The sequence below is a fragment of the Eriocheir sinensis genome, unplaced genomic scaffold (assembly GCF_024679095.1).
Source record: "Eriocheir sinensis breed Jianghai 21 unplaced genomic scaffold, ASM2467909v1 Scaffold833, whole genome shotgun sequence".
Lineage (NCBI taxonomy): Eukaryota > Metazoa > Arthropoda > Malacostraca > Decapoda > Varunidae > Eriocheir > Eriocheir sinensis.
The window spans coordinates 1-62500 of NW_026112201.1; the positions used below are offsets into that span (position 1 = coordinate 1).

General features: G+C 45.4%; 1 long non-coding RNA gene and 1 pseudogene across 1 annotated transcript; both read right to left on the reverse strand.

Annotated features, from left to right (window-relative positions):
• Nucleotides 1-8957: 8957 nt before the first annotated feature.
• On the reverse strand, nucleotides 8958-9940 carry LOC126994612 (uncharacterized). The gene is made up of 2 exons (XR_007749345.1): nucleotides 9383-9940; nucleotides 8958-9190 (listed from the first exon to the last, which is right to left on the reverse strand). It is a non-coding gene; the product is annotated as an uncharacterized LOC126994612 (long non-coding RNA).
• Nucleotides 9941-9954: 14 nt separating this feature from the next.
• Nucleotides 9955-52830, reverse strand: LOC126994611 (C-factor-like; annotated as a pseudogene).
• Between the last annotated feature and the right edge of the window lie 9670 nt (nucleotides 52831-62500).

Genomic DNA, 62500 nt, shown 5'->3' on the forward strand with positions numbered 1-62500 from the left:
TTAAACGCCCCCCGACAAGCCCGTTACATTTAAAGCTAGGGGGTCGATGAAAATTTTGAAGTCTCACTGGGGGGTCGACGAGTTAAAAAGTTTGAGAACCCCTGGACTAAACTGTTGTAGAGCGGGAGTATTACATCTTTATTCTTGAATACAAAGTTTCTTTCAATGAAGCCCAACATTCTGTTCGCTTTATTTGCTGCATCGATGCATTGCTGTGAGAATTTGAGGTTTGACGCGATTTTGACCCCCAAGTCTTTGACGCATTGAACGCTTTTGAGTTTAACGCCGCGCATTTCGTATTCGAACTTCTTATTCCTCGTTCCAACTTGAAGGACCTGGCACTTGTCTACGTTAAAGGGCATCTCCCATCTATCCGACCAAGCTGAAATTTTGTGCAAATCCTCTTGGAGGCTTTGCCTGTCTTGGTCAGTGAGAACCGAGTTGCCAATCTTTGTGTCGTCTGCAAATTTACTAATGCGGTTATTAAGTCCAACATCCACGTCGTTGATGTAAATAATGAAGAGCACTGGGCCAAGGACCGAGCCCTGAGGGACGCCACTAGTGACAGGCGCCCACTCTGAGTTAAATCCGTCAATCACTACTCTTTGTTGTCTGTTGCTCAACCAATTCGCGATCCATTGGTTTACTTGACCGTCAATACCTATTTGCTTTAATTTGTAAAGTAATTTATGATGCGGGACTTTATCAAACGCTTTCTGGAAATCAAGATAGACTACGTCCAGTGATTTGGTTACGTCATAAACAGTGAAGAGGTCGTTATAAAAGGTTAATAGGTTTGATAGGCAGGATCTTTTGTTTCGGAAGCCATGTTGTGAGTCCCCAATCAATGAGTGGCTTTCAAGGTAATTCACAATTTTGTCTCTAATTATGCCCTCAAGTAGCTTACCTACAACCGAAGTTAGACTAATGGGCCTATAATTACCTGGTACTTTTTTGTCTCCTTTCTTGAAAATCGGTGTCACGTTAGCCTTTTTCCAATCTGAAGGGAAGATGCCTTGTCGCAAGGACATATTGAATACGGTTGTGAGGGAGGAGAGTATTTCGCTCTTTGTTTCTTTCAGCAGAGTTGGATATACTTTGTCAGGTCCAGGACTTTTATTTGTTTTAAGTGAATGGAGAGCTTTAAGGACTTCATCGGTTGTTATTTCAAAATTAGGCAATGCATGCTCGAGATTTACAATAGTACTGGTGTTGGTGGTAGCGAGAGGAAGACTGTTAGTATTAAACACCGAGGAAAAGTAATTGTTTAAGAGGTTTGCAATGTGCTGGCTGTCAGTCACTAGTGCACCGTCGCTGTTTGTTAAAGGTCCAATACCACTTTTGATCACCTTTCTGTTGTTTATGTAACTGAAGAAAGATTTCGGATTATTTTTACAGTTGGCTGCAATATTTTCTTCCTATCTACGCTTTGCCTGACCTACTAGTCTTTTTACTCGTCGCCTGGCATCATTATAAAGTCTAATGTTTTCGGGCGTGCTTTGTTCTTTCTTTAACCTGTAAAACAATTTTCTCTCATTGACTGATTGTTTAATTTCGCTATTAAACCACGGTGGGCTTTTATTAGTGTTAATTCGCTTCTCGCACAAGGGGACGAATGTGTTCTGCTGAGTGAGTAAGTGATTTTTAAAACAGCCAGGCTTCATCTACGTTGCCGTCATCTGATAGTTGTATTTCTGTTAGTTTTGTTGTTATTTATAAGAAGTTAGCTCTTTTGAAATTGGGCACCTTTACTTTATTTTCAGTCACTGATGATTGAGCTTTAATGTCGACGCGCACTAATTTATGATCGCAAGAACCGAGGTGTTCTCCTACCGTGACACTACTGATTATGTTATCTTGGGTCGTTATAACAAGGTCGAGTATATTATTTTGTCGAGTTGGCCTGGAAACCATTTGGCTTAGATAATTTTCTTCTAGAAATTCGATCATTCTATGTGACTCGCCTTCTGTACCTGACAGTGTGATATGGGGAGAGAGAGAGAGAGAGAGAGAGAGAGAGCAATTACACATATATATTCATCTTTCATCATTTCTATATCCTGTGTGACTCAATTTTCTTAACATCAGATTGTGAAATGGATGACTAAAATATTTCCACAACACACACACACACACACACACACACACACACACACACACACACACACACACACACACACACACACACACACACACACACACACACACACACACACACACACACACACACACACACACACACACACACACACACACACACACACACACACACACACACACACACACACACACACACACACACACACACACACACACACACACACACACGCAGATGTCAGCCTTCATCAGAAAGTATCACCTGGCTGCCGGAAATAGCTTGATTACATGTGTGGCCCGCAGATGCCCTTCCCTCCCACCTGTCTTCCCCACTTCCACTTTCCCTTTCTTTTTTTTCCTCTTTTTTTCCCCCCTCTGTTTTATATTTTTTTTTCCCCATTTTTCCCTCTTCATTTCAAACGTATATGTACTTCATACACACACACACACACACACACACACACACACACACACACACACACACACATGATGGACAGCCGAAGGAAAACGTCAGAGCGTTCAATCATGTATCAGTCACGTCCATGAGAGAGAGAGAGAGAGAGAGAGAGAGATGGTATGCTCTCAAATTCTGGCATACATCTCACTTTGTTCTCTTCTTGTGTTGTTGTTGTTGTTGTTGTTGTTGTTGGTGGTGGTGGTGGTGGCGGTGGTGGTGATGGTGGTTGTGAAGCGTCGTGTTTATCAGTCACTAGTTGTTGTTTTCTTCATTTTTCTTCATTTTTCTTCTTTTCTTCTCTTCTTTCTTCTATTTTTCTTTCGTTTCCTCACCAAGTTTATTCCCTAGTGTATGTGTGTTCTTCATTTTTCTTCTTTTTTTCTCTCCTTTTTTCTATTTTTCTTTGTTTCCTCACCAAGTTCATTCCCTAGTTCCTTTGTATTCTATTTTGCGCTCTCCTCCTATTATTTGCTTTATCTTCTCCGCCCCTCCATTCAGCACCTCGACTTCTGTTTTCCTTCCTCTCTCTCTTCTTGTCTATCTTCCTCTCCTCTTTCTGGCATAGCTTTTGTTTTCTTTACACTCTGATTCCCTCTTTCTACCCCTTGTTTTATTTTCCTCTCTTCCTTTCTTCGTTGACTTGCTTTATCAACTCCTCCCCTCCTTTCTGCACCTCAACTTCTGTTTTCTTTCCTCTTTCTCTTTTAGTCCTCCCTTCTTTCCTCTAACTCTTCTCGTTCTTCTTTTCCTTCATCTTTCTCTTATGGTACTTTTTCCTCTCGTCTTTTTGGGTCTTTCTTCACCTCCTCATCATCTTTTCGGTTTTGTTTTCTTTATGTCCTGGTTCACTTTGTCTGTCCTTTGTTTCGTCTTTATCTCTTCCCTTCGTTTCCTTGCTTTGTCTACTGCAACCTTTCTTCCTACATCTTGATTTTGTTTTCTTTCCTCTTTCTCTCCTCTCTCCCTTCTTATTATCCTTCATTTCTCTCTTCTTGCTCTCCTTTCTCTCATTTCTCTTATGGGTCTTGTTTTCCTTCATCTGTATTTTCTAGCCCTTCTTTCTCTCCTCTTCCCGTTCTATTTTCGGTTTTCTTTTTCTCCTTTTCTGATTCGTACTTCCTTTCTTTTTGCTTTAGCTTCCTCTCTTCGTTATCTTATTTCGTCTACTTCCTCCCTTTTTCCTACACTCTCTTCTGTCCTCCTTTATCTCCCCTTTCCCTTCACTGTTTCCTTTTCCTTTATCATTCTATTCCTATCCTTCTTCACCTCCTCTCTTTCTCTCTTCGCTGTTTGTTATCCTCATACCTTGATTCTCTTCCATCCCTTGTTTTATCTTTCTCTCCTCGCGTCCTGAGTCGGGTCAGTCCCTCAAACAAGATGATTTGGTTAGCTTCAGAGTCACAGATTGGAAAAAGTAAGGTACAGACTGTTCCCTCTCCTCCTCCCTCTCTCTTCCTACTCCTCCTCCTTCTCCTCCACCTCTGTCTCCTCTTCCTCCCCCTCATCTTCTGTGCTTCATTTCCCCTCGCGATTTTTTTTTTTTCTGTGATGCTCCCGGTTCTCTGTTTTCTTTCCCCTTGTCACAGTTTTCGAGTTCTTTTCTTAATTCTTTCGTGGTTTATTTTTTTATTTTTTTTCCTCCTTTTACTGATTTATCTCCATTTGTTTCTCCCCTCCCCAATTGTGTTCTTTTTTTCTTCTGTTTTTTCGTTCCCTTCATCCTATTTTTTATTTTTTATCTTTTCTCATTTCTCAGATGTCTCGTATTATTCGTCTCTTCAGTCTCTTTGTACCTTGACGCTGCTCCCCAGTCTTCTTTTTTTCATCTTTTCTTCCCAGGTTTCTTGTTTTCCTCAATTCTTCAGTCATTTCACCCTCTAACTCACTTTTCATTTTTCATGTTTTCTCACTTCTACAATGTTTTTTTTCTTTTTCATCAAGTCTACATCCATTTTTTATCCTTTAGCTCCGTATTTTTCGATCTTATCTTATCTCAGCTTCTTAGTTTTATTTTTTTCTCAATTCTCAATCATTCAAGTCATGTTTTCTCAGTTTAATCAATTCTTCACTTCTTTTTTACCCTCTAGCTTCCTATTCCTCCTCTTCATCTTTTCTCATCTTCCTAATTTTTCTCTTTTCTCAGTTCTTTATTATTTTGCTAATCGTTTCTCAGCTTTCTTTTTCATATCTTCCCTTCCCTCGACACCCTATTCCTCCCTATTTCTCTATTTCATCTTCCCTCTTCTTTCTAATTTTTGTCTTTTCTCATTTCTCATTTATTTTAGTCATCTTTTCTCAGCTTTCCTATTCAGTTTTCCCTACTCTACTTCCTCATCACTTCTCAACCCTCTAGTTTTCATCTTTCCTCATTTCTCAAGCTGTTCGCCCCCTCTTCCTTCTTTACTTCATCCCCACACAACCTCCTCCTAGTCCGCTCTTCCTCCCCGCAAAGCCTCAAGTCCTTTCATACCCCTTGCCAGCTTTCCGTCCTTTCCTTCGTCCCCATGCTGCCCTCCGGCCTCATCCCCGCACCTGCTTCCCGGCCAGCCAAAAGGAAGGTCTGGGGACGCGTGCGGCGAATAGCAAAACACGCTTGGCTGCCGCGAAGAAGCGTTCCCTTGATGGATGACCCTGGGAAAGTAGAGAACAGACGACGCAAAGCCCTTTATCAAGTCACTTCCTCGAGACTGTGTGGAAGGTAGAGGAAGGAAGGGGAGGAGGAGGAGGAAGAGGAAGAATGGGGAGAGGAAGAGGGAGAAGAGGAAGAGGGAGGAGGAAGGGGAGGAAGATGAGAGGGAACGAACTTCAAGATATGATGAGAGAGAGAGAGAGAGAGAGAGAGAGAGAGAGAGAGAGAGAGAGAGAGAGAGAGAGAGAGAGAGAGAGAGAGAGAGAGAGAGAGAGAGAGAGAGAGAGAGAGAGAGAGAGAGAGAGAGAGTGTTGCCTGCCTGGAAGAGAGGGGGAGAAAGAGATGGGGAGGAAAAGAATGAAAGGAAGGGAAGGGGAAGGAGGAGGAGGAGGAGGAGGAGGAGGAATAGAAGGGGATGAAGAAGAGGTGAGACGAAGAGAAGATGTTGAAAGGAGGGGATGAAGAGGAGGGGGAGAAAGAGATGGGGAGGAAAAGAAGGAGAGGAAGGGAAGGGGAAGGAAGAGAGGGGGTGAAGAGATTGAGGATGATGAGGGGGATTGGTGAAACTCTAAATAGGAAATAGATACAAGAAGACGTAATAAGAAGGCCAGCTTGACGATTTATGAAAGAATTTGACGAGACTGGAAAAAGTGAGTTGGAAGGAGAAGAAGATTGATAATAACTAGGGTAGAGAGATAGAACGCTAGCATAATTAAAACTAGGGAAGACAGATAGAAAGTTAGAATAAGAAAAACAAGTAGATATATTAGCAAAGATGGTGACAAGGTTAAGAAAGGTAAGCTTGAAGGAAGGAGGGATTGATAAGACTATACGTAGAAAACAATGATTGGAAGCCCAGATAAGAACAGGTAGATAAATTAGACACGACATTAACAAGGTGCGAAAAGATAATGTTAGAGACAGTGACTGATAAGAGTAAACGTAGGAAGGATAGATTGGAAGCGAAAATTTGAAGGACAGACAGGTGGGAAAAATTAGGCGTATATTGACTGAGGTAAGCAAAGGTGAGTAGGCAGGTGTGAGGGGGAAGGTGTGGTGGAGTGGCTCAATCCTGCACTCTGGCCTTAATCTAGCTCAGGTGTGGCAATTAAAGGCTTAAGTGTCCGATAAAGGTGCAGCCTCGCGACCTGATTTCAAAAGGTAAGAGACGCTGGAAATTACTTGAGGTTTTCCGCTTCACCGAGAGAGAAGGAGAGGGGGAGAGGGAGAGGGAGAAGAATAAAAGCAGAAAACAGAAAACAGAAGAAAGAAGAAAAAGAAGAAAAAAAAGAACAGGAAGAAAAGGAAGAAAATAAAGAAAAGTAAGAAAAAATAACAGAAGAAGAATAAGAGAGAGAGAGAGAGAGAGAGAGAGAGAGAGAGAGAGAGAGAGAGAGAGAGAGAGAGAGAGAGAGAGAGAGAGAGAGAGAGAGAGAGAAGTCCTAGTAGGTGCTATAAACCTCCTCAGAAAATCAACATAAACACACACACACACACACACACACGCTAAACAAAGGCAAGCAGGCTGCCATGTGGAAATAACGCCGAGTTGACTTTATAAATTAATTGCCGCCGCTGTGGAAAGTTATGCAGGGAATCGTTGTTTTTCCCCACCTCCTCCTCCTCCTCCTCCTCCTGTATGTTCTGTCCGAGGAAGCCAAAGCGTCAGAGATGAACAAGCCCATCAGTTTACAGCCTTAATTCAGACGCCCCTTTTTTCTTAACTTCCTTTTGTCGTATCTCACTAACTAAGTCCCATGAAGTTAACCCTGAGGATATTTTTGAATTGCAGTGTGTGTGTGTGTGTGTGTGTGTGTGTGTGTGTGTGTGTGTGTGTGTGTGTGTGTGTGTGTAATAATAATAATAATAATAGTAATAGGTTTATTAATGTAAGGCAGCCGTTAGGATTCCCCGGAGAGTCGTTGTAACCGCTTAACCAAACAACGAAGGGGAGAAAAAGTAATGATCATTTTTATACTCGTACTTTCTGCCATATTCTGAATAGTCTTACTCCGATTACGCATGTCTGTTACCTTTTCGTTCCCCATCTCCTGTCTCTTCCTTAATCAACTTGTTATCTGCACTTGCCCTATTTTCCTCATCTCCCTCCCTTGCCTCTCCCTCATCCCTGTTCTCTATCCCATCCCCTGTTACCTTTTCCTCCCTCTTTCCCTCTCTTTTTTTTTTAATCTTGTCATATTCGCTAGGCCTAGTCTCCTTATCTCCCCCACTGCTCAACCTTGCCACCTTTGCCCTGTCGTTTACCATCCCTTTTCCCTCATCCCTGTTCCCCGTCCCTTCCTCTTTTCCCTTTCCCTCTCTCTTTCCCTGTCTTCCTTAATCTCCCTTGTTTTCCATTCTAGGCCTATTTTCCTCATCTCCCACACTGTTCAACCTTGCCACCATTGCCTTGTTGTTTATCCTTCCTTGTCTTCCCCTCATCCCTGTTCTCCGTCCGTCCTCTTTCCTCTTTTCTTCCACTTTTCCTCCCTCTTCCTTAATCTTCCTGCCCGATTGTCCCTCTCCCTTCCTATCCTTTGCCTAGCCTCTGTTCTTAGTGTTCTGCCTTCCCATCCCCTGTTCCCCTTTCCTTTCTCTCCCTTTCTTTTCCCTAATCTCCTTGTTTTCTTTTCTAGGGGTTGTTTCCTTTCTTTCCCTTTCACCTTCCTCTCATTCCTCAATTTTTCCCTCATTCCATGCTCTTTTTCTCTCCTTGTGTTCTGCCTCTTCCCCTTCTCCTTTCTCTCCTCTTCCACTTATCCACATCTCCCTCACTGTTCAGACATATTCGTGTAGATTCAGACCCTTTACCAGCCAGCCCCTTCCTTGTTTCATCTCGCTGGTTCTTCTCTTAGTGCGTTTCAGTCCCCCGCCCATCGCTCTGCCGCCACCTCGTTTCTGTCTCATCACGCTAGGCTCCTCCTCGCCTTGGTTAACGTTGTCGCCTTCCTCTGTCCCCTTTCATTAGTGTTAGTGTTAGGCTCAAGCTTCTATTTCACCAGTCTTCCCTAGTCGTGATTATTGTTGTCCGGCGTGGTCTGATCTGTCTTTCTTTAGCTCCTGTTTTGTACCATCTGTTTTCTTTCATTCACTTTCTCTTTTCTTTCGTTCCTGATTAAAAGTTCTCTCCCTTCCCTTTCTTTTCGTCGCTTTTGTTCCTGTTATCTTCCTTCCCTTTCTACAACTTCCCCCATTTCTCCCTTTCCTCACTCCGAACTCCTCCCCAGCACTCTCATTCTCCCTCTTCTTTTCCCCTCTCTTCCCTCCAATGCCTTCCTTCTTCGCCCCACACAAACCTCTACCTGACACTTTTCCTTCTTTCCTCTTCTCTTCTAGTACTCCTCCCACGCTTTCTTCCTCTACTCTACCCTCACCCCCATCTCACACCCTTCCCCTCTATTCCCTATTACTAGTTGTCCCCTTCTTCCACCCTCCCTTCCTCATCTCCACTTAAACCTGAAAATCCAACACCTCTAACTGTCCCCAAAATGGAGTAAAAAGTCAAGCAAGCCACAAAACTCTTAATAAATACTAACATGTTGCTTCAAAAATCTGGTGTTATTTTCAAACCCAAGTCACCAACATAAATAATAAACAGAGGACCCAATACAGAGCCTTGTGGAACCCCTTTCATTACAAAGGCCCAGTCAGGTTACTAATGATGATTTAAACTCAGTTATTTCCTACATATCAAACAAGCCTCAGTTCATTCCATTACTTTCCCCGCTATTCTGTGAGCCTTTCCTTTTCTCAACAGGCAGCATGATGTGAAAATATTGCATCAGTCTTTATTTACGGAAATGTACAGATACTACACTACCTAATGGCTTTTTACACTGCACAACTTACTTCTGTCTTATGTACACAGAGTTTGGCACAACACAGCAAGGCTCACACCGGCCTGGACGGCTGCACTTCCCGAGCCACTTGTGTTGGTCTGTCCAGCAGTGTTGAGCCTGCATGCTGTTCTCAGGTCCTTGGCGGCCTCTAGCTAGCAGCACAACCATCTGAAATATTACTTTGGATCAATAATGGGTATGTTAGGACTTACAGTAATGGGTACTTACTGTATGGCCATTCTTTTTAAGCATTTTGGTGCCCAAGCTCACATATTTAACAAGGGTTTCATACGCTTGGGTCATTCCCTGGAGTAGTAGAAAAGGAAGGCACTAGACTAGAAGAGAGCCAAGCAGAATTACCTTGACGCCCAGCAATCACCGGGGTAGTTTTTCTTTCAATGCATTAGTTCAACCTTGTTCCTGTCTTCTCCACTGTAGAAAATAATGAACAAACAAAATACTGTACCAGAAAGGAGGAAAACAATATTACCCTCTTGACACCCAGCAATCACCGGGGTAGTTTTTCTTTCAATGCATTAGTTCAACCTTGTTCCTGTCTTCTCCACTGTAGAAAATAACGAACAAACAAAATACTGTACCAGAAAGGAGGAAAACAATATTACCCTCTTGACACCCAGCAATCACCAGCGTAGTTTTTCTTTTTGTGCATTACATAAGAACATAAGAACATAAGAACGCAGGAGTCTACAAGAGGCCGGTAGGCCTGTACGAGGCAGCTCCTTTGACCCTAAGCTCCCGTGTATCTAACCCCACCTAATATCGCTGTCCATGAATTTATCTAGTCTATTTTTGAATGTGACAATTGTATTGGCACTCACCACATGACTGCTAAGCCTATTTCTTGTCTCCTCTACTGTTGAAAAATAAAAAGTGAAAAGAGTGCACCAGACAAGAGAAAACGGAATCACCTCGACAAACAGCAATCACCAGGGTAGCTTGGTGCCGTCCTGCTGGTAAAACTGTCCGTGGTGTGCATCGTTCATGGGCCGAGAAGATGCAGATGTTGGCAATGCTCTGTGCCGGTGTGAGGGGAGCGTTGCGGCCACTCATATCAGTCTGCACCCAGCCGGGCCACACGCTGCCCACCAGGGTGTTGCTGTCCCTCAGGTCAATGCTCAGGAACTTGGTGATTGCGTTGGGAGCCGTCTGGGAGGAGAGGAATGGATAAAGTCATGGGAGGCGCCAAGTATAGTAGCCTATGACATTCTATGCAGTAAGGTCCTATAAAAAAAAGAACATATATATCAGTGAAAGAGTTAAACATTACTTCCACTCTTTCATCCCTTACTAACTATGCAAGAGCTGACCAGTGGGCTGAATGGATAGCGTGGGCACCGCGTTCAGGACGACACGAGTTCAATCCCCGCCCGGTGCCACCAAGCTGGGATTTTTCAGCCGCCGCCGAGTGCCTTAAAAACTACCCACATGCTGTCCAGAAGACCACCTATCAACCCGGACTCTAGAGTCTAGGATTAAAGATGAGCTCTGGGAGGGCAGCATGAGCCAATGCAGGATGGCGCCACTATAAAACTCGCCTGTGGCAGAACGGGCTGGGCCGACCATCAGGCCCCACCGGGAAGAAGCCTTGGACCGACCATCAGGATCCACTGGGAAGAAGCCTACCGGCGCAATAGGCCACGACATAAAAAAAAAAAAATAAAAATTGTTCATACCTTTCACTGGCAAACTCTGGAGCAGCATTGATTCCTCCTATTGTATTTCCTTCTCCCTATCACTTCAATTCTTTTGAGAGGCAAATAAAAGACACCGGAAACTAAATTTGATCTTTTTTTTAAATATTTCTTCTCTTTGAGGGAATGGCACATTACAGGCAGTTTCCCAACTCCTTTGTTTTCACCTTGGTCTGTTTTCCCAGATGTAGACGTGTCGTCCATTCACAGATGTAAGCAGGAGGCCTTGAGGACACATGTTGTTCATGTGTAATACTGCCCATGGTCTACACTAGTGCACCAAGCTTTGGGACACCTTGCTTCGCACATCACGGTCACTGATCTTGTTTTTGCTGATGATGCTGTATACACTTTTCTCAGAATTGCTGGAGGTTCTGATGATGGCTCTCAGTGTTTAGGACCTGTAGCTGCTGGGGCTGAAGGCCTCCTGGGCCAGAACCAAGGTCCAGGTGTTTGAAGGCTTTCTGGATGACACAGTTCAGTCTGTCCATGCATGTGGTGAGGATGTCCAAGTCCCCAGATGTTTCACATACCTTGGTAGCACAGTGCATGACAATGGTGGGTCTCACCAGGAAGTCACTCAACAGACGGGCCTGGCCCACACAGACACTGAACAGTGACGTGGAGAGGCGCGTCGATGCCTTTGGTGCCAAGTGCCTTCGCAGGATCACAGGGTATTGCTGGAATGACCTCGTATCAAACCAGCGACTATTCCAGGAAACTGAATCGAGGCCTGTTGCCAGCTTAGTCCGTGAACGCCAACTCCAGGTATATGGGCACGTGGCACGCCTCCTGGATGTTGATCCTGCTCACGGGGTTGTCTGTATGAGAAAACCCTGCGTGGAGGAGGCCAAGGGGCACCCACGTAACTCACGGCTGGGGCAAGTCAGCCGATCCTGCTGGGAGACATTCAAGTGCCCAAACACACCCATTTGAAAAGGTTCTCAAAAGAGTTGTGGGCATTTCCATGGGTAGTTTTATGACCTTGGTGATAGTTTGACGAGGCTTCTGCATCATGAATATGGAAGAAGACTCATGAGGATGCAATTGATCTCCTTTGTGGCCTTTGGAAAGAGTTGACGTGAGAAGCGGAAGTCTGAGAATACCGACCTACTTCTCAAAGGTTGTTAAAATTGTTCCTCAAAAGGACTCGTCACAACCTTGCTGGAGGGGGACTTTTACACGAGACCATCACTCAGGAGAACCCCATCAATCTACTGTTTGGCCTTTGGGAAGAGTTGACGTGAGAGGCGGATGCGTGCCAGAATACCAACCTACGTCTCAAAGGGGTTTAAGGTAATTCTCAGATGGACGCGTTACAACCTTGGTCTCTTCATTCTGTTTCCCGTCCCTTCCCTTCTCTTATTTTTTTCTACTGTTTTCTTTTTATCTTATTCCCTTTCCTTTCCTGCTCTTTTTCTTCCTTTTCCTTTCCCTCTATTTCCTTCTCTCCTCTTCCTTTATTTTTCTATTACGTTATTTTTTTTCTTTCCTTTCTTGCTCTTTCCGTTCCCTTCCTTTTTCCTTTCCTTTCCTTTTTTCTTTCCTTTCCGTTCCCTTCCCTTCCCTTTGTTTTTCTTTCCTTTCGTTTCCTTTCCTTCCCTTCCCTTCTGTTCCCTTCCCTTTCCTTTGCTTTTCTTTCCTTACGTTTCCTTTCCTTCCCTTCCCTTTCCTTACGTTTCATTTCCTTCCCTTCCCTTCTTTTCCATGGCACTAACCTTTATACAAATATACCTTAGTGGGCCTCATCACCCTCATCAAAGTCTCCCACAGTATTGCTCCACTTACCATCACCTTGCAATGCTATTTTCATGCTGTATACTCTTAACCCGGTAGCAGCGATGGGACAAATTTGTGGCTTTACCGTGTAGCAGCGACGTGCCAAATTTGTGGCTTTACCGTGTAGCAGTGATGGGACAAATTTGTGGCTTTACCGTGTAACAGCGATGGGTTAAATTTGTGGCTTTACCGTGTAGCAGCGATGGGTTAAATTTGTGGTTTTACCGTGTAGCAGCGACAGGCCAAATTTGTGCCATGATATAAACCCCCCAAAACAGATGATACATAATCTGATCACAAATCCTTTGATATATATTATGAAATGGTTTGAGTGAGGGGTGATTTTTTCTCATTTTTCTCGCTTGGAGGGACCGTTAAGAGACATGATCCCTGCTGCTACCGGGTTAAGAAAAGCATAGCAACTGAATGCTTTTAGAGACCCTTCATGTGGCCTCTCTGCCCAAGACTTTTTCCTCAAGCTCTTCCCTATGCTGTCCAACTTTCTGATGCAAGAGTTAACCAAAACCAAACTGTAATTCGTAAATCAGGATGAATACAACGTCTGGCTGAGATGTATTAAATTTGTATCCATAACTGCAACCTCATTTTTTTTTTCATTCCTTTCTTTAGCATTTCCTTATATAATTATGACATTTCAGGAGACCAGCTCTGAAGTACCTTGCTGGCCCTGTACGGGTAGAGTCCACCTCGGTCGTTGTTCTGGATGGAGCCGAGGATTGAGGACATGTTGCTGACGGCCGCTCGCCACACCCACAGGTCGCTCCCCTCCGCAGCCTTCAATTGAGGAAGCAAAGCCTGAGAGAATAGTGTAGGCATTAGAGTTAAGCATTGCTGTGATCTGCCAGACTTAGGGCTTCAGGATGTGAGACTGTAATAGAAAAGAGAGGAAGAGAAGGGAAGGAAATAGACAGAAAGTAAAAGGAAAGGAAGGAAGAAAAGGACCAGGCAAGGAAAGGGAATGAATTAAAAATGCAATGAGTCTGTGATTGAAAAGTAGTTTACCGTAATAGAAAAAGAAAGGAAAGAAAGGAAGAGAAGGAAAGGAAGTATTGGGAAAGTAAAAGGAAAAGTGGGAAGAAAAAGAGCAGGCAAGGAAAGGGAATGAAACAAAAAAGCAATGAGTCTGTTACACAGTTTACTGTATGAAGGAAGCTCTGCCAGGTATGACACCGCCCCTTCCCTTCACCCCCAATGAGTCTGTTACACAGTTTACTGTATGAAGGAAGCTCTGCCAGGTATGACACCGCCCCTTCCCTTCACCCCAATGAGTCTGTTACACAGTTTACTGTATGAAGGAAGCTCTGCCAGGTATGACACCGCCCCTTCCCTTCACCCCAATGAGTCTGTTACACAGTTTAGTGTATGAAGGAAGCTCTGCCAGGTATGACACTGCCCCTTCCCTTCACCCCAGTGAGTCTGTTACACAGTTTAGTGTATGAAGGAAGCTCTGCCAGGTATGGCACCGCCCCTTCCCTCCACCCCAATGAGTCTGTTACACAGTTTAGTGTATGAAGGAAGCTCTGCCAGGTATGACACCGCCCCTTCCCTTCACCCCCAATGAGTCTGTTACACAGTTTAGTGTATGAAGGAAGCTCTGCCAGGTATGACACTGCCCCTTCCCTTCACCCCAATGAGTCTGTTACACAGTTTACTGTATGAAGGAAGCTCTGCCAGGTATGACACTGCCCCTTCCCTTCACCCCAATGAGTCTGTTCCATAAGTTACTGTAAGTCTCATGACACATCAGCTTCCTGGTTACTGCTGAGAATGAAAGAAGAGAAGAGGTGTTAGACTTCAGCATTACTGTGATTTGCTTCAGGGTAGGAGACTTGGTGCTCTGGTAATTGGTTTGTTAAATAGAGAACTTATGTATACAGTCCTGCCATTTACTACACCATCCCTTCCCTTCACCTGTCAATTAGTACATTATATCAAGGCTTTAATATTAGTTTATTACATGGTGTACTGCATGAAGCCCGGCCTGATACTACACCCTTCACTCCTCAGCCAGTTCTTTATACAGAGTGATGCAGAGGTTATGAAGCTCTGCCAGATATCACACCATCCCTTCCCTTCCCTCCTCCAGTTATCTGTTAAATAGTGTTTCCTGTAAGTCTCATCACACATCTGTTTCCTGGTCATCTTTGAGAATCATAGTGATTGATCCCATGCTCTTTAGAGCCCCGGCACTACTCTGAAGGGCGCATATAGATTGATCAAAGGTGAGTGTCTAGGGGGTGGCTCTAGGCACCTCCAGCCAACTGTAGCATTTGTTGTTGGGGCGACTGACTGAGTGTGTAGTACAGGTGAGTCTGAGGCACCTGGAGCTTCATGTCTATTCACACTGTGTGCTGCTACTGATAGGTGGGAAACACTTATAGTGCCCCCTCTACGTCCTGGCCTGTAGTGCCAGTAGGCTTTCTTGGTTGGGCCTGGTGGTCGGCCCAAGCCTGTTATGGCGCAGGCAGGTGTTTATAGTGCCGCCGTCTATAGTTGGCTCATACTGCCCCCCGAGCTCATTCTTGATTCACTTGTACAGTTCTTGTAGAGTCCGGGTTGATGGGTGGTCTTCAGGACAGCATGTGGGTAGGCTCAGGCCACTCAGCGGTGACTGAAAAATTCCCAGGTGGTAGCGGCGGATTCTAGCCCACATCATCCACAACGCGGCAAACATGGGAGTGGCACGCTAACCACTCAGCCACTGCCTCCTCCCTTGTCTTGAATGACTTTAATGTTGCTTCAGGCCACATTGTGTCTTGGTCTCCATGGCCCTGGTACCAGGAGCACCAAGAGACAACCTAAAGTGGAGGAGGCCAATGGATCCTACCATGAGGTACTTTACATGGGAAGGCCCCTGTATAAAGACTTGCCCGGAGGGATGGCCAGGGATGGGGAAGCAGGGTGGGCGAGGTTAGAGTCCCTTGATAGAGAGAGTCCCAACAACCTAAGATTTGGATGCCATTATTGGCCCTGTTCTCGCCGTGCTTTTCAAATGCTGGCACACGCTCTCTTTTGTATTTCTGTTGCACAGCCATACGGGTCGTCCACTGAAACTGAGCACACTTGTGTCAGACCTGCACACCTTCCCCTAACAGCCAGCAGGGAGCCGGCAGCCAACGAGCTCTGGGAAAATAAATATGAGACAGTTTGTGTCTACATCAACAGGTATCGCCAACCCACCATTACGCCCTTATACTTTACCATAATTTGGTCACCAGCCGTTGGAATGTGCCGTTAGAAGGTGACAGGAGATTATTATTAGCCTTACGATCAGCCACTGTCTCAGCATAGGCACTCAGTAACCCACGTAGCCTGTGATATATGCGTGTCACGGCGGGCTGCTGACGACCTTGAGAGGCGGCAGCGCTCAGAGGGTACTGAGAGACTTCACACAAGTCTGGGTGCTTCTCTTTGAGTGTTGCTGCTGTGATGGATGGATTTAACAATACTTATCGCTGTAAAACATTATCGGCAGCAGTTGGGGAAGTCTTTCTATTACCTACATATCCCTTCATCGCCTGACCCTTGCCTGCAGAGAGGGACGCTGCCTCCTGAACGTCATGAGCCTTGATACACTTGTCATGGGCCACGTGGCTGACACACTACCCAAGCTCCATCAATGCAAAGGCACGTTGCTTCCTTTACGTTACCTGCTTGCAGTAAACTTTAGCATATGGAGAGAAAATTAGTGTAAACTAATTATCTGGGGGTGGAGGGGTCCTGATTCCATTACTCGCCGGGCTGCTCTCTTTATTGTGTTAACACACACACACACACACACACACTATTGCTGCAATAAATGTTCTGTGAGTCTGTTATAACAGCTGGAGCCCTGTGGGGGAGATCACAGCCAATACTTTTGGCCATAAGGGCCACGGCTTCCCTCATCATGTCTGGACCTGAGGTGAACGATTGTTTCAGTCCTTGTAGCTGTGCCTCTCTCACAATGGTTTCCATAGACAGTACAAAGGGAGGGCGGTTATGACAGCAAGACACACACAATGGCAGTGTGTGTGTCTTGCTGTCATAACCGATGGTTTCCTCCCAAGATGACTGACTGTTAGTACACCGATGTCTTCTCAGCGGCCTTGCAGTTAAATTATACACTTTGTATCCCCTCTGTGGCATGTTGCTACATCCGAAGGCTAGGCAGCAAGGCATTGTTACATTAAAAAGCAGCCAAATCCGCTTCCAAACTAGGTAAAATTATGTTTTTAATACCTCAACCAAAAATGGCGCACAGCAGCCTTATACACAGGGCCGCCTATGTCGGGCCTCTCTCTATAAAGTGACTCTAGGTGAGGTGACACCCCCAGCTGTATGCCCCTACTGACTGACTGATAAACAACTGAATAATACACTCAACCACAATTGGGTCTGTCTGATCACATGTCTGTCAGGTGTTTGAAGAATAGTAAGAAAAGAGGAAGAAGAGGGTGAAGGTAAAGAAAAGTAAAAGACAGATAAAGGAGGAGGAACAAGAAAAAAGGAAGAGAAGGAGGAAACTAGGCGCCACAATTGTCCTGCCTTCGTGTACCTTTGAGATCATGACGGGCACCACAGTGTTGACCGTGAAGGTGTCCACCACCTGCGGCCACCTGACCATGTTGATGCCTGTGGAGCGCGGGCCACGCCGGTGTTGTTGATCAGCAGGTCGAGGCCTCGCCCGCCCACCAGCTGGCCAACCACTGCTGCCGCCTCCGAGTGACTCTGCTCACTGGCCACATGTGAAGGACAACACCATGATTTTAAAATGACAAAGATCTGAGGCCAAAGAAACTGAAGAAAAAAAAAGTACATAAATTGCATGGTGATCTAATTAAAAGTATTTAAGTGGGTGATGGGGATTAAGAAAGCTGATGATAAAGCACCAATACTACAAAACAGGTGAGAGTTCAAGGAGATCTGGAAGCAATGGGCATTGGAGAGGCTGAGGGAAGACACAAATATAAAGCATGACACCGGAGATTCCAGGACACACAAACTTGAGAAGAAGGAAAGTTAAGCTACAGGCTGCACGGTGATCAAAGTGAGAGTATTTAAATAGGTTTTGGGAACTAGCAGAGTGAGGTGATGTTGGCAAGTCACTAACACTAAAAACAAGAGCTCAGAACCTCCAGTGATGGGAAAAAGTTGGCCCAATTCAAGTTCAGGAAAGAGACAAAAACTGGCTGGCAAACTATTAACCCATCCGCTGCGATTGGAACGGATATTGCGTTCACTGGTAGCCTGATAACATATAGTGCCATGTCTTTCTCTGTTTCTGTGGTGGATAGTGAAGTGCTTCCCATGTGGTATTGGTGTGATGGATATCCCTTCACTGGTAGCCTGATAACATATAGTGCCATGTCTTTCTCTGTTTCTGTGGTGGATAGTGAAGTGCTTCCCATGTGGTATTGGTGTGCTGGATATCCCTTCACTGGTAGCCTGGTAACATATAGTGCCATGTCTTTCTCTGTTTCTGTGGTGGATAGTGGAGTGCTTCCCACATGGTATTGGTGTGATGGATATCCCTTCACTGGCAGCCTGGTATTATATAGTCCCAGGTGGAGTTCGTAATTTGACACAAGTGTCGTAACTCGAAACAAGGATTTTTAATAATGTACGGGGGCTACGTTGCAACCTCCAAACGTTGTAGGTTGAGGATGTTGTAACCCAAGGATCCCCTGTACTACACACACACACACACATACACACACATAATTATATGGTCATGTGTTGCAAGGCCATCAGTAACACAGTGTTCTATGGCATCAGGACAGGGGGTGGCAAGAGGCGTTACATGGAGGGGGCGCAAACTGTAATTTTTGCATTTCATTATATAAAAAACAAAACAATACAAAAAAAGCTTCGTGAGTGGAGGTTAAATAGTGAGTGTGTCAACCAAGGGTGTGGACGCCCTAAGCACAGGCAGGGAAGCAGCGGAGGAGCTTCAGATAGCAATGGTTTGTACTTCATGGCAGGAACACATCAACCAGGAACATGATCAGGCAGGTTTAGGACACACTGCATCTAAGGGAGTCATGTTTACTCTTTTGGATTCTATCCCTCTCTGTTTCTTTATCTCCAGTTTCCTTTCCGGCCGTTCTATCTCTGCTGTGGTAGACGGTCACTGTCCTTGCCCTAAACCTATCAACAGTGGTGCTCCACAGGGCTCTGTCCCATCACCCACTCTCTTCCTGTTATTCATCAATGATCTTCTTTCCATAACAACTATCTTATCCACTCATACGCTGATGACTCCACTCTGCATTATTCAACTTCTATCAACAGAAGACCCTCTCAACATGAATTACAAGACTCCAGACTGGAGGCTGCAAAACGCTTAGCCTCAGACCTTGCTATCATTTCCGATTGGGGTAAAAGGAACCTTGTGTCCTTCAATGCCTCAAAAACCCAGTTTCTCCACCTGTCCACACAACACAAACTTCCAAACACCTATCCACTATTCCTCAACAACACTCAGCTGTCACCTTCAACGCTAAACATCTTCGGTCTATCCTTAACTCAAAATTTCAACTGGAAACTTCACATCTCCTCTCTCGCTAAATCAACTTCCTCGAGGTTGGGCGCTCTGTATTGTCTCCGCCAGTTCTCCCCCGCGCAGCTGCTATCCATATACAGGGGCCTTGTCCACCCTCGTATGGAGTATGCATCTCGTGTGGGGGGGCTCCACCCACACAGCTCTTCTGGACAGAGTGGAGTCTAAGGCTCTTTGTCTCATCAGCTCTCCTCCTCCTACTGACTTTTAAATTCGGCCGACATGTTGCCTCTTTCTATCTTATATCGATATTTTCACGCTAATTGCTCTTCTGAACTTGCTAACTGCATGCTTCCCCCCCTCACGCGGCCCCGCTGCACACGACTTTCTACTCATGCTCATCCCTATTCTGTCTAAACCCCTCATACAAGAGTTAACCAGAATCTCCATTCTTTCATCCCTTTCACTGGTAAACTCTGGAGAAGCCTTCCTTCGTCTGTATTTCCTCCTGCCTATGACATGACCTCTTTCAAGAAGTGTATCAAGACACCTCTCCACCCAAAATTGACCTCTCTTCTGGCTACTCTTTACTTTTTACTTTTGTGGGAGAGGCGAGTAGCGGGCTTTTTTTTGTTGCACTTGAGCTGGATCCTTTGATGAAGCAAAAATGTGTAGCAGGAAAGGAATCTCTCTCTCTCTCTCTCTCTCTCTCTCTCTCTCTCTCTCTTCCACATTTTATTTCGTTATTACTAAATTTTTCTCCTACGTACTGCTAATAATTTATTGTTATTTAAATAATTCACATATTAGCATATAACTACTTCATGCCAGGAAGCAGCAGAAGGTCAGAAGGGCAGATCAGGAGCAGGAAAGAACCCAGGAACACAGACGCCCATCTATACACTGGTGCTCCAGGCCAGGAAGCAGAAAAAGAAGGTTTTCTTCCATGAAGGGAGGCAGATCAGGAGCAGGAAAGAACCCAGGAGCACAGACACCCATCTATACACTGGTGCTCCAGGCCAGGAAGCAGCAGGAGAAGGTTTTCTTCCATGAAGGGAAGCAGATCAGGAGCAGGAAAGAACCCAGGAGCACAGACGCCCATCTATACACTGCTGCTCCAGGCCAGGAAGCAGAAAAAGAAGGTTTTCTTCCATGAAGGGAGGCAGATCAGGAGCAGGAAAGAACCCAGGAACACAGACGCCCATCTATACACTGGTGCTCCAGGCCAGGAAGCAGAAAAAGAAGGTTTTCTTCCATGAAGGGAGGCAGATCAGGAGCAGGAAAGAACCCAGGAACACAGACGCCCATCTATACACTGGTGCTCCAGGCCAGGAAGCAGAAAAAGAAGGTTTTCTTACATGAAGGGAGGCAGATCAGGAGCAGGAAAGAACCCAGGAACACAGACGCCCATCTATACACTGCTGCTCCAGGCCAGGAAGCAGAAAAAGAAGGTTTTCTTACATGAAGGGAGGCAGATCAGGAGCAGGAAAGAACCCAGGAACACAGACGCCCATCTATACACTGCTGCTCCAGGCCAGGAAGCAGCAGGAGAAGGTTTTCTTACATGAAGGGAGGCAGATCAGGAGCAGGAAAGAACCCAGGAACACAGACACCCATCTATACACTGCTGCTCCAGGCCAGGAAGCAGCAGGAGAAGGTTTTTTTACATGAAGGGAAGCAGATCAGGAGCAGGAAAGAACCCAGGAACACAGACACCCATCTATACACTGCTGCTCCAGGCCAGGAAGCAGCAGGAGAAGGTTTTCTTACATGAAGGGAGGCAGATCAGGAGCAGGAAAGAACCCAGGAACACAGACGCCCATCTATACACTGCTGCTCCAGGCCAGGAAGCAGACTGAGGTTGTCCTGTCCTCATTGCTGTGGCCTGTAGGATCATTTTAAGAGACTACTTCCTCAACAGCCCCTTTGATAGTAGCCCCAATCTACTACTTCAACACTTCTATCCCATCTCCACTTATTCCACGCCTTGCCGGAGAATATAACCACAAGACAACAGAAGTATACATGCTGACTAATACCTTGGCTGTTGACGCTGCGCTGGCTGTGGACTTCAGGATCTTGTTCATACAGGAACAGCTGCTTCTGGAAACACAAGATGCTGTCACAAGCAAGGTCCATCTTATTAATGCCATAGGAGTGTTTAGTTTAGGCAAGAGTCTTCCTCACCTACAGAGCGCAGGAAGCGGATGAGGTCTTTGCTGAGGTCCCACTCCCTGGCTTCTAGAGTGGCATGGAGGAGACGCGTTGCAAGGCAGCGACTCACGGAGGCACTCTCCAGATTCTGTCACGGGGAAGCAAGGCAAACTTTATTTATGGAGACAAAATGACCTCCACCAAAACAAGGCAAAAAGTGTGTTAACGGTGTGACTAGAAACCACATTCATAAACTATTGTCAGATAAATGCCATGAAATTAGACAAAACTAATAGCCCACCTTGCTTCTCCTTCCTCACCCTCCTGCAAAATGATGAGGCATGAGGCTGCTGTGTCCAGCTGGGGAACCTCCAGTGCTCGTATGAAGAGCTGCTTGGGGCTGCCGGCTGCTGATAGAGGTAGTGCCAGAGTGCCAGCTCTGCCTTGCAGGCACACTCCACCACCGTCTGGAGGTACACCGGAAACTCCCCGATGAACTCCAGCACCGGGGCAGCAGGCAGTCTGGGAGGCCTCCTCCTCTAGGGCCAGATACCCTTGTCAGTTTTCAACAGCACTACCATCACAGAAATACAGAATATCAGACAAACAAGAGAAATTCCTTAACCCTTGGGTGCAGACTTCCTACCAGAAGACCTCACCAAGCTACAGGAGTGAAGCAACAAGTGGCTGCTACAATTCAATGAAGAAAACTGTAAAGTCCTGCACCTTGGGAGGGGATATCCAGCACACCAATACCACATGGGAAACACTCCACTATCTGCCACAGAAGCAGAGAAAGACCTGGGACTATAATTATGTTACCAGGCTAACAGTGAAGGTGAAATCCGTGCCAATTGCAGCGGACGGATTAAGAAAAACACATGAACATGACAAACGTGACTCACCCCAAAAAAACGGTATTTGAGAGAATCCAAACATTATTGTAGAAATTTAGAATCTCTTCTAATTTAGTGTCATTTTGAAAAGTGTTATTTTGATATTCATTAGTGGCAAGACCCTATCACTACCGCACAAAAACGAAATTGAACCACAATAAAGAATGACTTACAGTGCATTCAGCCACAGGGAGGGGCTGGTGGTGGGAGGCAGTAGTACACAGGCCGGCAAGGAGGCGTCAGTCTGGGCGGCCAGCAGGATGGATGTCCTCCTCAAACATGACAGCTGCCGCCCACAAAAACATGATCAAAACTAACATATAGAAAAAGTGTAAATGTATGCTCTGTCTTCCCATACCAACTATTGCAAAAAGCAGAATAAAAACTTCCTATACCAACTCTTCTTATACTAACTCTTCAATAGTTCCTATACCAACTCTTCAACTCTTCAATAGTTCCTATACCAACTCTTCAACTCTTCAATAGTTTCTATACCAACTCTTCTTATACTAACTCTTCAATAGTTCCTATACCAACTCTTCAACACTTCAACACTTCCTATACCAACTTTTCTTATACTAACTCTTCAATAGTTCCTATACCAACTCTTCAACTCTTCAATAGTTTCTATACCAACTCTTCTTATACTAACTCTTCAATAGTTCCTATACCAACTCTTCAATAGTTCAACACTTCCTATACCAACTCTTCTTATACTAACTCTTCAATAGTTCCTATACCAACTCTTCTTATACTAACTCTTCAATAGTTCCAATACCAACTCTTCAGTACTTCAACACTTCCTATACCAACTCTTCTTATACTAACTCTTCAATAGTTCCTATACCAACTCTTCAATAGTTCCTATACCAACTCTTCAACACTTCAACACTTCCTATACCAACTCTTCTTATACTAACTCTTCAATAGTTCCTATACCAACTCTTCAACACTTCCTATACCAACTTTTCTTATACTAACTCTTCAATAGTTCAACACTTCCTATACCAACTCTTCTTATACTAACTCTTCAATAGTTCCTATACCAACTCTTCAACTCTTCAACACTTCCTATACCAACTTTTCTCATACTAACTCTTCAATAGTTCCTATACCAACTTTTCTCATACTAACTCTTCAATAGTTCCTATACCAACTCTTCAACTCTTCAACACTTCCTATACCAACTCTTCTTATACTAACTCTTCAATAGTTCCTATACCAACTCTTCAACACTTCAACACTTCCTATACCAACTCTTCTTATACTAACTCTTCAACACTTCAACACTTCCTATACCAACTCTTCTTATACTAACTCTTCAATACTTCCTATACCAACTTTTCTTATACTAACTCTTCAATACTTCCTATACCAACTCTTCTTATACTAACTCTTCAATACTTCCTATACCAACTCTTCTTATACTAACTCTTCAATACTTCAATACTTCCTATACCAACTCTTCTTATACTAACTCTTCAATAGTTCCTATACCAACTCTTCAATACTTCCTATACCAACTCTTCTTATACTAACTCTTCAATACTTCAATACTTCCTATACCAACTCTTCTTATACTAACTCTTCAATACTTCAATACTTCCTATACCAACTCTTCTTATACTAACTCTTCAATACTTCCTATACCAACTCTTCTTATACTAACTCTTCAATACTTCCTATACCAACTCTTCTTATACTAACTCTTCAATACTTCCTATACCAACTCTTCAATAGTTCCTATACCAACTCTTCAATACTTCCTATACCAACTCTTCTTATACCAACTCTTCAATACTTCCTATACCAACTCTTCTTATACTAACTCTTCAACACTTCCTATACCAACTCTTCTTCTTATACCAACTAAACTTCTTATACTAACTCTTCAACACTTCCTATACCAACTCTTCTTATACTAACTCTTCAACACTTCCTATACCAACTCTTCTTATACTAACTCTTCAACACTTCCTATACCAACTCTTCTTATACTAACTCTTCAACACTTCCTATACCAACTCTTCTTATACTAACTCTTCAATACTTCCTATACCAACTCTTTTTATACTAACTCTTCAACACTTCCTATACCAACTCTTCAACTCTTCAACACTTCCTATACCAACTCTTCTTATACTAACTCTTCAATACTTCCTATACCAACTCTTCTTATACTAACTCTTCAACACTTCCTATACCAACTCTTCTTATACTAACTCTTCAATAGTTCCTATACCAACTCTTCTTATACTAACTCTTCAACACTTCCTATACCAACTCTTCTTATACTAACTCTTCAATAGTTCCTATACCAACTCTTCTTATACTAACTCTTCAATAGTTCCTATACCAACTCTTCTTATACTAGCTCTTCAATAGTTCCTATACCAACTCTTCTTATACTAGCTCTTCAATAGTTCCTATACCAACTCTTCTTATACTAACTCTTCAATAGTTCCTATACCAACTCTTCTTATACTAACTCTTCAATAGTTCCTATACCAACTCTTCAACACTTCCCATACCAACTTTTGTTATACTAACTCCTCAATAGTTCCTATACCAACTCTTCAACACTTCCTATACCAACTCTTCTTATACTAACTCTTCAATAGTTCCTATACCAACTCTTCAATACTTCCTATACCAACTCTTCTTATACTAACTCTTCAATAGTTCCTATACCAACTCTTCAACACTTCCTATACCAACTCTTCTTATACTAACTCTTCAATAGTTCCTATACCAATTCTTCAATACTTCCTATACCAACTCTTCTTATACTAACTCTTCAATACTTCAATACTTCCTATACCAACTCTTCTTATACTAACTCTTCAATAGTTCCTATACCAACTCTTCTTATACTAACTCTTCAACACTTCCTATACCAACTCTTCTTATACTAACTCTTCAATAGTTCCTATACCAACTCTTCTTATACTAACTCTTCAATAGTTCCTATACCAACTCTTCTTATACTAACTCTTCAATAGTTCCTATACCAACTCTTCTTATACTAACTCTTCAACACTTCCTATACCAACTCTTCTTATACTAACTCTTCAATAGTTCCTATACCAACTCTTCAATACTTCCTATACCAACTCTTCTTATACTAACTCTTCAATACTTCAATACTTCCTATACCAACTCTTCTTATACTAACTCTTCAATACTTCCTATACCAACTTTTCTTATACTAACTCTTCAATACTTCAATACTTCCTATACCAACTCTTCTTATACTAACTCTTCAATACTTCCTATACCAACTCTTCTTATACTAACTCTTCAATACTTCAATACTTCCTATACCAACTCTTCTTATACTAACTCTTCAATACTTCAATACTTCCTATACCAACTCTTCTTATACTAACTCTTCAATACTTCAATACTTCCTATACCAACTCTTCCTGTAGCAACCCTTCTTGGAACAACTGCAAAAAACAGAATCAAAACTTCCTATACCAATTCTTCATATACTAACTCTTCAAAAATTCCTCTACCACCTCTTCAATACTCCAACACTTCCTCTACCAACTCTCCCTAAAGCAACCCTTCCTGTAACAACTCTTGCAGAAACAAAATCAACACTAACATTGAGTGAACGTTGAGGTGTATGGTTTGCCTTCCTATACAAACTCTTTGGCAGCAGGATTTCTGAGGCATGAAAATTTATGTCTCCCGAGTCATTATCCCAATCCTGGTGAACAGTCTTGCAGGCCAGTTATGTAATACCACCCTGACTAACAGCTCCAGCCATGCCCCCAGGGCCTAGGAGCAGTAGCGTGACAATGTTTTCTGCACTAATAATGCCGTAAACCAGCCATGTGGGATGCTGGCTACCTCCCTCCTTCACTACATCAACATAAGGTTCCACAGACATCCCTTAGTGCCAGGCAGCAGTGAAGGAGTGCCTCATTACAGTGCCAGTCAGAGTCACTCCAGTGCAAGGGGTGCAGAGGATAGCCAGCGTAATGGAAGCTGATTTGTCAGTGTTTATGGAGGAGCCATCAAGCACTGAATGCTGCTAAATGCCACTCATCTGTACACTCTTTCATGAGGGCAGTGATTAGAGGGATTGGTTTAGTTTAGCGCAGTTACTGTTTTGACCTTGACTTACTTCCTCTACTGTAAAAATAATAATAATAATAATAATAATAATAATAATAATAATAATAATAATAATAATACAAACTTGACTGCTTGAATATTGTGGGACTCAGTGAGGTGAGGAGGGTTAGGGAGGGACCCAAACTGTACACACTGCATTCACATTAATCCTTTTGTTTAGCACTAAAGGGAAATACTGTCCATGATTCCCTTGAGAAAAGTCTTAATTCTTCAACAGCAAAACCTGTCGTGTGCGAAGTATAAAAGATTACACACGAAAATGATTAGTCAAGTTAAGCGTCACCTTCCCAGCGGCTGTATGGACGCATGGAGTGAAGGGCAGCGTGATTCTCCGGGCCATGAAGGTGTGGGACTTGTCCGAGGAGTTTGGGAACAAAGGGAGCCACGCGCGTGTGCTGTGAACCCCACTGTGGAGCCAGAGGGCGTGGCTCAGGTGGAGCTTGTGGCTCACGGTGCAGCACAGCCTCACAGCTTGACGCCAGCACGATGGGAGTCATCTGGGCGCTGTGGAACTGGGGAGAGAAACAGACAGGCAGAAAACAGCAAAGTGATGTTAACCTTAGTATAGTGTGCCCCGATGCACATGACTTTTACTCAAGCTATCAGTTTTGGATATGGGAATGTCCAAAACTCCTATGAAAGCCTAGTCAAATATGTTTCTTAGGTTCATGGTACAGAAAAAGGGTCAAACTACCACCAGGGTCATAAAACTACCCCTGGAAATGCCCCAAACTCCTACGAAGGCCTTGTCAAATACATGTGATTGGGCGCTGAAATGTATAAAGAATATGACCGTAAGACGCACAAGTAGTTTGCCTCAATTAAATACGTAGTTTGACATGCCTGGAGCAAGTTTTTAGAATAAGCAAAGTTTGCAAACATTTCTGAAGGCTTCCATGGCCTTTGTATGACTTTAAGAATGACTAACCAATCTTCATTATGAGGAAGAACCAGCTAACCTAACCTAACCAATCTTCATTATGAGGAAGAACCAGCTAACCTAACCTAACCAATCTTCATTATGAGGAAGAACCAGCTAACCTAACCTAACCAATCTTCATTATGAGGAAGAACCAGCTAACCTAACCTAACCAATCTTCATTATGAGGAAGAACCAGCTAACCTAACCTAACCTAACCAATCTTCATTATGAGGAAGAACCAGCTAGCCTAACCTAACCTAACCAATTTTCATTATGAGGAAGAACCAGCTAGCCTAACCTAACCTAACTTAACCCAACCAATTTTCATTAAGAGGAAGAAGCACCTGTTTTGTCATAAAGGTGTCGGAGATAATTTTAGCGACTTTGACTCTGGCCAAAAGTAGGCGACTCCAGTGACTGCGCTCCACCCCCTGCTACTTACCATATTGGTTATAGTAATGGCAAGAGACAGTGGGTCCTCGGAGTGGTCCCAGCGCAGAGACACAGTCAGCAGGGAGCCAAATGCACTCCACAGCAGCAATCCTCCTCCTGTCCAGCTCATGCCCAGCACAGTGCCATCAGGAGCCCACTTCATGAAAACAAAGGGATGAGAATATGTAAATAAATAGATAAATAAAGACAAAGCAAAGTAATAGAAGCACTATTACTCCCTTCTTTTCTTGAGTCTTGACCAACAGAAGCTTGAATAAAAACAGCAAATGCATAGAAGCACTTTTACCACCTTTCATGCCTTGGCCACAGAAGCTTAGATACAGACAGCAAAGGAATGGAAACACTCAACACCTCCTTTCTATTTAGCTTTGGCCCACAGAAGCTTTAACAAACACACAGCAAAGGAATGGAAACACTCAACACCTCCTTTCTATTTAGCTTTGGCCCACAGAAGCTTAGATAAACACACAGCAAAGGAATGGAAACACTCAACACCTCCTTTCTATTTAGCTTTGGCCCACAGAAGCTTAGATAAACACACAGCAAAGGGATGAACACACTTTTACAACCTAATTTCCTCTTGAGCCTTGGCCCTCAGAACCTCAAACAAAGATATAGGAGCCTCAAAGAGCTGCCAAAACAGCCTTGTGTATACACAGGAAAGAAGTGTTTAACATATCTTTGGGTACATTATTAGTCTCACATTGAACAAACACTCTCAGCAATGGGGTGTGAGACAAATAGTGATGGATTAGGTAAGGGACACTCACCCACTGGCCCTGGTGACCCTTCCTCTGTAGCCTCTGTCTGAGGGCACCATAATGTGGGACACCTCCAGGCCGCCTGTTGCCTCACTCACCGGGGTCCAGCCACACCACGCCCTGGGAACTGTGAGGTGGAGGAAGTGGCTGAGTGGTCAGCATGCTGGCACCATATCCAGGAGGGTGTGGGTTCATGTCCTGCCCACCGCCACAAGCTGGGATTTTTCAGTCACCGCTGAGTGGCTCAAGACTACCCACATGCTCACTAGTCTCCCGCAAACCTTCGTTCCAAAAATGTTAGTGACTCAGTACACATCATCCTTCCCTTTGATCCTCATTGCTAAACCTTCATGAGTCTTGGTACAGGCCAAGGGCACACAAAAATAGAGATTACAATGAAAAATCTATACAAAACAACATGTATACTTCAAGGACAGGCTGTCTTAGAAGGTATAATTACTTCTTACAGCTAGGGAGGCAGCTTTAGGTCAAAACATAAAACAACATCAACAAAAAAGTCCTGCATAGTAAGTGAATAACTCACATCAGGATCAAATTTGAGGCGGTGAGGAAAGCTGCCCTGCCGTCGCTGAGGACCACCACCGGGGAACACTCCAGGTCCACCACATGCACCCCCGGAGCCTCTAGGGGCACCGCTGCAGGGCAAGACTAAACACACCGGACTCCCCCCACACATACCACAGCCCCTAAAGACCTGACCTTACCTGAAGAATGATGTCACTTTGTTGTATAGAAAGTAAGGAAGCATATATGATTTTTCTTCAAGATCTATATTAACTGTTTGGGGTTTTGTTGGGTTAAGTTTAGGGTATCTTCAAACACGTGATAGCCAGCACCTTATGGTATAAATCAACAAAGAATGACCTCACTTTGTTGTATAGAAAGTCTCATTAATAGGGAAGCATATATGAATCTTCTGAATCAAGGCCTATAGTAACTGTTGGGATTTGTTAGGCTAGGTCAGGTTAACTTCTACAGTGAGAGGCTTTTCAAACAGGCTATGGTCCACAAAGTCAAGAGCCTCGGAGACTCACCCTTCACTGCCAGCTGATCATTGCAGAATGGGACGCGCCGCAGGTCCACGCACCTTGTAGCTGTAGTTGACGGAGCCGTCCCAACACAGCTGCTGGGTATGGCCCGGCACAGTAGCAACCATCAGCTCCTCCTGTAGACACACCAGCCCAGTCACGCCTCTGTTCACCTCAGTCTGAAAAGCCTGAAAAACACCATCAAACTGAAGGCATTGACGGGAAGGAAAAGGGGAGGGAAGGGGAAGGAAATGAAAAGGTAAGAAGGGAAAGGAAGGGAAGGGAAGGGATGGAGGGGAATAGATGAAGAGATGGAAAGGAAAGGATGGGAAGGAAGGGAAAGGAAGGGCAGGGAAATGAATTGGTAGGAAAGGATGTGAAGGGAAGGGAAGGGAAGGGAAGGGAAGGAAGGAAGGGAAAGAAAGAAGGAGAAAGGAAAGAAGGAAGGAAGGGAAGGGAAGGAAGGGAAGAGGATGGGAAGAAAGAAAGGGAAGGGAAAGGAAGGATGGGAGGAAACAATTGCTAGAGAAAGGGATGAGAAGGAAGGAAGGGAAGGGAAGGGAAGGGATGGGAGGGAAACGAATTGGAAAAGAAAGGGATGAAAAGGGAAGGAAGGGGAAGGGATGGGAGGGAAACGAATTGGAAAAGAAAGGAATGAGAAGGGAAGGAAGGGAGGGGAAGGGAAGGGAAAGAATTGCTGCCACTCACAGTAACACAATTGGTAGAGAAAGGGATGAGAAGGGAAGGGAAGGGATGAGAAGGGAAGGGAAAGAGTTGCTGTCACTCACAGTAACACAATTGGTAGAGAAAGGGATGAGAAGGGAAGGAAGGGAAGGGAAGGGAAGGGAAAGAGTTGCTGTCACTCACAGTAACACAATTGGTAGAGAAAGGGAAGGGAAGGGAAGGGAAAGAGTTGCTGTCACTCACAGTAACACAATTGGTAGAGAAAGGGATGAGAAGGGAAGGAAGGGAGGGGAAGGGAAGGGAAGGGAAAGAATTGCCACCACTCACAGTAACACAATTGGTAGAGAAAGGGATGAGAAGGGAAGGGAAGGGAAGGGAAGGGAAGGGAAAGAATTGCTGCCACTCACAGTAACACAATTGGTAGAGAAAGGGATGAGAAGGGAAGGAAGGGAAGGAAGGAAGGGAAAGAATTGCTGCCACTCACAGTAACACAATTGGTAGAGAAAGGATGAGAAGGGAAGGGAAGGAAGGAAGGGAAAGAATTGCTGCCACTCACAGTAACACAATTGGTAGAGAAAGGATGAGAAGGGAAGGGAAGGAAGGAAGGAAGGGAAGGAAGAATTGCTGCCACTCACAGTAACACAATTGGTAGAGAAAGGGATGAGAAGGAAGGAAGGAAGGAAGGGAAGGAAGGGAAAGAATTGCTGCCACTCACAGTAACACAATTGGTAGAGAAAGGGATGAGAAGGGAAGGGAAGGGAAGGGAAGGAAGGAAGGGAAAGAATTGCTGCCACTCACAGTAACACAATTGGTAGAGAAAGGGATGAGAAGGGAAGGAAGGGAAGGAAGGGAAAGAATTGCTGCCACCACAGTAACACAATTGGTAGAGAAAGGGATGAGAAGGAAGGAAGGAAGGGAAGGAAGGAAGGGAAAGAATTGCCACCACAGTAACACAATTGGTAGAGAAAGGGATGAGAAGGGAAGGAAGGGAAGGAAGGAAGGGAAAGAATTGCTGCCACTCACAGTAACACAATTGGTAGAGAAAGGATGAGAAGGGAAGGAAGGAAGGGAAGGAAGGAAAGAATTGCTGCCACTACAGTAACACAATTGGTAGAGAAAGGATGAGAAGGGAAGGAAGGGAAGGAAGGAAGGGAAAGAATTGCTGCCACTCACAGTAACACAATTGGTAGAGAAAGGGATGAGAAGGAAGGGAAGGAAGGAAGGGAAGGGAAAGAATTGCTGCCACTCACAGTAACACAATTGGTAGAGAAAGGGATGAGAAGGGAAGGGAAGGAAGGGAAGGGAAGGGAAGGGAAAGAATTGCTGCCACTCACAGTAACACAATTGGTAGAGAAAGGGATGAGAAGGAAGGAAGGAAGGGAAGGAAGGAAAGAATTGCTGCCACTCACAGTAAAACAATTTGTATAGAAAGTGATGAGAAGGGAAGGAAGGAAGGGAAGGAAGGAAGGAAGGAAGGAAGGGAAAGAATTGCTGCCACTCAGTAACACAATTGGTAGAGAAAGGGATAAGAAGGAAGGAAGGGAAGGAAGGAAGGAAAGAATTGCTGCCACTCACAGTAACACAATTGGTAGAGAAAGGGATGAGAAGGAAGGAAGGAAGGAAGGAAGGGAAAGAATTGCTGCCAATCACAGTAACACAATTGGTAGAGAAAGGGATGAGAAGGAAGGGAGAAAAGGGAAGGAAGGAAGGGAAATAATTGCTGCCACTCACAGTAACACAATTGGTAGAGAAAGGTATGAGAAGGGAAGGAAGGGAAGGGAAGGAAGGGAAAGAATTGCTGCCACTCACAGTAACACAATTGGTAGAGAAAGGGATGAGAAGGGAAGGAAGGGAAGGAAGGGAAGGGAAAGAATTGCTGCCACTCACAGTAACACAATTGGTAGAGAAAGGGATGAGAAGGAAGGAAGGAAGGGAAGGAAGGAAGGGAAGGAAGGAAGAATTGCTGCCACTCACAGTAACACAATTGGTAGAGAAAGGATGAGAAGGGAAGGGAAGGAAGGAAGGAAAGAATTGCTGCCACTCACAGTAACACAATTGGTAGAGAAAGGGATGAGAGGGGAAGGAAGGGAAGGGAAGGGAAAGAATTGCCACCACTCACAGTAACACAATTGGTAGAGAAAGGGATGAGAAGGGAAGGAAGGAACGGAAAGGAAGGAAGGAAAGAATTGCTGCCACTCACAGTAACACAATTGGTAGAGAAAGGGATGGAAGAAGGGAAGGAAGGGAAGGAAGGAAAGAATTGCTGCCACTCACAGTAACACAATTGGTAGAGAAAGGGATGAGAAGGGAAGGAAGGGAAGGAAGGAAGGAAAGAATTGCTGCCACTCACAGTAACACAATTGGTAGAGAAAGGGATAAGAAGGGAAGGGAAGGAAGAAGGAAGGAAGGGAAAGAATTGCTGCCACCACAGTAACACAATTGGTAGAGAAAGGATGAGAAGGGAAGGAAGGGAAGGAAGGGAAAGAATTGCTGCCACTCACAGTAACACAATTGGTAGAGAAAGGGATGAGAAGGAAGGGAAAAGGGAAGGAAGGAAGGGAAAGAATTGCTGCCACTCACAGTAACAAAATTGGTAGAGAAAGGGATGAGAAGGAAGGATGAAAGGGAAGGAAGGAAGGAAAGAATTGCCACCACTCACAGTCACACAATTGGTAGAGAAAGGGATGAGAAGGGAAGGAAGGGAAGGAAGGGAAGGAAAGAATTGCTGCCACTACAGTAACACAATTGGTAGAGAAAGGGATGAGAAGGAAGGAAGGGAAGGGAAGGAAGGGAAAGAATTGCTGCCTCACAGAACACAATTGGTAGAGAAAGGGATGAGAAGGGAAGGAAGGGAAGGAAGGGAAAGAATTGCTGCCACTCACAGTAACACAATTGGTAGAGAAAGGATGAGAAGGGAAGGAAGGGAAGGAAGGAAGGGAAAGAATTGCTGCCACCACAGTAACACAATTGGTAGAGAAAGGGATAAGAAGGAAGGAAGGGAAGGGAAGGAAGGGAAAGAATTGCTGCCAATCAAAGTAACACAATTGGTAGAGAAAGGGATTAGAAGGGAAGGGACGGAAGGGAAGGAAAGAATTGCCACTCACAGTAACACAATTGGTAGAGAAAGGGATGAGAAGGGAAGGGAAGGAAGGAAGGGAAGGAAGGGAAAGAATTGCTGCCTCACAGTAACACTATTGGTAGAGAACGGGATCCCACGGGACGGAAGGGAAGGGAAGGAAGGGAAAGAATTGCTGCCACTCACAGTAACACAATTGGTAGAGAAAGGGATGAGAAGGGAAGGAAGGGAAGGAAGGAAGGGAAAGAATTGCTGCCACTCAGTAACACAATTGGTAGAGAAAGGGATAAGAAGGAAGGGAAGGAAGGAAGGAAGGGAAAGAATTGCTGCCACTCACAGTAACACAATTGGTAGAGAAAGGGATGAGAAGGGAAGGGATGAAAAGGGAAGGAAGGGAAGGGAAAGAATTGCTGCCACTCACAGTAACACAATTGGTAGAGAAAGGGATAAGAAGGGAAGGAAGGGCAGGGAAGGACGGGAAAGAATAGCTGCCACTCACAGTAACACAATTGGTAGAGAAAGGATGAGAAGGGAAGGAAGGGAAGGAAGGAAGGAAAGAATTGCTGCCACTCACAGTAACACTCTTGGTAGAGAAAGGGATGAGAAGGGAAGGGAAGGGAAGGGAAGGGAAGGGAAGGGAAGGGAAGGAAGGGAAAGAATTGCTGCCACTCACAGTAACACAATTGGTAGAGAAAGGGATAAGAAGGGAAGGGAAGGAAGGGAAGGAAAGAATTGCTGCCACTCACAGTAACACAATTGGTATAGAAAGGGATGAGAAGGAAGGAAGGGAAGGAAGGGAAAGAATGCTGCCACTCACAGTAACACAATTGGTAGAGAAAGGGATAAGAAGGAAGGGAAGGAAGGAAGGAAATAATTGCCACCACTACAGTAACACAATTGGTAGAGAAAGGGATGAGAAGGAAGGAAGGAAGGGAAGGAAGGGAAAGAATTGCTGCCACTCACAGTAACACAATTGGTAGAGAAAGGGATCAGAAGGGAAGGAAGGAAGGAAGGAAGGGAAAGAATTGCTGCCACTCACAGTAACACAATTGGTAGAAAGGGATGAGAAGGAAGGGAAGGAAGGGAAGGGAAGGAAGGAAAGAATTGCTGCCACTCACAGTAACACAATTGGTAGAGAAAGGGATGAGAAGGGAAGGATGAAAAGGGAAGGAAGGAAGGAAAGAATTGCCACCACTCACAGTAACACAATTGGTAGAGAAAGGATGAGAAGGAAGGGATGAAAAGGAAGGAAGGAAGGGAAAGAATTGCTGCCACTCACAGTAACACAATTGGTAGAGAAAGGGATGAGAAGGGAAGGGAAGGAAGGGAAGGGAAGGGAAAGAATTGCCACCACTCACAGTAACACAATTGGTAGAGAAAGGGATGAGAAGGGAAGGGAAGGGAAGGGAAGGGAAAGAATTGCCACCACTCACAGTAACACAATTGGTAGAGAAAGGGATGAGAAGGGAAGGGAAGGGAAGGGAAGGGAAAGAATTGCCACCACTCACAGTAACACAATTGGTAGAGAAAGGGATGAGAAGGGAAGGGATGAGAGGGGAAGGAAGGGAAGGGAAAGAATTGCCACCACTCACAGTAACACAATTGGTAGAGAAAGGGGTGAGAAGGGAAGGAAGGGAAGGATGAAAAGGAAGGAAGGAAGGGAAAGAATTGCTGCCACTCACAGTAACACAATTGGTAGAGAAAGGGATAAGAAGGGAAGGGAAGGGAAGGAAGGGAAAGAATTGCTGCCACTCACAGTAACACAATTGGTAGAGAAAGGGATGAGAAGGAAGGGAAGGAAGGAAGGGAAAGAATAGCTTACACTCACAGTAACACAATTGGTAGAGAAAGGGATGAGAAGGGAAGGGAAGGGAAGGGAAGGAAGGGAAGGGAAAGAATTGCTGCCACTCACAGTAACACAATTGGTAGAGAAAGGGATGAGAAGGGAAGGGATGAAAAGGGAAGGAAGGGAAGGGAAAGAATTGCTGCCACTCACAGTAACACAATTGGTAGAGAAAGGGATGAGAAGGGAAGGGAAGGGAAGGGAAGGAAGGGAAGGGAAAGAATTGCCACCACTCACAGTAACACAATTGGTAGAGAAAGGGATGAGAAGGGAAGGGAAGGGAAGGGAAGGAAGGGAAAGAAATGCCACCACACAAATTAACTCAACTGGAAGAGAAAGGGATGAGAAGGGAAGGGATGAAAAGGGAAGGAAGGGAAGGGAAAGAATTGCCACCACTCACAGTAACACAATTGGTAGAGAAAGGGATAAGAAGGGAAGGGAAGGGAAGGGATGAAAAGGGAAGGAAGGGAAGGGAAAGAATTGCTGCCACTCACAGTAACACAATTGGTAGAGAAAGGGATAAGAAGGGAAGGGAAGGGAAGGGAAGGAAGGGAAAGAATTGCTGCCACTCACAGTAACACAATTGGTAGAGAAAGGGATGAGAAGGGAAGGAAGGAAGGAAGGGAAGAATTGCTGCCACTCACAGTAACACAATTGGTAGAAAGGGATGAGAAGGGAAGGAAGGAAGGAAGGGAAGTAAGGGAAAGAATTGCTGCCACTCACAGTAACACAATTGGTAGAGAAAGGGATGAGAAGGGAAGGGATGAAAAGGGAAGGAAGGGAAAGAATTGCTGCCACTCACAGTAACACAATTGGTAGAGAAAGGGATGAGAAGGGAAGGGAAGCAAGGGAAGGAAGGAAGGAAAGAATTGCTGCTCACAGTAACACAATTGGTAGAGAAAGGATGAGAAGGAAGGGAAGGAAGGGAAGGGAAGGGAAAGAATTGCCACCACTCACAGTAACACAATTGGTAGAGAAAGGGATGAGAAGGGAAGGAAGGGAAGGGAAGGAAGGGAAAGAATTGCTGCCACTCACAGTAACACAATTGGTAGAGAAAGGGATGAGAAGGGAAGGAAGGGAAGGGAAGGGAAGGGAAAGAATTGCTGCCACTCACAGTAACACAATTGGTAGAGAAAGGGATAAGAAGGGAAGGGAAGGGAAGGAAGGGAAAGAATTGCTGCCACTCACAGTAACACAATTGGTAGAGAAAGGGATGAGAAGGGAAGGAAGGGAAGGGAAGGAAGGGAAAGAATTGCTGCCACTCACAGTAACACAATTGGTAGAGAAAGGGATGAGAAGGGAAGGGAAGGAAGGGAAGGGAAGGGAAAGAATTGCCACCACTCACAGTAACACAATTGGTAGAGAAAGGGATAAGAAGGGAAGGGAAGGGAAGGAAGGGAAAGAATTGCTGCCACTCACAGTAACACAATTGGTAGAGAAAGGGATGAGAAGGGAAGGGAAGGGAAGGGAAGGAAGGGAAAGAATTGCTGCCACTCACAGTAACACAATTGGTAGAGAAAGGGATGAGAAGGGAAGGGAAGGGAAGGAAGGGAAGGGAAAGAATTGCCACCACTCACAGTAACACAATTGGTAGAGAAAGGGATGAGAAGGGAAGGAAGGGAAGGGAAGGAAGGGAAAGAATTGCTGCCACTCACAGTAACACAATTGGTAGAGAAAGGGATAAGAAGGGAAGGGAAGGGAAGGGAAGGGAAAGAATTGCTGCCACTCACAGTAACACAATTGGTAGAAAGGGATGAGAAGGGAAGGAAGGGAAGGAAGGAAGGGAAGGGAAGGGAAAGAATTGCTGCCACTCACAGAACACAATTGGTAGAGTATGGGATGTGAAGGGAAGGGAAGGGAAGGAAGGGAAAGAATTGCTGCCACTCACAGTAACACAATTGGTAGAGAAAGGGATGAGAAGGGAAGGGAAGGGAAGGGAAGGGAAAGAATTGCCACCACAGTAACACAAATGGTAGAGAAAGGGATGAGAAGGGAAGGGAAGGGAAGGAAGGGAAGGGAAAGAATTGCTGCCACTCACAGTAACACAATTGGTAGAGAAAGGGATAAGAAGGGAAGGGAAGGGAAGGGAAGGAAGGGAAAGAATTGCTGCCACTCACAGTAACACAATTGGTAGAGAAAGGGATGAGAAGGGAAGGAAGGGAAGGGAAGGGAAGGGAAAGAATTGCTGCCACTCACAGTAACACAATTGGTAGAGAAAGGGATGAGAAGGGAAGGGAAGGGAAGGGAAGGGAAAGAATTGCTGCCACTCACAGTAACACAATTGGTAGAGAAAGGGATAAGAAGGAAGGAAGGGAAGGAAGGGAAAGAATTGCCACCACCACAGTAACACAATTGGTAGAGAAAGGATGAGAAGGGAAGGAAGGGAAGGGAAGGAAGGGAAAGAATTGCTGCCACTCACAGTAACACAATTGGTAGAGAAAGGGATGAGAAGGGAAGGAAGGAAGGAAGGAAGGGAATGAATTGCTGCCACTCACAGTAACACAATTGGTAGAGAAAGGGATGAGAAGGGAAGGAAGGGAAGGGAAGGAAGGGAAAGAATTGCTGCCACTCACAGTAACACAATTGGTAGAGAAAGGGATGAGAAGGGAAGGGATGAAAAGGGAAGGGATGGGACGGGAATGAATTGCTGCCACTCACAGTAACACAATTGGTAGAGAAAGGGATGAGAAGGAAGGAAGGGAAGGAAGGGAAAGATTTGCTGCCACTCACAGTAACAAAATTGGTTGAGAATGGGTTGTGAAGGGAAGGGATGAAAAGGGAAGGGAAGGGAAGGTAAAGAATTTCTGCCACTCACAGTAACACAATTGGTAGAGAAAGTGATGAGAATGGAAGGATGAAAAGGAAGGAAGGAAGGGAAAGAATTGCTGCCACTCACAGTAACACAATTGGTAGAGAAAGGGATGAGAGGGGAAGGAAGGGAAGGGAAAGAATTGCCACCACTCACAGTAACACAATTGGTAGAGAAAGGGATGAGAAGGGAAGGGATGAGAGGGGAAGGAAGGGAAGGGAAAGAATTGCCACCACTCACAGTAACACAATTGGTAGAGAAAGGGATGAGAAGGGAAGGGATGAGAGGGGAAGGAAGGGAAGGGAAAGAATTGCTGCCACTCACAGTAACACAATTGGTAGAGAAAGGGATGAGAAGGGAAGGGAAGGGAAGGGAAAGAATTGCCACCACTCACAGTAACACAATTGGTAGAGAAAGGGATGAGAAGGGAAGGGATGAGAGGGGAAGGAAGGGAAGGGAAGGGAAAGAATTGCCACCACTCACAGTAACACAATTGGTAGAGAAAGGGATGAGAAGGGAAGGGAAGGACGGAAGGGAAAGAATTGCTGCCACTCACAGTAACACAATTGGTAGAGAAAGGGATGAGAAGGGAAGGGAAGGAAGGGAAGGGAAAGAATTGCTGCCACTCACAGTAACACAATTGGTAGAGAAAGGGATGAGAAGGGAAGGAAGGGAAGGAAGGAAGGGAAGGAAAGAATTGCTGCCACTCACAGTAACACAATTGGTAGAGAAAGGATGAGAAGGAAGGAAGGAAGGGAAGGAAGGAAAGAATTGCTGCCACTCACAGTAACACAATTGGTAGAAAGGGATGAGAAGGGAAGGGAAGGGAAGGAAGGGAAAGAATTGCTGCCACTCACAGTAACACAATTGGTAGAGAAAGGGATGAGAAGGGAAGGAAGGAAGGAAGGAAGGGAAGGGAAAGAATTGCTGCCACCACAGTAACACAATTGGTAGAGAAAGGATGAGAAGGGAAGGAAGGAAGGGAAGGAAGGAAGCGAAAGAATTGCTGCCACTGACAGTAACACAATTGGTAGAGAAAGGGATGAGAAGGGAAGGAAGGGAAGGAAGGAAGGAAAGAATTGCTGCCACTCACAGTAACACAATTGGTAGAGAAAGGGATGAGAAGGGAAGGAAGGAAGGAAGGAAGGGAAAGAATTGCTGCCACTCACAGTAACACAATTGGTAGAGAAAGGGATGAGAAGGGAAGGAAGGGAAGGAAGGAAGGGAAAGAATTGCTGCCACTCACAGTAACACAATTGGTAGAGAAAGGGATGAGAAGGGAAGGGAAGGGAAGGGAAGGGAAGGGAAGGGAAGGGAAAGAATTGCCACCACTCACAGTAACACAATTGGTAGAGAAAGGGATGAGAAGGGAAGGGAAGGGAAGGGAAGGGAAAGAATTGCTGCCACTCACAGTAACACAATTGGTAGAGAAAGGGATGAGAAGGGAAGGGAAGGGAAGGAAGGGAAAGAATTGCCACTCACAGTAACACAATTGGTAGAGAAAGGGAAGGGAAGGGAAGGGAAAGAGTTGCTGTCACTCACAGTAACACAATTGGTAGAGAAAGGGATGAGAAGGGAAGGAAGGGAAGGGAAGGGAAGGGAAAGAGTTGCTGTCACTCACAGTAACACAATTGGTAGAGAAAGGGAAGGGAAGGGAAGGAAGGGAAAGAATTGCTGCCACTCACAGTAACACAATTGGTAGAGAAAGGGATAAGAAGGGAAGGAAGGGAAGGAAGGAAGGGAAAGAATTGCTGCCACTCACAGTAACACAATTGGTAGAGAAGGGATAAGAAGGAAGGGAAGGAAGGGAAGGAAGGAAAGAATTGCTGCCACTCACAGTAACACAATTGGTAGAGAAAGGGATGAGAAGGAAGGGAAGGGAAGGGAAGGAAGGGAAAGAATTGCCACCACTCACAGTAACACAATTGGTAGAGAAAGGGATGAGAAGCGAAGGGAAGGGAAGGGAAGGGAAAGAATTGCTGCCACTCACAGTAACACAATTGGTAGAGAAAGGGATGAGAAGGGAAGGGAGGGGAGGGAACGGAAAGAATTGATGCCACTCACAGTAACACAATTGGTAGAGAAAGGGATAAGAAGGAAGGAAGGGAAGGGAAAGAATTGCTGCCACTCACAGTAACACAATTGGTAGAGAAAGGGATGAGAAGGGAAGGGAAGGGAAGGAAGGGAAAGAATTGCTGCCACTCACAGTAACACAATTGGTAGAGAAAGGGATGAGAAGGGAAGGGAAGGGAAGGGAAGGGAAAGAATTGCTGCCACTCACAGTAACACAATTGGTAGAGAAAGGGATGAGAAGGGAAGGGAAGGGAAGGGAAGGGAAGGGAAAGAATTGCTGCCACTCACAGTAACACAATTGGTAGAGAAAGGGATGAGAAGGGAAGGGAAGGGAAGGAAGGGAAGGGAAAGAATTGCTGCCACTCACAGTAACACAATTGGTAGAGAAAGGGATGAGAAGGGAAGGGAAGGGAAGGGAAGGGAAGGGAAAGAATTGCTGCCACTCACAGTAACACAATTGGTAGAGAAAGGGATGAGAAGGGAAGGGATGAAAAGGGAAGGAAGGGAAGGGAAAGAATTGCCACCACTCACAGTAACACAATTGGTAGAGAAAGGGATGAGAAGGGAAGGGAGGGGAAGGAAGGGAAGGGAAAGAATTGCCACCACTCACAGTAACACAATTGGTAGAGAAAGGGATGAGAAGGGAAGGGATGAAAAGGGAAGGAAGGGAAGGGAAAGAATTGCCACCACTCACAGTAACACAATTGGTAGAGAAAGGGATGAGAAGGGAAGGAAGGGAAGGGAAGGGAAGGGAAAGAGTTGCCACCACTCACAGTAACACAATTGCTGTATCCTTGACATGACATTTTGTGGTAAAAACTAAGAATGGACGACATTTTCCTGTGTTACTCCCCAAGGTTCTGAGGAGCGGCAAAATCCATCCCAGCACTCACCGTGGAGATCATGAGAGGCGGACGGGCTCACAGGCATACAGGTTGGAAGACTCCCGCTTGGGGGGGGGGGGGGCTGGCAGGTCCCTCTGCTCGTAAACCTCCCGCCGAGACTCATCAGCCACGACAGAGTATAAGATCAGCCGATTCTTGTTGGTCTGCAAGTCATTGGGTGATTAACGTACAAGATTGCCTTCTGTCTCCACAGCAACAACAACTACACCGACTGACTACATATACTCTTTTATCTCTATTCTATTATATTTGGTTTGAAGGCAGCTCATTTATTCGCTCTTTTATAGGGGCAGTGATCAACATACAAAGGGAGCACCAATTCATAAACCAGGCCATGGAAATGACCCCCACAAATCCTAGGAAAGCCTTGTCAAGTGTGTGTGCTTGGGGGGCGAAAGGTTTTGGTTTATGAGGCCCAGCCTGAAACACTTATGCCAACCACCACCATGGATGTGTCCTGGCACCACTCCAGCACCTGGCTGGTGCCGCTGCTGTTCACACACCAACCACCACCATGGATGTGTCCTGGCACCACTCCAGCACCTGGCTGGTGCCGCTGCTGTTCACACACCAACCACCACCATGGATGTGTCCTGGCACCACTCCAGCACCTGGCTGGTGCCGCTGCTGTTCACACACCAACCACCACCATGGATGTGTCCTGGCACCACTCCAGCACCTGGCTGGTGCCGCTGCTATTCACAGACTCCTCCGGCCTCTGCTGGACAACACAGGCACACGGCACACTTCTTGGGGTGAATTGAGACACTTCTTGGGGTGAACTGAGACACTTCTTGGGGTGAATTGAGACACTTCTTGGGGTGAATTGAGACACTTCTTGGGGTGAATTGACACTTCTTGGGGTGAATTTAGACAGGTGTAAAAACTGTTTTGTATGGTAAATAAACGAACATCCTCTTACTTGTTGTTGAATTGACTTGATATCTGAATGAATCAAGATCACTTCAAACAAAAATACCCACCTTTCAGACATTTAGGTACCTGTTTTTTTCCCCTTTGGAAAATACCATGATGAATTTGTATCCCGGGTAGCTAGTAAAAAAGAGAAGTAACCTACGTATTGTTACTTTCTGTAAGTGCCAGGGGAGTGGTTACATCATGCTGTGTTTTACATGCATTTTAAAGTCAGCAGAAGCTTTATCAATCCTTCTAATTGTTAAAGGCGGTGTGCCTGACAACAGCACTGGTCCACTGATCAAGTGTGTCATACTAACCTCACCAACATAACCACGTTTGGGCCAGTCCTACTGAGTGTTCATCCTCTCTCTAAGAATTTAATTGTTACACTGGTTATACAAACTTTTAGAACTCTTGCTATGTATGCCCTCCTATCATGGGTTACCTCATAGTATTTCTCTTCCTCAGGGTAAATCTTCCCAAATTTCCTAGGAATAAAGCTCACATAAGTGTCTTGCTCACTCTCCATCATAAGATATCGTCTGGCGATCAAGAATTACCCTAGACCAAGCAAGAATTTTCCCAAATCTAGGGAAATTCTTGCATTTCTTGTTTTAGCGCATCAGATTTTCAAGACTACCCCCAAATTCTTGACAAGAATCAGGGGTCCCGCACAAGCCGCAGCAGAGCAGAGTACGGCCACTTTCTTGCTGGCCGCACCTCTTTAGGCCTATGGCAAGGACCATTTCCTGAGCTTCCTATGAGTAACCCTGCCAGGTGGGGTTGGATATAGAGTTCACGAGGTTACTGTTGTGTTACTGCTGCACCACAGAACATTTTAAAGCATCATTGTAGGATAAGTAGGAACTTTCCGGTATGAAAACATCATAAATCATCAGAGACAAGAAAGTGAAACGATGCCATTTGTCAATATTTTGTGGAAAAAAGGACGTTTTAAGAAATTCCGTCGCATACAGTGACGCTAAGCAGCAAGGGAAATGTACCCAATGAACTTTAGATCTTGTAATTGTAACTAAATTAACGCGTGTTGTCCTTGATGAGTGATAAAATAAGAAATAGTGTTGATTCATCTTGTCATGTGAGCAAGAAAGAGGACTCTGGCGGATCACGGGTGGGAGGTGAAAACAGTCTCAAGAAAGCCAGATATCACCAGATGACGCCTATAGTTTTCCTATGTTGTCAGTGACAGGATCCACCACCAGGGTGCAGCACCAGCCAATGTTTGCTGGCACTTGCTAAAATGTGTCTCAATTCTCCTCATAACTTTTTTTTGTTGGGGTGAATTGAGACAAAATTATTCAGACTATTACAGCAAAAATATTGAGGATATTTTATTTCTGTTTAATTCATATCAAACCTGAACTATTTAACAATCCACATGCAAAAAATAATGCATATAAAATCTCAAATAACTTCAGGAGAATAAATTTACCAAAACTACACAATTTTGCAGGGATAAAAATTCTTACCCTTAGGGAGAATGGATTTTACATGCCTGTGGTTCAATATATCCCACCCAAGACAATATTCAAATCTTTACCATATATATTTATAACTGTACCTGACATAACAACTGCACCTGACATAACCTGAAACTAATCAAACATAACCTGGCCCATGGCTCAATATATCCCACCCAAGACAATATTCAAATCTTTATCATATTTATTTATAACTGTACCTGACATAACAACTGCACCTGACATAACCTGACAAACTAACCTAACATAACCTGGTCCGTGCCTCGATATATCCCACCCCAGACAATATCTATTTCTATATCATAAACAATATAACCTAACCTGACCTAGATCTATGTTCAGAGAGTTGCCCATCTCACTGCGGTACTTCTCACCCTAGCCATGGGTTAGATCTCATTATTCCATGCATTTTGAACCCCATATATATGCATTGCAAATTGACAGCAATGATGCTACCGATTTTTAGAAAGTTAGTGTCTTTTTTGCGGGCCGCGGTGTTGTGGGCCCCGAGCGTTGGAGGGATAGCTTACGACTCTCAATAATTTGGCCCACACTCGCCTGGTAAGGTTAGATTAATTCTACGGTGTTCTACCTACTACTGTTGTGTTTCTCAAGTTATGCGAAATAATTACGGCTACCACTGTTTACGCATGTCATATTTGACTGCTCCGGTGACGGACGCGGCGGCGGTGCAGCCGGTGTTTCGAGAAATACCCCCTTGCAGAATTAAGTCGCATATACATGTGGGGGGGGTCCAGGGGGGGTGCTGCCCCCCTGGTTAGAAGGGGGGCGAGGGGGGCGAGGCCCCCCATTAGCTGTTAGGTCATAAAGTTTGGTTGGGATAATTTAAATATGTTCCCCCCACCTTAAACCCTCTGCGAGGTATTTTGCAGCTGTGGCGCCAGATGATGAAATTGCAATAAATCACTTTTTAGTAGTTTCCGTAGAAAAAAATATCTCCAAATGAAAAAGCACAATATTTTGGCCAGAAATAAATAGCCAGTGTATCAAATTTTGAGACGGGCAACTCTCTGAACACTTAACGCCATACCTAACTAAAACTAACCTGACATAACCTGGTCCGCGCTTCGATATATCCCACCCCAGACAGTATCTATTACTATATCATAAACAATATAACCTAGCCTGACCTTACTGTACCTGACGTAACCTAACTAAGACTAACCTAACATAATGACCTGTGCCTTAATATACCCCACCCCAGACAATATCTATTTCTTTATCATAAACAATATAACCTAACCTTATATAACCTGACCTTACCATACCTTTACCAAATATATTCCTCGATATACCCCACCCCAGACCATATTTTCAAGGAAATTAATATCTCACAAACATCATCTTTCCTCTATTATTAATGGAGATGGCAGCAGTGCCTGGCACCCTCCCGTCCCAGATACCAGACTATACCCACCCACCCTAGACAGCCCTCCCACACACACTGGCCCACCACCCTAGACAGCCCTCCCACAGACACTGGCCCACCACCCAAGACAACCCTCCCACAGACACTGGCCCACCACCCTAGACAGCCCTCCCACAGACACTGGCCCACCACCCAAGACAACCCTCCCACAGACACTGGCCCACCACCCTAGACAGCCCTCCCACAGACACTGGCCCACCACCCAAGACAACCCTCCCACAGACACTGGCCCACCACCCTAGACAGCCATCCCACAGCCCCTGGCCACCACCCAAGACAACCCTCCCACAGACACTGGCCACCACCCTAGACAGCCCTCCCACAGACACTGGCCCACCACCCAAGACAACCATCCCCAAGACCCTGGCCACCACCCAAGACAACCCTCCCACACACACTGGCCCACCACCCTAGACAGCCCTCCCACAGACACTGGCCACCACCCAAGACAGCCCTCCCACACACACTGGCCCACCACCCTAGACAGCCCTCCCACAGACACTGGCCACCACCCAAGACAGCCCTCCCACACACACTGGCCCACCACCCTAGACAGCCCTCCCACACACACTGGCCCACCACCCTAGACAGCCCTCCCACAGACACTGGCCACCACCCAAGACAGCCCTCCCACACACACTGGCCCACCACCCTAGACAGCCCTCCCACAGACACTGGCCACCACCCAAGACAGCCCTCCCACACACACTGGCCCACCACCCAAGACAGCCCTCCCACAGACACTGGCCCACCACCCAAGACAACCCTCCCACAGACACTGGCCCACCACCCAAGACAGCCCTCCCACACACACTGGCCCACCACCCAAGACAACCTCCCACAGACACTGGCCACCACCCAAGACAGCCCTCCCACACACACTGGCCCACCACCCTAGACAGCCCTCCCACAGACACTGGCCCACCACCCAAGACAACCCTCCCACAGACACTGGTTACCACCCAAGACAACCCTCCCACACACTGGCCCACCACCCAAGACAGCCTCCCACACACTGGCCCACCACCCAAGACAGCCCTCCCACACACACTGGCCCACCACCCAAGACAGCCCTCCCACACACACTGGCCCACCACCCAAGACAGCCCTCCCACAGACACTGGCCCACCACCCAAGACAACCCTCCCACACACACTGGCCCACCACCCAAGACAGCCCTCCCACACACACTGGCCCACCACCCAAGACAGCCCTCCCCACGACACTGGCCCACCACCCAAGACAGCCCTCCCACACACACTGGCCCACCACCCAAGACAGCCCTCCCACACACACTGGCCCACCACCCAAGACACCCCACACACACTGGCCCACCACCCAAGACAGCCCTCCCACACACACTGGCCCACCACCCTAGACAGCCCTCCCACAGACACTGGCCCACCACCCAAGACAGCCCTCCCACACACTGGCCCACCACCCAAGACAGCCCTCCCACACACTGGCCCACCACCCAAGACAGCCCTCCCACACACACTGGCCCACCACCCAAGACAGCCCTCCCACACACACTGGCCCACCACCCAAGACAGCCCTCCCACACACACTGGCCCACCACCCAAAACCCCCCACCCCCACAACCAGGCCCACCACCCAAGACAACCCTTCCACACACACTGGCCCACCACCCAAGACAGCCCTCCCACACACACTGGCCCACCACCCAAGACAGCCCTCCCACACACACTGGCCCACCACCCAAGACAGCCCTCCCACACACACTGGCCCACCACCCAAGACAGCCCTCCCACACACACTGGCCCACCACCCAAGACAGCCCTCCCACACACACTGGCCCACCACCCAAGACAGCCCTCCCACACACTGGCCCACCACCCAAGACAGCCCTCCCACACACACTGGCCCACCACCCAAGACAGCCCTCCCACACACTGGCCCACCACCCAAGACAGCCCTCCCACAGACACTGGCCACCACCCAAGACAGCCCTCCCACAGACACTGGCCCACCACCCAAGACAGCCCTCCCACAGACACTGGCCACCACCCAAGACAGCCCTCCCACACACACTGGCCCACCACCCAAGACAGCCCTCCCACACACACTGGCCACCACCCAAGACAGCCCTCCCACACACACTGGCCACCACCCAAGACAGCCCTCCCACAGACACTGGCCACCACCCAAGACAGCCCTCCCACAGACACTGGCCACCACCCAAGACAGCCCTCCCACAGACACTGGCCCACCACCCAAGACAGCCCTCCCACACACACTGGCCACCACCCAAGACAGCCATCCCACAGACACTGGCCCACCACCCAAGACAGCCCTCCCACACACACTGGCCACCACCCAAGACAGCCATCCCACAGACACTGGCCCACCACCCAAGACAGCCCTCCCACACACACTGGCCCACCACCCAAGACAGCCCTCCCACAGACACTGGCCACCACCCAAGACAGCCCTCCCACAGACACTGGCCCACCACCCAAGACAGCCCTCCCACAGACACTGGCCCACCACCCAAGACAACCCTCCCACACACACTGGCCCACCACCCAAGACAGCCCTCCCACACACTGGCCACCACCCAAGACAGCCCTCCCACAGACACTGGCCACCACCCAAGACAGCCCTCCCACACACACTGGCCCACCACCCAAGACAGCCCTCCCACAGACACTGGCCCACCACCCAAGACAGCCCTCCCACACACACTGGCCACCACCCAAGACAGCCCTCCCACACACACTGGCCCACCACCCAAGACAGCCCTCCCACACACACTGGCCCACCACCCAAGACAGCCCTCCCACAGACACTGGCCCACCACCCTAGACAGCCCTCCCACACACACTGGCCCACCACCCAAGACAACCCTCCCACAGACACTGGCCCACCACCCAAGACAGCCCTCCCACACACACTGGCCCACCACCCAAGACAGCCCTCCCACAGACACTGGCCCACCACCCAAGACAGCCCTCCCACACACACTGGCCCACCACCCAAGACAGCCCTCCCACACACACTGGCCCACCACCCAAGACAGCCCTCCCACAGACACTGGCCCACCACCCAGGACAGCCCTCCCACAGACACTGGCCCACCACCCAAGACAGCCCTCCCACAGACACTGGCCCACCACCCTAGACAGCCCTCCCACACACACTGGCCCACCACCCAAGACAGCCCTCCCACAGACACTGGCCCACCACCCAAGACAGCCCTCCCACACACACTGGCCCACCACCCAAGACAGCCCTCCCACACACACTGGCCCACCACCCAAGACAGCCCTCCCACAGACACTGGCCCACCACCCAAGACAACCCTCCCACAGACACTGGCCCACCACCCTAGACAGCCCTCCCACAGACACTGGCCACCACCCAAGACAGCCCTCCCACAGACACTGGCCCACCACCCAAGACAGCCCTCCCACAGACACTGGCCCACCACAGAAGTGATACAAGAAGTTGAGTTACGAGCAGTCAGTGTGAAGGAGTTGGTTGAGGTGGCGCAAGATGTGGTGGACATTTTGCAGCGAGCCGAGCATGCACATGTGGAGTCAGCAGATGCAACTTGGGCTGAGGTCACCAAACGTAAGAGGAAAGTTAAGAAGAATTTACTTGTTGTCAAGGCCTCTACACAGGAAAAGAAGGCAACAGACATGAAGGATGAAGTCTCCCAGGCACTGAATGGTATTCAAATAACTGATTCAAGATTTACAAATAGAGGTAACATTGTCATGAACTTTGATAATGAGAACACAAGGGATGAGGCTGCTCAAAAACTGGAGTCTGTTGAGCAAATTAATACCAAGAGTGTTGGAAAGATGAACCCAAAGATCATGATATGCAATGTGCATAAAGAGGAAACCAAGGAAAAAATAAAGGAGACCATCTTAGACTGCAATGAGTTCTTACATGCCATTGGGGGTGTTGAGGATAAGACTGAGTTGGTTTTTAGCAAGCCTGCGGCTGGCGGCACGATGCACTACATTTTGAGGTGTGACCCAACTGTAAGAGAGCTGATTCACAAGAATCATGACAAGCTAAAATTAGAATGGGGAATATACACAGTGAGAGACAGATATCATGCAACTATATGCTATCATTGTCAGAGATGTGGCCATCTTGAGGCCTACCGTACTGCCAAGACCAATGGAGATGCCCAAAATGTTTCAAATGCACAAGCAATCATAAATCACAGGAGTGCACCATGGCCGAGAAGAAATGCATAAATTGTGTGAGGTACAAGAAGCCTGAAATCAACCACTCAGTGAATGACCAGTGTTGTCTAGTTTTCCAGACTGAAATTGAGAGAATTCGTAACATGACTGATCATGGCTATTAATTATAGTGTCTGTACTGAAACATAAATTGTGTGTGATGAATGTTCAGTGTGCTGGAAATAATTGTTGAATATTTAATTGTGATACTATAATGAAAATAGTGGACATGAACACTGAACTAGTTGTTATATGTGATATTATTCGTAAAAGAAATTAAGACACTCACTCACTCACTACAATGTTTGAGAATAAGTGCATGGAAGACTATTATTGAGGCTAACGTTGAAATTGTTGACGGCCCTCGTAGAGCGCTGCATCAGCGGCGGAGCAGCAGGGCCTGAAACCTCATCAACGGTAACGGTAACCCAAGACAGCCCTCCCACACACACTGGCCCACCACCCAGGACAGCCCTCCCACACACACTGGCCCACCACCCAGGACAGCCCTCCCACACACACTGGCCCACCACCCAGGACAGCCCTCCCACACACACTGGCCCACCACCCAGGACAGCCCTCCCACACACACTGGCCCACCACCCAAGACAGCCCACCCTTGGATGGCACAGACACTCTCGTTGGTGTTCACATTTACTGCCGCTGATGATGAGCGTCACCATCGCAGGGCCGACAACACTATAATGATGTTAGCCTCCATAAATAATCCTGGGTGCACTTGTTCATACAACATTGTAGCGAAGGAGTGAGTCTTGATTGCTGCCATGAAGGTTACAAGCTGGTGATGTCAGCCTAAAGGTGAAATGGGACCAAATCCGAGCGGAACTTGAACTTGCCGACTGGGAAGCGCTTATGACAGAGAAGGATGCCAACACCTCACTGATGCTCCTACAGGAAAAGGCCCTGGACATCTGCAAACGGTGGACCCCACGGAAAGGTAACCGGACAAAGCAGCTCATCCCAAGGGACAGGAAGATACTAATGAGAAAAAGGTCAACTCTGAAGAAAAAATTACTCAGTGTTCCAGAGCACCACACAACAACAAGGAGTCGGATTCAAGACCAGCTAGTTTCCTTGGAACATCAACTGATGGAATCCCATGAGCAAGAGAGAACCAGAGATGAAAGAAGGGCAGTGTCAAACATCAAGGAGAACTCAAAATACTTCTTCACGCGCCCCAGTAGGCCCTCTGATAACGGACGGTAATGAGACTGTGAGCTGCCCAAAGGAAATGGCCCAGCTGCTCCGCCAACAGTACGACAGTGTCTTCAGCACCCCACTGCCGAACAAGATGGTAACAGACCCTATCTCCTTCTTCCAAGCCCCAACAAAAGATCACCAGCTGCTCACCGATATAGAATTAGAAACCGGGGACATTGTAGCAGCCATCAACAGTATTGCACCGGACTCAGCAGCAGGACCGGACGGCTTCCATGCCATACTGCTAAGAAACTGCAGGAATGAACTGGCAAAACCACTTCAGCTACTGTGGCACAAATCACTAAGTGAAGCGACAGTCCCACCACTATTAAAGACCGGGATAGTAACTCCCATCCACAAAGGTGGCAGCAGAGGACAGGCCAAGAATTACCGTCCTGTGGTCTTAACATCACACCTCATTAAAATAACAGAGAAGATCATCTGCACAAAGCTCGTCAACCACCTAGAAAAGAGGAATACCTTAAACGAGGGACAGCACGGATTTAGGACAGGTCGTTCCTGTCTCTCACAGCTACTGAAGCACCACCAAGGAATACTCGAGGCAGTGCGGGAGGGCAGGAACGCAGACGTCATCTACCTAGACTTCGCCAAGGCCTTCGATAAGGTGGACCATGGGCTACTGCTACACAAACTCAGGGCTCATGGTATCAGTGGTAACCTAGGAAAATGGATCCACAGTTTCCTCACAGGCCGAACTCAACAAGTGTCAGTCCAGGGCAGTTTATCTCGACCTAGCCCAGTCAATTATTATTATTATTATTATTATTATTATTGCTATTATTATTGCTATTATTATTATTATTATTATTATTATTATTATTATTATTATTATTATTATTATTGTTATTATTGTTATTATTATCAGTATTATTACCATTATTATTATTGTTGTCATTCTATTATTATTAGCACAACTGCTGTGTATCATCATCATCATTGTAGTAATGATAGGTATTATTATTATTATTATTATTATTATTATTATTATTATTATGATGATGATGATGATGATGATGATGTTATTAGAGAAGAACGTAAACAGAGGTGATATATTATCATTATTACTTTTATTATTATTACTATTATCATTATTAATCATTATTATCATCATTATCATTATTATTTCATTATTATTATCATTATTGTCTTTTTATTAGTAATACTAGTATTGTTAGATTATTATTTTGAATACTTTATCTAATGTTACTTGGGCCAAAAAATTTAGTACTATACATGTCCAGAAAAAGAAAAAAAAAACTTATAAATACATACCAATTGTTGCCCCAAAAGCTCTAGCTTCCTATGGGCTACTTGCACAACAAATTTATGTTATATCGACCTATGTATACAAATTGCAAGTATAATAAAATGTTTCAAATGTTTCAAAAGTGGCGTTCCTCAAGGCTTGGTGCTGGGACCACTCCTGTTCCTGGTCATGATACAAGACATCGATCAAGACCTCCAGCATGCGCAGGCCACATCCTTCGGAGACGACACGAGGATCCTTAAACATGTACAAGCCCACAGTGACACTGCCCTGCTACAAGCTGACGTGGACCGAGTATTAACTTGGGCAGAGGAGAACAACATGCTGCTAAACAGTGACAAATTTGAGGTACTTAGATATGGCCCACTACAGGAGCTGAAGACCACGACAAGTTACCTCTGCAACCAGCAAACCATCGAAAGCAAACACCACGTCAAGGATCTTGGAGTGTATGTGAGTGATGACGCCACCTTCACGTTGCACTACGACAAGATCACAGCAACAGCCCAAGAACTCACTGGTTGGATACTACGCACCTTCAGAACCAGGAAACAGGACTGTATGCTGACACTGGAAATCCTTGGTGCTCCCTAGGCTGGAGTACTGCTGCCAGCTGTGGTCCCCACACAGAGTGGGAGATATATCAAGGATAGAGGCATTGCAGAGAACATTTACCAGCCGTATTGAGGGTATGGAGCACCTAAACTACTTGGAAAGGCTACAGCACCTGCATCTCTACTCACTACAGCGGCGCCGAGACAGGTACATCATCATGTACGTGTGAAGACACTTGAGAAGCTGGTACCAAATGCCGGCCTCCAGGAGCACCACCACCCAAGGCGCGGCAGGCTGTGCTACATCAAGAGGACTGAAGGTGTGTCCTCAAGAGTGAAAACCATCGTGCACAACAGCTTCACCCACACTGGAGCACGCCTATTCAATGCAGTGCCTCCCAGCATAAGGAACCTGACTGCAGTAGCACCCGACACCTTCAAGTACCACCTGGACAAGTGGCTGTCAACAGTACCTGACCAGCCACCAGCGCCAGGTTATCCCAGTGGCAACGGAAATCGTCTTGGTAAAGATTCGTTTTAGGTCCGTGCCAGTATCTCATAATCTACTTTATGAAACATCACTATCTCTTCATATATCTTTTCTACAAACCTTCAACAAGAGGAGAGGAGCCAGTGGGAAGCAGCGGAGGTCCACCTCAGCTGTGTCCGTAGTCGACGAGATTCAACAAAGTAAATAACCTTGGCATCACCATAGTCTGCCTCACTAAGCCTCCTCCCCAGCCTATTAGCACTGACAACAACACAGCCATAGAACAACACATTACAGGGCAACACAAGAATCTTTGTCTCCATTTTATGCGGTAAATATGGAGGAACACACCTTGCAATGAACGCTGCTCACCAACACACACACACACGTCAACACGCCCCGCCAGGCACTACTCGGCCTTGGTCTGGGGCTCGGGTCTCCCTTCCTCCCTCTCCACCATTACCAAAACAGAATAACGATTTCTGTCATAACTACAAGGGAATCTCATTGCTGGGGCACGTGCGGCTGGGTGTTGTGTGGTGGTGGAAGGTGCAGCTATATATACAGCGTCTGTATATATATATATATATATATATATATATATATATATATATATATATATATATATATATATATATATATATATATATATATATATATATATATATATATATATATATATATATATATATATATATATATATATGTATAAATCATAGGTACTGTACCGCTGTACCGCTACACTGCTTTCACAAGTGTGTGTGTGTGTGTGTGTGTGTGTGTGTATTTAGCTATTTGTAGTCTAGGTGGCCCGAGCTAAGCTCTAATAGTCCCGTCTCCATAAATACATTCATCCAGCCTTTCCTTCATTTGGTGGACACTGCTCGCCTCCACCACCTCTTCCCGCAAGCTGTTCCATGTGTTAACACTTCTGTGTGGAAAACTATAACCTACTTTTTCAAGTCACAAACAGGTTCCTTTATGAAGTTTCTTTCCATGTCCTCTCAGCCCCTGTGTCCTCACAGTTGAGAAGAGATCCTCTCTATCCACCTCATCAAACTTATTTACCAACTTATACAGCGTGATCAGATCTCCTCTCTCCCTTCTTTGTTCCAGTGTCGTCAAGTCCATCTCCTTCAATCTGTGTGTGTGTGTGTGTGTGTGTTTACCTGGTTGTAATTACCATGTCTTTATCTGCTGTCCAATTAAATAAAGCAAAATAGAACGTGCAAAACAGTCAAGCAATGTTTCATATCCATTATTATTATTAATATTGTTATTATCATTAGTAGTAGTAGTAGTAGTAGTAGTGTAGTGACACGACTTGCCTGATGGCCGAGCCTCCCATAACCCACTTAGCCAGGGAGGTACCTCTTTGGCCGACTGGTAAAGGAGCGGCTCTCCCGTTACGCTGGTCGCGGGTTCGATCCCCGGCGCCGGCAAAACTTCCCTTGTCTGGATTAATTTCTCGTGTGTTTCGTTACACGCAGTGGTCGTGTGGGAGTATAGTAAAGAGAAAAATTCAGGCATTTCAGTAGTAGTAGTAGTGGTACAATTAGCATATACCCAGACAGAAGGAGAAAGTATATATTGAACAAACGACATGTATGAGCTAGGAGAAGGAGGAGAAAGAGGAGGATTGGAGGAGGAAGAAAAGAGGAAAATAGAGGAAGCGGAAGAGTGAAAACTGAAAAGAGAAAGAGAAGAAAGACAAGATGAGAGGAGATGGAGGAGGAGGAAATAATAAGAGAAGATAGAGAGAGAGATGGAGATAAAAAGAAAAGATGAAAGGAGGAGGAGGAGGAGGAGGAAACAATAAGAGAAGATAGAGGGAGAGATGGAGATAAAAAGAAAAGATGAAACAAGGAGGAGGAGGAGGAGTAGGAGGAGAGGGCAGAATGAAGAGAATAGATAAATAGCTAGACAGACAGATAGATTTACACAGGTTATTGCATGATAACAGATAATAAACCAATAGATACTGAGGTTATTGCACAGGGATAGATAGATAGATATATAGGCAGAGATATAGATAAATAGACAAACAGATAAACGGATATAGATAAGTAGATAGATAGACAGATAGACAGACAGACAGACGGGCAAATACACAAGAAATGGTCAATAGCTAGAACGAGGTCATTGCAGTGGTAGTTAGACAGATAGACATACAGATAGGTAAATATATACATAGATATAGACTCAATATAGCCGTAGAAACACTCCTATGTTAATTTTACCTCCATTGTTAACGTAACTCCTCCTTTTCCTCCGGGTCTCAAGGTCAAAAGGTCAACCCCAAAACGCAACCCGATGTAATTTTTGGAATGTTAAAGTTTCCATTATCGCGTATTGAGGCGACAGGAGTTATCTTGAGGTTGATTTATAGGCCTACAGCACCCCTAGGATCCAGTATAGGCCTCAACGGGAGTGGCTGTACGCCCGATGCGGCCAGGTGCCATTCATTCTGCCTGGTTGATTGAGAGAATGTGGAGGTGCTGTCAAGTGTATATTTCTCCCTTTTTCAGGCCATGGCGGGGACTCTAGTGTGGTTTATGTTTATCTTCCTGGTACAATAGGCTTAGTTATGTAATATTCCCCGCACTGTGCAGGTATATACGCCCTCGTAGGCCTGTGAGAGCGTTACCTGTGTTGAAAAGTGTTGCCGTTTGGCCGAGTCGACTTGCATATTTTGGGTACGAATCGTGTGTTGCGGCGTGAGGGTGCCATGTGAGGATATATTTAACCCTATTTTTAGGCCATAGCGGTTATTGCAGTGTTGTTCCTGCATATCAAAGTGGTTAGTTATCTTGTTCAGTCTGTTGTTAAGCACACTGAGGGATAGCAAAGCCCCGTACAAGCCTGTATATGTGATGGGAGGTGTTGCCGTGGGCCCAAAGTCTTGTTGAATAATTTATTGGGTGCCGCGTGAGGGTGCCATAAGCCGATATATTTATTCCTGCTTTTAGGCAATACCGATCGTTGTGTTGTTGTTCTTCAGTATTGCAGCGGTCAAATATCTTCACTAGTATACTGTTAGCCACGCTGCGTGATAACAAAGCACGGTATAAGCCTGTATACATGGTAGGAGGTGTTGCCGTTTCCCACAAGTTGACCATTTTTTCCTTATGTGTGTATATGAGCATTTGACGCTTCAGTATGTCTTTCTATGCTAAACAAAGCCTAGGTATTGCAACAGACGTGTTTTGTACCAGTGTGGGAGCCCCTGAAGCCGTCTATCATTGAGTTATGTGACGTATAGTTTTGGGGTCATTGAGGTCGCCAGCTGATGGCAGTTACTATAAGATTTAAGTATTCCCGGTGTCTTTCTATGCTAAATAAAAGCCTAGGTATTGTAATGGACGAGTTTTGTACTAGTTTAGGAGCCCCTGAAGCTGTCTATCACTGTGTTACGTGGTGCGAGTTACGGGTCATTGGGTTCGCCAGCTGACGGTCGATCGAGTAGCTGTCATATTATTTCTCCACGTTCTGAGGCTTTACCGGCCATGCTAGTGTTGCTAATGTTTGTTTTGGTGATATGTTAATCAACGTTCTGTTTATCATACTGTGTGTTCTGTTTATCATACAGTTATTGCCTCTTCGAGCTTAATTTTGGAAGTATGGAAACTGTAGGGTGTTGCCATTCTTCACTACCGGATACATTTCTCCATATGTTAAGGCTGTACCGGTCCTTATTATGTCGTGTAGGGTTGTTTTAGTGCTGAGATATGTTCAGTAATCTTCTATTTATCGTGTCATTCAACCTCATAGTGTCTGAACCCTCACAGTGTCATTCAACCTCATAGTGTCTGAACCCTCACAGTGTCATTCAACCTCATAGTGTCTGAACCCTCACAGTGTCATTCAACCTCACAGTGTCTGTCAACCTCACAGTGTCTGTCAGCCAAACCGTGTCATTCAACCTTACAGTATCTGTCAACCTCACAGTGTCATTCAACCTCACAGTGGGTCAACCATGGCGTCTGTCAACCTCACAGTGTCTGAACCCTCACAGTGTCATTCAACCTCACAGTGTCTGTCAACCTCACTGTGTCAACCTCACAGGGTCTGTCAACCTTAGTGTCTGTCAACCTCACAGTGTCTCAACCTCATATTGTCTGTCAACTTCGCTGTGTCAACCTCACAGGGTCTGTCAACCTTAGTGTCTGTTATCCTCACAGTGTCATTCAACCTTACAGTGTGTCAAGGAGAAGGGTAGGAGGGAGGGGTGGGAGTAAGGGAAGCCAGGGGCGGACCATCGCTGTTTAAGACGGTTTACGGTCATTTCGCCCACACGTCATTTCGCCCACAAGACTTAATTTTCACCCACATGTAAGAGTTAGTTCGCCCACATGTAAGAGTCAACAAGGTTCCACGTCGCGTCTACATTGTTGGAGTAGTCATATACCATGTAATTGGTGTGTAGTTCGAGAGGCCACCACCATCCACCAGGGCAGCAGTAGAAGGCTTGTTGGGGCTTTTATTGAGTGGTAAATAGAGAATTAAAAAAGAAAAGCTATATGTAAGTTTATTAAATCTGTGCCGAATATAAATATAGAATTAAAACCTTTAAAACCTACTTAAATAACCTTTACTAAAAAATAAGTATACAAGATTCAGCTGCACACTGGGCCATTGAGATGAGCGCAAGCTTTCAGCAGTTGATATGATGACCTCGTCGTCTTACATGCTCATCCCAAAGAGCGTATATTCTTCACTTCATTATTTTCTTTCGTTTACAGATAAATAAAACAACGAGAATGATCAGCTACATTTTTATTAACAACAGTGTTACTCATTGTATTGAAGTGTAATTGTTACAAGTCCCAGAGAAACACGGGTAATTTACGATAACTGAAAAAATGTAGTTCAAGCTTTTGGGGCACAATAGCCTATTCACTGGTGACATGCTGAGAATGAATATACCCCATCGAAACGCGCGGTAAACAAGTGAAAGGTAAATGAACCACCGGTAAGCTTGGGCGAAATGACTCCATAGTGTGGGCGAATTGACCTGTGGGCGAAATGACTCCATAATGTGAGCGAAATGATTCCATAGTGTGGGCGAATTGACTTGTGGGCGAAATGACTCCGTGGTGTGGCGAAATGGCATGTGGGCGAAATGACCGGATACATTTAAGACACTTGAGGGAGGGGTGTGCTGGGGTCAAGTGGGGTTGTAGGGGTTGGCAAGGGCTTATATATGTGGTTGTGGTGGGTTGGGGAGGGGTTACGCAGGGTTGTGGGGGAGTTGTGTGAGTTTGAAAGCAGGGGTGTGGAGTCGGATTTTCAAAACTCCGACTCCGACTCCGACTCCAGTAAATTTAAATGTTGCGACTCCGACTCCGACCTGACTCCAGTAAATTTAAATGTTCCGACCCGACTCCGACTCCAGGAAATTTGAAGGTTGCGACTCTGACCTGACTCGACCTGTTTTTTTTTACAGTATGATATATATATATATATATATATATATATATATATATATAAATATATATATATATATATATATATATATATATATATATATATATATATATATATATATATATATATATTTTTTTTTTACCATCCTTGGATATCACTTAGCAATTATCCTCCATGATAGAATTAAATATACACATTAGCTCATGCAAAACACCATAAAATATGGCAAAAGGGATACCTGTACTATCTGTTGTCAGGGTGGTTGTTGCGGCATGTACCGCCCTCCTTCCTTAAGGTATATCCTCAAGAAAATACAAAATAAAAAGCATGAAAAAATATTAAAAATACCAATATTCCCGCAGACTGTTCGATTGGACATATCTTCCAAAACGTCAATTTCTCCCAATTTGTAAGAATCTCCATGAAGTGAAATCTTTACTAAAAAAATTAGCACGTAAAGGAGTCGGAGTCGCTCATATTTTTACCGACTCCGACTCCGACTCCGACTCCGACTCTGACTCCAATTCCGACTCCGACTCCGACTCCGACTCCGACTCTGATTCCGACTCCGACTCCGACTCCGACTCCGGCCAAAAGTAGCCGACTCCTCGACTCCTCGACTCCGACTCCGACTCCACACCCCTGTTTGAAAGTGGGTTATAATAGGTTTAGGGAAATTTCACCGCATGACACCCCCGCTCCTAGCATGAAAATTGCTCTGGTCTCGTTAGTAAAATATAACCATGACAATGTGCGTATGTGGGTTTTGTGGGGTTATGTGGGGTTATGTGGGGATTTTGGGGGCTATGTGTGGTTGCCGAGGGGCTATGAGGGGTTGGGAATGGTTACAGTGGCGACTCCTGGCAACTATAGGGTGCCATTTCTAAGCCCTCATAGTCACTCTATTAGCTTATGTCAAAAGTATAAGGAATAAGGATCCTCTGAAAAAGTATAAACATGCCCCGCTATGTGCTGCCCCCTTTTGGCAAGCATGCGCTGTATAAGGGTATTATGTCATCGCTATGAGGGTAACCACGTCTACTATTTCTAAAGGTCTAATAGGAGCTTATTCAGGTTCTATTGACTGTTTTCTTTGGTTCAGAGTAATGAAGAAAGGTTAATCTATCACCAGGGTTGTTAAGCTACTCTTGGAAACGCCCACAACGCCCACGAAAGCCTTGTCAAATGGGAGTAGTTGGGCGACGTAAGGTTCAGGTACAGGTCACTGGGTCCATGCGAGGAGAGACACGGCCGGCGGGGTGACCACGTCGAGTATTTCTAAAGGTTAAATAGGAGGGCAATCGGGTTCTCGTTAGTATTTGCACATTCAGGGTAAACAAAAAAGGTTAAACTACCACCAGGGTCACCAAACTACCCCTGGAAACGCCCACAACGCCCACGAAACCCTTGCCAAATGTGCATACGTGGGTGCCAACGGGTTCAGGAAGAGACACAAAGACGTCGCGGGTGACCACGTCGACTATTTCTAAATGCTAAAAATGAGCCTAATCGCGTTCTCCTGACTGTGTTCTCAGGTTCATGGTAAAGAAGAAAGGTTAAACTATCACCAGGGTTATCAAACTACGCCTGAAAACGCCTACAATGCCCACGAAAGCCTTGTCAAATGGGCGTATATGGCCGCCCGGCAGGTCCTTGGGTACAGACGAGAAGACAGGGACGGTGGAGGTGACCAGGTCGACTGTTTCTAAAGCTCAAATAGGAGGTCAATCGGGTTTGCATGAGTGTTTTTGCACATTCAGGGTAAGGAAGAAAGGTTAAATCACCACCAGGGTCATCAAACTACCCATGGAAACGCCCACAACGCTCATGAAAAGCATTGTCAAATGTGCTTATGTGGGGGCCGAGCTCGACATGACAGAAAGACGGCGGGCCGCGGGGGCGAACATATCCACTATTTCCAAAGGCTAAAAATGAGTCTAATAGCACTCTATGGACTGTTTTCTTAGGCTCATGGTAACGAAGAAAGGTTAGCCTTCCACCAGGCTCATTAAGTTACCCCTGGACACGCCCACGAAAGCCTTGTCAATAGGGCGTTCCTGAGCTCCGAAAGGTTAGCCAGAGGTCAGGGAGTACGCTGTGAGGTGGCTGGTGACCGCTTCATCTATTTCCCTTGTGGGCGGTTTTGTGGAATTTCTGCTGCATTTTATTCGTTTTGGGCGTGATAGAGGTGTTTCTTTAGACATAGGGAAGCTGTGTGCCTAGGAGAGCAAGTAATTGGTCTTCCCGTGGCTATAGAATAAATAGGTTGAGTAATACATGAATGGGTGACGCACCCTTACAAGATGCCCCGCCCACCCGCCTCCCTGCAGGGCGCCTCCGCCTCGCGAAATAACTATTTTCAAAGGCCAAAAAGTCGATTAACGGGTTCTCATAACTGTTTCCCTAGGCTCAGGGTGAAGAAGAAAGGTTAAACTACAACCAGACTCATTAACTACCCCTGGAAACGCCCACAACGCCCACTAAAGCCTTGTCAAATGTGTTTCCTCAGACGCCTCCGCCCCTCACATTAACTATTCTCAAAGGCCAGAAAAGAGGTCAATCGGTATCTATTGACTATTTTTTTAAAGTTCACAGTAAAGTGGAAAGGTCAAACTACCACCAAGGTCATAAAACTATCCCTGGTAATGCCCACAACGCCCATGAAAACCTTGTCAAATACGTATTCGCACATCACCTGTCTCTAAAGGCCTAATAACAGCTTTTTCCTTATTTTCCCTCCATGAATCATAATAATAACATCAATAATAGTTAAAAATAATTATAACTTTGCTTATTGTAATCCCGTGGACTCGGCGTACAGAACCATCGGCGGCTCAGTCCCCATCAGTTCCCGCGCGGCGTCCCTGATGGTGCTCGCACGACCCGTGATATTAAATCCTTTTTATCGTTTTCCGACAAATTACGCTGTGCCAGCGAACCACAGTGCCAGGGAAGAAAGAAGAGGTGCCAGAGATTATACAGTGTCAATCCCAGCCCCTGGAAAAGCTTACATCATGCGGAAAATTGGGTGAGAAGTGGAGGGGAGGGAAAGTGCCACCCCGGGGAAATTTCAACCTTGTATTTGTACATTTTTTAGGCGAATTACGTGTTCCCGGAATGTTGTGCTGCCATAGAAAGAAATCAGTGGTGCCAATGGTTATACAGTGCCATTTATAACCCCCTGGAAGGCTAAAATAAGATTGAAATAAGAGAAAAGATGAGAGAAGTGAAAATGGCGGGGTGTCATGTCTGACACCCCGCTTCAGCGCCAGATATTTTTTTTCCATTTTTAAAGTAAACTGCGTTTCCTCAGAGTGCCGCAGTGCCATACAAAGACAGAGGAGGTGGCATAGATCATACAGTGCCAATCTTAACGCGTGGGAATGCTAAAATAAGGTTGAAAAAAGAGAAAAGCGGAGGGTGGAGGGCAAGACAGCGGGGAAGTCGTGTGTTGAAAAGGAAAATTAAAGAAAAAAAATAGAAAATGATAGCAAGGAAAAGACAAGGTGAAGAGCGTGTGAAAAGGCTTAGAAAATAATAATGAAGTAAGATTCGTGTGAAAATTAGTGAGAAATAGCCTAGAAAATAATAGTAAGGTAAAGTCATGTGAAAATTAGTTAGAAAATGCTTAGAAATAATAGAAAGGAAAAATAAGGTCAAAAATATAAAGTTACACTCAAATAATGAGAAAAAGCTTGGATATTAATAATAAGGAAACATTAGTTAAAAATAATGTAAAAGTAAGTAAGAAAATGCCTAGAAAATTAGAAAAAAATAAAATAAGGTAAAATAATGTGAAAGTATGTTAGGAAATCCTTAGAAAATTATAATAAATTAAAGCAAAATGATGTGAAAATTTGTTCGAAAATGCTTTGAAAATTTAATAAGGAAAAATGAGGTAAAATAATATGCAAATAAGTTAGAAATATCTTAGAAAATAATAATTATAACTGATAATAATAATAATAATGATGATGATGATGAAAATAATAATAATAATAGATAATGGTGATAGTGAAAGTGTCTGTGTGCGTGTGTGTGCGTGCGGTTATATCAAGTTAATATTTGTCACGAATTTAATTATATAGGTATATGTTGCAAGAACAGGAAGAAGAAGAAAAAGAAGAACTACATCTACATCATGGGTTAGGTGAGTGTTATTATTATTATTATTTTTTTTTCTCAATTCCTCTACTTCCTCTTTTTCTTCTTTTTCTATTTCTTCCTCTTTTTTTTCTCTTCCTCTCCCTCTTTTTACTTCTCTACCTACTTTTTTCTTCTTGCTATTCTTGTCCTTCTTTTCTTTTACTTTTTTTCTATTGTTATGATTATTATTATTATCATTATTAGATGATGATGGTGTGTCCTTTTCAGCTGACTGAGAAGGGGAGAAGGGGGGACAGCTGACACTCTCTCTCTCTCTCTCTCTCTCTCTCTCTCTCTCTCTCTCTCTCTCTCTCTCTCTCTCTCTCTCTCTCCTTTCCTTCTCTTTTCATTCGCCTTCTTTTCATTCTATCTTTTATAATTTCTTCTATTTCATTCTTTCTTCTTTTACTTCCTTGTTTTCTTTCAGAGAGAGAGAGAGAGAGAGAGAGAGAGAGAGAGAGAGAGAGAGTGTGGGATGTACTCCTCTTCCCCCTCT